The 72089-nt window shown below is 46.3% G+C and overlaps 1 pseudogene; it reads left to right on the top strand.

Moving 5' to 3' along the window:
* Window positions 1–70100: 70100 nt before the first annotated feature.
* Window positions 70101–72089, top strand: part of LOC123101816 (cis-prenyltransferase 4, chloroplastic-like) — an 11888-nt pseudogene continuing 9899 nt past the window's right edge.

Below are 72089 nucleotides of genomic sequence, written 5' to 3'. Positions count from 1 at the left end.
TGGTTCAAATACCCGTGAGGCAGTTGGAAATGCCAATTTTTTCTATGGGTATCGACATGTCGGGTCCCCTCGTCATCCACACAAACGTGCCACCACATGTACCACATTTTTCTATGTGCACCTAGTACTCCACATCATTTTCAACTTCTTCCTCCCCTTCTTGACTAGCGCCGCCGCCGCCAGCTCCCGACGACGCATCTCTTCGCTGCCTGATCTGCGCGGCCGCCACCAACTCCGGCAAGTAGGTGAGATCTCCCCTCATCCCCCTCGCAAATCTTCTTCCCTTCCAAAACCGCATGCGTCTCCCTCTGGGCGCAGATCTAATCCAAAAATTTTATTTGATACATGCGGTAGATGATTTGTTGATAGATATGATGGTTCTTTGTTAGATTGATGGATGTCGTAGTGTAGGATCTGAGCCGTACCAGGGAAAAGAGAGGAAGCACCGTGTATTGTACTATGGTAGCGTACAATTCAACTTAGAGTTCAATATGTTCTTTGTAGAATGGAGGATGCACCTTGTCGACTGTGCAAGTCACGGTGCCGGACCAGCCTTTGTACTGCCATGCTGTTCGGCATCTACTTCCACCCTACTTTTGTTTTTGCAGCGGTAACAATTTATATGAACCTTCCGACAGTTCATTAATTTTGTTTTTTATTGCTATTTCCACTAATGCATTGTGTTTGTTATTTGTTTTTATCTTGCACAGATCGCCCCATGAAATGTGAGATTGGCATTCAATGAGCTCGTCGCAGACACCGTGACCTTCGACACTCTTGGGGGGCGTACACTATGCAGGTCGATAAGGGGCGAACGATAACCCAGATTGGAGGAGATGAATGGGATCGCTTCATCACCCGCTTGCATCTTAGTGGGGGTGAATTGATCAGCTTCTCCTTCAGAGCAGAAAGGCCCAGGATTTCTGTTATCTATCTGAATTTGACTTCCGATAGTGAGGATGAAGTTCATGAGGAGGACGATGGTGAGGATTCAGATGATGATGAGAACCCACTTGATGAAGCACTCTATGCCCAAAGACTGAGGCTGAGCGGCGATGAAACGTGCAACCTCTGGGACATGCTTCCGCTACGTGAAGACTATGTCGGGATGCCATTCGTGACACGCCTCACAAGGACGAATGTTAAACAACATCTCATGGTATGTTACTTACTGTGGTAATTACACGATATGCATGCTTAATAAGTGTACTAGTTGATATGATATGCATGTTGTAGTACTGTGATATATCCTTATGTAGTGTAGTAATATGCGATGATGTGGTTAGTGTATGTAGTAAACTGATGATATGCTTAATTACTGTAGTAATTTGATGATTAGTGTCTAGTGTAGTGATGTGATGATATATATGCTCAGTGTTGAATTCAATGATATATGTGTCTTCAAGTGTATGATTTGTTGATAATTGCACGTGACATGCTCATATATCATACCAACTGTTTTCAGAAATTACCTAAGAGGTTATCTATTAGTTGTGGAATCGAGACGCATGAAGAAGGCATGGCTGCTGGACTACGCCTCACCAGAACGGGCTCCATCACCACCTGTGGCTACGCAGTGGACACGAACGGTCGCACTGTCTTCAACCGGGCGGGGTGGAAGAAGTTCCTTCATGGCAAGAATCTTCGGGTAGGTCAGGGCATCCTACTCACTGTTGCGAACACCCGTCGCCGTGACTTGAGGATGATGATCACCATCAACCTCATTTAGAACTGGCTGGGCCATGTTTTGATGTGAAATGAACTTGGTATGTTAGCTCTTGTTTCCAAGTACTTGCCGTGTATTACCATACCTATCTATCTATATATATCTAGGTTCAGTAAATAGGCCATGTATCGCTGTGAAATGAACTTGTTATGATTCGGGCTTGTTTTGTTGTTGCCCCAGCGGTTATTTGAGACTTCCTTCAACTTGAAACTGTCTTGACTTGTTGTTGGATGCTTGGTGTTGTTGCTTTATTTGAGACTTCCATCAATCCTATTGATGAGAAGGCGAAGGCGAAGCTCGCCCTTCAGTACAACACATACGTTATGACAAGCTCAAGCTGGACACATGCACGGGCATGAAGCGCTCAAAGGCATGGTCGGTAGTATTATTACATGGACTCACGCTAGCTCGTGACTCTATCAGACGGAGATATACATGCGTTTGGCCCACAGAGCCGAACCTCTGTCTTACGCAAAGGCCACGTGTGGTATTATATAGAGCCATGTCCGCTTGTGTCTGTTTACCAAATGATTCCGTCGACTCGTTTAGACAGAGAGGCACGGGTGAGAAGCCCATCGAGGCATACTTTAGTATTAGAGAGAGTCACGTTCATGCGTTTGTTGCACAAACCGAATAGAACTGGGTTTTGATATGAACACTCGCTGTTTACTTTGTGAGGCAATGAGTGGCAGATTAGGGAGACGCTGTTTTTGAACCTTTGTCTTACGCACAGCCACAGGCGTTTTCTCTGTGAGGCACGGAATGGCCTATGCAAGGGGCGCTATTTTTAAAATCTTATTTCCTTGTATTTAAAAGCACGAACGTGAACTCCCTACGGACACGGTTCCGTATTAAGTTGCGTCATCCTTCTTTCTTGATGTTACATATATTATTCGATATAAAAGGCGTAGATGATCGTGGCTATCTATATTTCCTTGTATTTAAAAGATTGCGACGGCACGCTTTTAAACAAAGCACAAGCACAGTGGTTCCATGACAAGCACGTCTCAATTTGTAGAAATGGCAGTGTCGTGATTCTACGGGACGCTATGTTCTAGGCTGTGCACCATGTTTCCAAACAAACGTTCACCATAGGGTCAAGGACATACACAGAGGAAGTGACGTGCTGTGATAACAGACGCACAGTTTTACAGGTACAAGAGGCACGAGGAGGCATGTAGATTAACATCACCACAAATGAAACATGCGCACGCATACAGAGAGATGCATAAAAAGTGGACTACAAGAGATAAACTAAGTTGGTAATACTAAATGACCGATGGTATTAATTAATAATAGAAATTAACGACAGGCATACAATATTAGAGTCAAATTCATAGTAGAGCACACACAATAAATAGAAGTCCTGATCATGATAGATCGACTGGGTCACTGGACACTCAAAAGTAGTAGTAGCACAAATATATAGAACTTGCCTCCAAGCATGTGGGATGTGGCTTGCAGCAAATGAACGGAGAGCCAAGGCAAGGACCTAATCAAGGCACCCGGGCTTGTGCCCTTGATGGTAAATAGGTTGGACGAGAAGTGGGGGCGGCGTCGGCGAGGTGGATGTGCTCCTGAACAAGCTTCACCAAAGTTTGCCTGTGGTCGAAGTAGGCCACCATGCTCGACTCGTGGACGGCGCTGCAGCTGTCCTGGTCAACAATCTGTCCGTAGATCTGGCTGAACTTGTCGATGTCATCATGCATGATGAGGCACTGCGCGGCGAGAGCGACCTCCAGGTGTTCCTCCGGCGGCGTGCCGACCGGGAGCTGCAGGGCCATCAGCGCGTGAAAGAGATCGTTCCCATGGAGGCCGGCGAGCCGGGTCGCGGAAGCCAAGGCGGAGGCTCGGTCTTTACGGAGGCGACGCATGGAATGGAGGCGAGCAGTCAGGTCCTTCACCTTGTTGTTGGCGAAGCTGAACTTGTGAATGAAGTCTTCCAGTGCACCCTTGAGCCAGGCGGTGAAGCTGGCATCGAAGAAGGAACCCGCCGTGGCGGACATCAGCAGCCCCTGGAGGCGCTGCAGCGCGTTGGGCCACAGGTTGCTCTCCCTGACCACCTCGATAAGACGTACTGTGGTCGCCTGAATCGCCTCCATCGCCGATCTCTCGCCGTCTCGCTCTTGCTCTGATGGCCAGATACTTGGATCGGAATAGAATAAGATGGATGGTGACGCTTTTAAGCAAAGCACAAGCACAGCGGTTCCACAACAAGCACGTCTCGATTCGCAGAAACAACACTGTCATGTTTCTACAAGACACTATGTTCTAGAGTGGGAAGCGTGTTTCCACCCAAAATGTTCACCACAGAGTCACGGACATGCACAAAGGAAGTGTCGTGCAGTGATAACAGACGCACAATCTTACAGGTACAAGAGGCACTCCCGCCTCTGTATTGTAAAATACCTCAGCTAATGAGTTATTTGGAGAGGCACGACCATAACATCACACGTGACTTCATATTCTAGATGATTTTAGTCGCTCGCTCTATTCACAAAAGGAAATCCAAACATACGGACGGTGCACAAAAACATGAAAACTTGATAGTTTTTTGAGCTTGTAAGTTGCTTCACGGCTGAAGATCACAAAAACAAATTCCTGACAACCTTACAGACAATGGGTAAAGTACAAGCTCGAAGTCCAAACAAGAAAGCACGGAACAACACCTATCTCTGACAGCCGGATAACCATTTTCAACATCCACAGGTCAATGGATCCGGCAAATCCATGATTGGACACTGGTTTGTCCAGATGTGTACTTGTAAATCCAAGTTCATATGCCTACAATACACTGACAATATAAGACGAGCACGTCTAGAAGCCTTGTTGCCCCATTGAAGCACCTATTCTTGATGTTCATAAAATCCTTCAGTGATGTTGTCTGGGGGGAGAGAAACTTGAGTCTCATAGTCTCTAACTCCTTTGTGTTCCGAACAAAGAACTTTGCAAATTCAATGTTTTTGTTGTAGTGTACATATTTTTCCAGCGTTACTGTCTTCAGGCGAATGTCATGCTGTTTCAGAAACACCCGGTGCTTGTGGCGCCACTTATTTGTTACACCTTCCTCGCGGTATACTCCTCCCTGAAAATGCATGAAGAGTGAGAATACTCGAGGAGTACAAAAGGAGGTAGAGGCCTCGAATATAGTACGCGGTGCATTGTATGTGCTTTCAATGTGTCTGGAAATCGTTACCTCGATAAACAGGTTCTCTAGGCTAGGAAAGCATCGCATCAAGGCAACAACCTTGTTCAGATTTAATGACATGTGGATAAGCAGGGTCTTCACAGATTGAACCACCATTGATAGGCTGACTACAGACAAAGCCTGCGACAAGCACATATCATAAAATTAGCTGGATAAAAGGTTGCGTGACTTGAAACTTCGGCACTGCAAGGAATGCAAGTAAAGAGTATAGTGCAAAAGGTGAGCACCTCGATAACTGTAGAGCCAAAAACAATCTTGTATTCAGGAAATCCTTCATAAAAATTACCCAAACACTCAAGCTTAGGTGCATGAAAGACAGTTATCTGCAAGTGCTCGCTCTGAATATCGTGAATCAATCGTTTAAGTGAGGGCGCATCCTCAACAACGAGTTCACCATTCTCACAAAGGATACAGATGACTTCAACTTTGCCTAAGTTTATTATGATGCAATGGTCCAAGTTATTGCAAACAAGCAGGAGCCACTCGAGGGTAGGGCAACCATGGCTGATTATGCTCTGCAGTGAGAAGTCTGATATATCAACTTCCAAAAACGAAAGCCTCTTGAGGAGTGGAAGTTTAAATGATCGTGCATACTTGTCAGGTATCTGGCAAAGAGCAAATGTGATGGTGTGCAGTGAGGAGGAAAACAGTAGCGTGGAAGTCGGTGGTGAGGGCGTAGACGAAGATATTGTCGGAGTAATGGGCCAAGGGTAGGCCAACCCACTACCAGAAGATGTGCTATGGCGTACACTTTGCTGCCAAGAAATTGAAGCCTTACTTTCAAGAGCATCCAATCACGGTGGTCTACATGGCCCCACTTGCCGAGATCATCGGTAGCCGAGATGCTTTTGGTCGAGTGGCCAAGTGGGCCATAGAGCTGGCTCCTTACACCATCCACTACCAGCCCCGCACCGCTATCAAGTCACAAGCATTGGCCGACTTCCTCGTCGACTGGGACGAGACCCAGTACCTACCTCTAGCACTTGATTCCACCCATTGGCGGATGCATTTCGATGGCTCCAAGATGCGCACTGGCTTGGGAGCCGGCGTCGTCCTCACCTCTCCCAAAGGTGACAAGCTCAAATATGTGCTGCAAATCCACTTTGCCGCCTCCAATAACATCGCCGAGTACGAGGCGCTCATTCACGGGCTCTGGCTTGCCAAAGATCTTGGCATCCGCCGGATCTTGTGTTATGGCGACTGGGACTTAGTGGTCCAGCAATCATCTGGCGACTGGGAACGCGAAAGATGCAAACATGGCGAGCTACCGTTTCCTCGTGCAGCAACTCAGCGGGTATTTCAAAGGGTGCGAGTTCCTCCATGTGCCAAGAAATGACAATGACCAAGCAGATGCACTGGCACGAATCGGCTCTACCCGCCAAGCAATACCATCCGGTGTCGCCCTTCAACGCCTCCTCAAGCCGTCTGTCAAGCCTTCACCAGAATCAAACTCCATTTTTGTGCCGGCTCCTCCCGAAGACGTTGGATCTGACTCAAGAGCTCCGGCAGTCGGTACGAGGATTTTGGCGGAAGACCCCAAAACTGCCATAGTCAAGCCCGGCCCGGGGACTATGGTGGCGGACTCAAAGACTCCAGAACTCGGCGCAAGGACCGCGCCAGTCGGCCTGGGGACTTCATCAACCCAGCAAGCGGCTGTTGGCTCCAACCCGCCGCCTCCCAGCCCAACCGCCCTCATCCAAGTCACAGTTCTGGCAGTCAAAGAAATAGCAGCACCCTCATGGGCCCAGCCCATCCTCAAATTCCTGGTGAACAAAGAGCTTCCGACTGATGAAACTCCAGCTCGGCAAATACAACGCCGGGTGGCAGCCTACACCATAGTCAACAGAGAGCTGGTCAGACGCAGCATCACTGGTGTCTACCAGCGCTGCGTAGAGCCAGAGCAAGGCCAAGCGATTCTCAAAGACATCCATCAAGGCGAGTGCGGCCACCATGCGGCTTCAAGAGCACTCGTCGCCAAAGCCTTTCGACATGGTTTCTTCTGGCCAACTGCCTTGGAAGAGGCCAAGGAGTTGGTCCAAAAATGCAAAGGGTGTCGGAAGTTCAGCTCCAAGTCGCACCAGCCAGCTTCTGCACTCAAGACCATGCCCATTGCCTGGCCTTTCATAGTTTGGGGCCTAGACATGGTGGGACCATTCAAAACAGCACAAGGTGGTTTAACTCACTTACTTGTCGCAGTGGACAAGTTCACCAAGTGGATAGAAGCAAAGCCAATCAAGAAGCTGAACGGTCCGACTGCCATAACTTTCATCTCCGATATCACAATTCGGTACGGCATACCACACAGCATCATCACCGACAACGGCCCTTTTCTGCGCAACACAGGGCATCCGACTGGACCTAGCGTCCGTCGCCCATCCGCAGTCAAACGGCCAAGTGGAGCGAGCAAACGGCCTCCTCCTGTCCGGCATCAAGCCTCGGTTGATCGAGCCTCTGGAGCGCTCGGCTGGCTGCTGGCTCGACGAGCTGCCAGCCGTCCTCTGGAGTCTGCGCACGACTCCAAACAAGTCAACCGGCTTCACGCCCTTCTTCCTCGTCTACGGTGCTGAAGCCATCATCCCAACGGACATAGAGTTCGACTCCCCATGAGTCACCATGTACACCGAGGAGGAAGCAGAAGAAGCACGACAAGACGGCGTCGATCTGCTGGAAGAGGGCCAGCTGTTGGCACTCAGCCGGTCCAGCATCTACCAGCGGAGCCTGCGCCGATACCACAACAGGAAGGTCAGGCCAAGATCTTTCCAAGAAGGCGACCTTGTGCTCCGGCTGATCCAGCGAACAGCCAGCCAGCACAAGCTGTCGGCGCCTTGGGAAGGCCCGTTCATCATCAGCAAAGTACTGGGCAACGATTCCTACTACCTGATCGACGCTCAGAAGCCCTGAGCACGCAAGAGGGACGACTCCGGCAAGGAGACAGAGCGGCCATGGAATGCAAATCTCCTCCGAAGATTTTACAGTTGATGCAGTATGTACCACGCTACCTTTTGTATTAAAGTACCAAGACTTCGGGCCCCCTGAGGCGAGCTCGGGGACTGCCCTCTTTTGTCTGTATGATAAAAATCATGACTGTGAGTATGTTACTCCTTTTTATGCCGTTTGGCACCGGGCTCGACAAGTCGGCCCGGGGACTTGCCGCCTTGCACTATGAAATGCTTCCTGCAGCCGGACAAGTTGTGTGTAACACCTAAACCGTCTTCTGACAGAAGCCGCAGCTCGCAGAGCGATTGTATGGTGGGCAGAGGTAAGGTAGAATGGGTGTTCGCATGAAAAATGGTTAAGGACTTAAAGCATAGAACATAGCTCAAGACGGCTTCCAGCCTTTCTCGCAAACCGACTCTCGGATAGTCGGATTGCTGTCTTCTATCCAACTTGCTCAAAAACTCTTAAAAACGGCCAAGTACTTGCTTTCCCAAAGTAGCCAGGCACTTGATCCGGCAACAGTCCGCAGAGCGGCTATCCGATTGGCAAGGCAGGCAACTAAGAGAAGCGGCAAAGGAAAAAGGCCAAAAGAGCAATGAGCTAGAAAAGATAGAACTCAGAAAAATATATTTACATAACATAGGCCCTTGGCCGAATTTTCGAGCAGAGGTTCAAAATACACCCCGCGTGTGGAATTGTGCGAATTAACAAGTTCTTCAAAGACTACTGAAGCAGACAAAACAAAGATATAGCGGCAGCTTAGGGAGCAGCAGAAGGATTCGGAGGGTCGGAGGAGGCGCCAGCGCCAGGCGTCGGGGCGGCCGGCTGGCTAGTCTCGGTTTGATCGCCCCCGACGGCAGTCGGGTCGGTCGCACGCGGCTCGTTGCTTGAGGCACGGTCGAGCTGAGGCTGACCGTCTGCTCCGCCTTCTGGTGCCTCCGCCTCACCTCCGTCCTCCGCCTCGCCTCCGTCCTCCGCCTCGCCTCCGTCCTCCGCCTTGCCCTCTTCCTCGATGCTAGAGCCAATCACCTCCGCCGAGTCCTCGCCATAGTCTGGGTTCATCGCAAACCACTCCGGCGGTACCTCCTCACCGTCTTCAGACCGCTCGGGGACGAAGATGCTGGTGTCGGTGTACTCAGCAATCGCCGTAGCACGCTTGACGAGGGCGTCTTCCGCGGCCGCCAGCTCCGGCTGGGCCTCTGACCGAAGCGTGGCCAGGCGGTCTAGGTCCAGCCCCGAATACCATGCCTTGACGAACTCCAAGGCCCGGCGCGCTCCAGCTCGGGCCGAAGAGCCCTTCCAGGCCTCAAGACGACCAGCCGCGACCTCCAGCCAGTCGGCCGTCAGGCTGGGGGTGCGCGGAGCCTGCATATCCGGCCACAGGGCGGCAATCGCCTGGGCGCCGACACGCTGAAGCCGGTGCAGCATCCGGTGATCCGGCCGAAGGCGAGGCTCGATGCTTAGGATGTGCTCATCAAGAGTTCGGGGGGCATCGGCGGCAATCTCTGCACCCTCCGCCCTCCGACCTTCACGGCCAGCCTCGATGTCTTGGATGGCGGCCTGCGACTGCCCAGGGAAGAAGTCTGCAAAGACAGGAAGAAACGAAGAAGCAAGTCAAAAACTAGGAGTCGGCATGACTTAAATCGGCAGCTCGAAGAAAGAAAATAAAGAAACTCACCACCAACGATGTCTTCAATCTCGTAGAAGCCGGAGGACAGCAGCGCCTCCTTGTCAGACCAGGAGGAGCGCTCGCTCGCGAACTCGGCCAGGAGGGCGGTTTCCGTCTCCTCTGCCTCCCTCTGCGTCTTCACAAGCAGCTCCTTCTGCTCTGCCAATTGAGTGGCCAGCATATCGCGCTCCGTGGCGAGCTTGCCGCACTCCTCCTCTTTGGCACGCAAAGCGGAGTTGGCGTCGCTCAACTGCTGTTGAAGAGCAGCGTTGGCCCCTGAGAAGAAGAAAGAAAGAAGGCGTCAAGTCATCAGTAAAGAAGGTCGCCAAGGAGATCCGTCCCGACTGCTCAGCAGTCGGCCCGAATCTTGGGGACTACAGCCCCCGCGAAGAAGGAAAAGAACTTACTCCGGCTCTCTGACAGATCGGCGGTCCGCTTGCCCAGCTCTTTAACGTTACGGTTGAAGGCAGTGACGCGGAGGTTGTGGTAATCCTGCGACAAATGTTTGAGACAAAAAGTTAATACCCAAAGTTCATCAATTGGAGTTCCGAGCTGCCTGCTCAGCAGCCAGCCCGAAACTCGGGGACTACACCCAGTGGGTGCGCTGGCGCGCCCCCATAGAGAGGAACAAGAAAAACAAAGGCCAAAAGGAAAAACATACCCGGACCGCTGCCCGCGACGCCAGGTACGCCTCGGTGCAATTCTGGAGAGCGTTGCCCTCGGCACGAAGCTTCGCCTGGACGTCCAGAAGCGCCTGGTTCAGCGGCCCTGTGCCACCTCCTCGCACCCATACGATGGGCGCGGCGCTCGTCGCCTCGGCGTCTGGGATCGTCGAGCTGGCGGCGCCGGCTTCCAGGGGGCGGGGTGCCGAAGTCGCCTTCTCCAGACGGCGGCGCGTTGGCGAGCCGACTTGAAGGAGTAGCCTCACCACGGCCCCGTCTTCGGTCAGCGGCATCGGAGGGCCCACCGGCTGCTCGCCCTGCACACCTTCAGACGGCGGCGGAGACGGCGGCGGAACGTTCACATCCGGCGTAGAGGGGTCGCCGCCCTCCCCCTCCACGACGGGGCTCTCCCCGCCGGCATCCCCAGTCTGCCCCGTGAACTCTGGAGTAGGCGGCGCAGAGTTCAACAGGGTAACAAGCACCGCCGACTGGCGGCGTGCAGCTTCCTCAGCCGGCCGCTTCGCCGCAGCGGCGGTTTTGGCCTCCGCCAGTTTTTTCTTGGCAGAGGCCTCCGCCCTGTCGGCCTCTGCCTTCTCCAGGCAGAGGGCCTCTTCTTCATTGCGCTTCTCCTGCGCATTCCATTCCGTCGCCTCCCGGAGGTCAGCAGCGGGGTCAATCCGCTGAGTGGTGGCGGACGTCTCCGCTGATCCCATGACGGTGGCGGCGGTGACCCTCTCAATAGAGAGGGGAGCCCTAAAGCAAGAGGGGCAAGCAGAGACTTAGACAAAGTCACAAAGAAAGAATAAAACTTTGAAGACAGAATACTTACACGGAGACCAATGGCAGCTTGTTCACTTCCTTACGGAAGCGGATGGCCTTCGTGGCCGCCTCGTCCCACCGGGTCGCCGCAGCCGAACCCTTGGGCTTCTTCGGCCGACTGCCGAACAAGGTCGGCACGGCCCTGCGCTTCTTTCCACCGCCTGGAGCACCCGGCGCGATAGAAGAGCCCGTGCCAGGCTGGCTGGCTGGCTCCTGGCCGATGGCGAGGGGCGACTTCTCCCTCGGCGTCATCAGACCAGTCGGCGAAAGTGGCCGAGGGCCTGAAGTCGCCTGCTGTTCCTCCTCCTCCCTCGGCGTCATCTTCCAGAGCTGCCGCCCCCAGATCGGGGTCGTCGACGTTGCTCTCCGCCCGGTCGGCGAGGAACTCGCGGGCCGGCCCCGAGGTGCCGGATGGTGGGTGGAGGAGGGGATTCTAACCAAAGCTGGCTGGTCAAAACAAAACTTGGCAAGAAGAAGACAATCCAAAGAAAGAAAGAAAAGGCGACTCACCACAGGCGGGGGATTGGCGCGGGAGTACGGCTCCTTGCAGAACCGCCAATCCTGTAGGAGCCTGCTGTCCGAGAGGTAGTTCACCATGAAGTCCACCTCTTCGTGAGGCATGTCCTTGGTGCACATCCGACTCGGGTCGCGGTGCCCGCTCATCTGGCATATCATATGGGGGCGGCCTTGGAGTGGGAGAACTCGGCACGAAACGAAGGCGGCCAGCAGGTCCGGACCTGTCAGACCCTCCGACTGCGTCAGCACTCGGAGTCGCGTGATGGCGCCGGCTCCCGCAGGCATCAGCGACTTGGCCCGGTACGACCAGTTGGGCAGTCGCCCAGCTGGCGGGCCGGCTTCGAAAGCCGGCAGGTTGACCCAGTCCCCCCTCGCGGAGGCGTTCTTAACGTAGAAGTAGGATCTCTGCCACATCTTCACCGACTTGATCAGCGAGATGGAGGGGAAGGGATTGTCGGCCCCCGACCTTCGCACGACGATGAAAGCGCCGCACTGAGCCGGCATGCCCGCAGCCTAGGTGCCGAGCTTGGAGAAGAAAAACTCCCTCAGAGCTCGAGGGTGGGGAGGACTCCGAGAAAGCCTTCACACATGGCCATGAAGGCGGACAGCGGCACCACTGCGTTGGGGGTGAGGTGGTGCGGCTGGAGGCCGTAGAACTCGAGGAAGGACCGGAAGAAACTGCTCGCCGGCAGCCCCAACCCGCGCAGGCAGTGCGAGCGGAAGATAACCCGCTCGCCCTCCTGCGGCGTGGGGGAAATCTCCCCCTTCGGTGCAAGACGCACCTGCACGCAATCCTCACTGGGGAGCCGACGAGTCCGGCGGAGGAACTCGATGTGGTCTTCATGAACTTCGGAGCCGTCCCAGGTGCCGGAGCGCACTGGGGGAGGCGCGGTGGTGGAGGAAGAACTCATCGCGAGCTGTCGCGGTAGCATTCGCCGGAGCTTAGGCGCGCGGCGGAGCGAAGAAGAGAAGAGGAAGGAGGAAGAGCGAGGAACAGCAAGAAGGAAGAGAACGAGGAGTAGTGGGAAGGAGGGGCGCACGTGCCCCCCTCTTCCCCCTACTTATAGCCTCGTGGGCTGCGAAGCCGAGGGGGCGGACGTGGGGATTTACTGCGCCCATGGCCCCACGACCCCCACGATCCACGATAAAGTTACTGCGTGCAGTAACTCCACGGGAATCCCAACCGTCCACCGGGGCCGCAGCGAATCCGCTCGGGCGCCGAGGCGTGGTAGTGGCGGGCCCCGCCTATGGGCCTGTCCCGTCGCGCGCGTAGGCTGGCAGGACGGCCTAGCCACGTGCCCTCACGTAACAGGCCTAGAACGGGCGGCGGCCTGGAGGCTTAGCTAGCACACCACTTAAATCCCGCCGCAACATTCGAAATACTGAGCGAGTCAGAATTGAGTGAGTCCGAGTTGAGCAAGTCCGACTCCTTCTAGTCGGCCCGACAGAAGTCAATCAAAGACCATGTGTTGAGCACCCGGAAAGAGAAACTGCTGAGGCTTCTCGGCCGATCGTCCGCGGTGCCTCACCAGCTTCAGGGACTACTGTCAGAGTAATGGGCCACGGGTAGGCCAACCCGAGTCCCAGAACCTTTCAAGACATCGTGGCAGGCTTCGCCCCTCAAGACCCCAGGATGAAGAGCCGCCTCCTGGGGAGTCGGCGGTAAGGCGGCCGACTGCCCGCTCACGGACGAGTCCCAGGGATGACTTCCAGAGAAGCCGGCCTTGGGGAGTCGGCCTGCGACTCCAACAAACCCCATGACCTCATCAAAGGGGACGAGGCAGGGGCGTGGCTACAGCGAAGCCCACCCCCGCTCCTCACCAAGGGCAGGCATGGCCTCAGCACGCCGTACCCGGGAAGATCTCCGTGCGGCGTGGTACTGTTGCCATGCCGGCCCTGACATCAGCACCACAGGGCCGAATCCTGCACCCACGACGGCTTGTCTGTATGGCCTAGAGGCAGCAGGCCCCAGCAGGCAGTGAGACCTCGGGAGACGGCAGGAGAACCGCTAGCCGGACCCGTCGGGAGTCGGCCCGGGGGAGTCGGCCGAGCCCTCCCCCGGGGCCCACGCGCCATTAATCAAGATGTGATGGGGAGAGGCAACAGTGATCGCCCACCAGGTGGCGGGGCTGTTGCCACGACCTCATGATCAAGCCCGCCTCATCAAAAGCACGGCTACAGTAAGTAGGAGCCGACAAGACCCGCCCGTGGTGGACGCGGGCTGTCGGCTCCGTACCAGGCCAGTCGGTGGGGCCCGCCAGTCGGCGGGCCCCAGCGGTCGGCAAAGAAGACGGAGGCCAGAGACACTGACGGCTGGGCCAGCGCCCAGCCGGATTACCATTGTACCCCTGGGGGGTAGGCCTATATAAACCCCCCAGGGCACCCATGCAAAGGGTTGGAACCCATTAGCTCTAGACCAGATCATATAGAAGGGAGAGAGCTAGCCTTGCCCTCTCCTACCACCAGAAAACAGCTCAAGGAGCAACCGTGTAAACACTTTTGCCATAGTGATCATGCGGAGACCCCGCAGAGCAACAATAGGGGTATTATCTCCCCGAAGAGCCCCGAAGCTGGGTAAGATTCACCGGCGTGCATGTCTTCGCCTCATCCCGTTTCCAGGCACCGGCGACGTTCTACTCGCCCCCACCATGATAAGCCATCCGTTGACATATGTTGCACCAAACCCCCGACAGATATTTCGTGTGGTAGTGTGATGGTTTTTCCAATAAAACCTGGGAACATGTAATAGAACTCGAGAACCTGGAGATTCTTTAGTCTTGGGGATCGAAGCCAGGCGTCAACTCTAGAGGGTCTGTAGTGGAGGTAGCAAGCCGGAATGCAGAGATGATGAACTGTGCCACCATGACCGGAGAGGATGGCTTCCGGAAGGCACGAACTATCAACGTCAGGTTGCAAACTACATCGAGTTCCAAAATATCTAATGCGAATGACATCCTTACTGGGGAGCATGGACAATACGTCTATTTGAACTATTTCTAGGGGCTTAAAGAGACGTGGGACAGGGATCTCACTGCAGTCGAGATTCAGAGGAGCGGCGTGCAATAAAGGACGCCATCGACGTGCGAGGATTTGAGTGCGAACGCCTTCCTTAGTGGACAGACGGGAGATCACCTCACCGAGGATGGCGTCCGGGAGGTCGCTGATGCGGTCGGGACCAGACTGCTCTTCTTGATGCTCGGATCCGGTAGGCGCATCCTCGCCGCTTCCAGCCGCTACTGCAAAACCACCAGAGGAAGGCGTCGCCGGTGGCGCGAGCCTCGCCATCTTGGTGCTCGGCGCACCGGAGTAGACCTGCATCTCCGTCTCCATTGCTGGGATCGCGCCGCCTGCGAGCGCTGCTATCTGTGGCGTGGATCTGGACACACAGTGGATCTGGAGAAATGGACTAGCCTGTCCATCCACGAAACGACTTAAATACGGGTCCATATTAATTACTTCTTCTAGTATTTTTCTTTCTGACAGGAGGGCCCGGGTTAAGTACTACATGTAGCAAGTCAATGGTAGATGGGTGCTTCAAACATTAAATAAAACCACGGCTTTCAAGGCACGAAGGCATGGGCTAGCACTCTCTGCAGCCACTGATATGTATGTTTGTGACTCTCTGTGTTTCAGTCACTAGGGTCACAGGCACAGGCGTCAAATCCACAAAGGCATCGTGTGCTATTATATAGAGTCACGTTCTCTTGTGTTTGTGTTCCGAACAATTTAGACGACTCGTTCAAACGGAGAGTCACGGACGAGAAGCCCATGGTGGCATACTTTAGTATTAGGCAGGGTCACAATCATGCGTTTATTGTGCATAGTCAATGCTATTACATAGAGGCATGCTCGCCTATGAGACTCGACTAGACGGAGATGCACGACCGTCTAGCCCACGGAACTGAACCTTTGTCTTACGCACAGCCAGGGGTGTTTACACTGTGAGGCACGGAATTGCCTATATGAGCGATGCTAATTTTAAAAGCTCATTTCCTTGAATTTAAAAGCATAGACGTTAAGTCCATACAAACACGGTTCAGTACCGAGTTGCGTCATGCTTCTTTCTTGGTAAAGAAGTTGATGTTCGTGGCTATCTGTGTTTCAGTGTCAAGGGTCACAAGCACGGGCATACATCCCTCGAAGGCATGGCGTTCTATTATATATAGTCACGCACAAAGGTTTTCTGATCGTGTTCCGAATGAGTCGGTGGACTCGGTCAAAAGGAGAGGCACAGACGTCTAGCCAACTGAGGCATGGTTCGTTCCTACCCGGAGTGACGTTGGTGCATTTATTACGGAAACCTAGTAGAATCGGGAGACTGTCCTTGTTACAATTGTTTTCGTTGTAAGATTTTTAACTCAAATGCACGAAAGGCGACTTTGTATGTTTAGTAGTGTCATGATCCTTTACGCACGAAGACGAATTTTTGTGTGTCAGTGTTTCAGGTCACAGACACGGTTGTCAAACTAACAAACGCATGACCTGTAATTATCCAGAGTCACCTTGGTGTCTCTTTGTGTTCCAAATGCATCCATTGACTATGTTACCAGGACAGGCACGGTTGGGATGGCGATGGAGGCATGCTTGTGTTCTGTGCGGGGCCACGTTCGTCTGTTGATTGCGGAAACACAACGTTTCTGCGGGCGTCTCCACGTATTCGGATGTGAACGCCACGTGGCGCCGCCACGGAAACCCAAGGGTCCGACGGACATCTCCTCCGGTGACACCGGTCTGGCTCGTCGCCAGAGGCCAGGCTCCGGCTGTTTAAGGTGGACGGACGGCGTGTCGAAACCCTAGCCACACCCTCCTCTTTCTTGGACTGTCCAGATCCACGCCACAGATAGCGGTGCTCGCAGGCGGCGCGATCCCAGCAATGGAGACGGAGATGGACGTCTACTCCTGTGCCTCGAACACCAAGAGGGCGAGGCTCGCGCGACCGCGACGCCTTCCTCTGGTGGTTTGGCGGTAGCGGCTGGAAGCAGCGAGGGTGCGCCTACCGGATCCGAGGATCAAGAAGATTAGTCTGGTCCCGACCGCAGCAGCGACCTACCGGACGGTGTTCTCGGTGAGGTCATACCCCGTCTGTCCACTAAGGAAGGCGCTCGCACTCAAATCCTCGCACGTCGGTGGCGCCCTGTTTGGCGTGCCGCTCCTCTGAATCTGGACTGCCGTGAGATCCCCGTCCCATGTCTTTTTAATCCTCTAGATCAAGTACATTTCGAGTTGGTCACCGTGCACTCCGCAACACCAGAGGAACTCGACCGCGTAACATACACTGGAACTTTCAGAGGCCATCCTATGATGATAATTCCTATGATGATTCGTACCTTCCAAAGGCCATCCTCTCCGGGCATCAGAGTGCAGTTCGCCGCCTCTGCATTCCGGCGTCCTACCTCGACTGCAGGCACTCCACAGTCGACGACTGGCTTCGATCCCCAAGACTGAACAATCTCCAGGTGCTCGAGTTTTACTACCTGTTCCCACCATGCTTGAGACAAAATGACATAGGGCCATTCTCATGCGCTTCGCTCATGCCATCACCACCAGCATTAAACCCTCAGATTTCCTCCTCTCTCCAAACCATCACCTTTGCTCTTTGCAAGTTACCAGACAATTATGTACGGGTGCTTAAACTACCACTACTCAGGAGACTCTCGCTAGTAGATGTTGATGTATCAGACGTATCATTACAAAGCATCATCAGCTCTACTTCTCCTACACTTGAGTCTCTGCTGCTTGTTTGGACAGTCAGGCACCATTCCATCAGAATAAACTCACCTAACCTTATAAGCATCGGCATTTCTGGTTACTATGGTCAAATTGTTATAGAAGATGCCTCGTCACTTCAACGGTTGTTTTGTGATGGTGATTGCAAAAAGTTGCGGGTAGTTATCACCTCTACACCTAAACTGCAGGTCATGGGCAAACTATCTAATATTTTCTGTGAATCTGGTATCACAAATGACCGTATAATTATTCAGGTATTGACTTTCAACAATACTTTCACCTCCATTCATTGGTACGAACAAGTTCCATGCAATTCAACCTTTACTCTACTAATATTATGTTTTACTCTACATGAAGTGTTTGCCGACAGTCAGCACATCCACAGCAGTTCATCCTATTAAGACGTTGTCTATCAGCATGGATTATGACCTGCATGCAGTCTTTTCCTTGGTGGAACACTTCTGAAGCTTGGAAAACTTGTATATCGAGGTGATGCTTCTCACACAGATTGTAAAACACATACCATGCATGGTGCAGAACTCCATTCAACAAATGGAAAACTTGTATGTAATGGACAAAGGTCTACATAGTCATGGACGAGTATTAGGACAAAACTAAAAAGAAAGCTTTTATTACAACAGAGGTTATAGACTTATTCCTTCTAGCAGAATCACTCTTTATCGAGCTTAACCATTTCAAATATTCATGTTTATTCAGGAAATAGCCCCTAATGAAGAAAGGCTTGCGAATGATTGTTCTTGCAAGCACCATCATGACGTTCGTTTGAAGTCACTGACACTGGAAAGCTATGTTCAAAGCGAAATATCATTCGATTTGCAACATTCTTTATTCTCAATGCGGCAGAGCTGCAGACTATGAGGATGAAGTTTCTTGTTCAGGAACACTTCATGGAAGAATTCTACAAACAGCAACAAGACGTGCTTTAGTGGGACAAAAAGGCTTCTAAACATGCTTGCCTTAGGTTGTCGCCAAGTTGCAACCACGGGAACTTGGATCTAAGGCACACATGTGTTGAGCACCTAGATTTAAAGGATCCATTCATTTGTAAGTGCTGAAAACAGTGTTGGAGTTAGATGTTCCCGCCACTTTCCGGTTTGGAATTTACGTAGGTGTGCTGAAACAATGCCCGTACCTTTTTTTGCTCAATCTGTAACCTTACCAACAGCGAACTCGGTATTTCGGTAGATGGCTAAACGGTCTTTTGCTCATGTCGTACATTTCTGCATCCACGGCTATGTACATTTGTGAATTTCTGTGTTTCAGTAATAAGGGCCACATGAAAGGGTGTCAAATTCACAAAGGCATCGTGTGGTATTATATATAGTCATGCTCGCTTGTGCTAGCGTTTGTGTTCCGAATGATTCAGTGAACCACGGTTTGTCAGCAAACACACAGACGATAATGACTTCGTAGAAAAGTGATTCGAGACACACTGTTCTACCTGTCACACAGGCACGACCATGGCAAACGCACGGTTTGCCACGAACCACACAACGGCCATGAAGTGATACGACGGGACACAGGCACGCCCGTGATTCCACGTGTTTCAGTAGCACGTAAAGACGTAATTCTTTCCCAGGAAATGGTGGAAACCTACTGCCAAGCACTATATGCATTTGTAAAACAGAAACACAAACACAACCGTGACCCGTTGTGTTTGAAATCGTTGCATCACAGAAGCATCGCAAGCACGGTTATGCACACGAGGTACGGTTAGGCACAGTGCAGGGACATAATTGCAGATGTCACCACTGTTGCACGTTTTTTAAAACCACGGTCTTGCAATCTTTCTGTTTTAGTGTTCCAGTAATTAGGGTCACAGCCACGGGCGTCGAATCCACAAAGGCATCATGTGTTATTAAATAGAGTCATGTTCACTTGTGTTTGTGTTCTGAATGATTCAGTCGACTCATTCAGACGGAGAAGCATGAACGAGCAGCCCATGAAGGCATACTTTAATATTAGGCAGGGTCACAATCATGTGTTTATTGCACATGGTCGATGGTATTACACAGAGTCATGCTTGCCTACGAGACTCGATCAGACGAAGATGCACGGGCGTCTAGCCCACGGAACTGAACCATTGTCTTATGCACAGCCACGCGCGTTTACTCTATGAAGCACAGAATTGCCTATATGAGAGACACTAATTTTAAAAGCTTATTTCTTTGTATTTAAAAGCACAAACGTGAAGTCCATAGAGATACAGTTCTTTCTTGATAAAGTCTCTGCAGCCACGGTTATGTGCGTTTGTGACTTTCTGTATTTTAGTGATAAGGGTCGTAGACACGGGCATCAAATCCACAAAGGAATCACGTGGTATTATAGAGTCATGTTCGCTTGTGTCTGTTTTCCAAATGATTCCGTCGACTCGTTTAGACGGAGAGGCATGAATGAGAAGCCCATGGAGGCATACTTGAGTATTTGGCAGAGTCACGTTTGTGCGCTTACTACAGAAACATAACAGAATTGGATTCAGATGTGAACCCTCACTGTTTACTTTGTGAGGCAATCAATGACTGATCCAAGAGACACTGTCCTTAAAAGCACGGGCAAGAACTCTTTGCAACCACGGTTCTGTACCAAAGAGCCACTGTCAAATGCATGAAAGTCATGCAACGAGGGACACACATCTAGTACTAGAAAAAGCACTTTATCAGATGGCGTTGCTCCTTTTCTACGCGCACAGTAGGGTGGCTGTGAAAGGCACGTTATACAAGCAGAGAACGAAAATCACAATGCCAGGACAAGGTCAAAAGCATGGTTATGAGTATGCAGTATCACGGCTAGAATCCTCGAGACACATTTCGGTGTGGCCTGTTGAGTAGAAACTCGGTTGTGCGGTAACCAGAAGCACTACATAACTGTAACATCCCAAATTTTCAATTTGGAATGTTATACACTAGATCATCATGCATATCATATTTTCTTGCATTTTGGTCGATCCTAGAAATTTCACGCAACTCAAGGACCTTCGGAGAGAGTTGGAGATTTCGTTATTTTCATATTTGAGAGTTCTCTCGAATTGAAAAGAGGATCATTTGATTTATTTATTTCATCTTCAATAATTTTCCGATATCAAAAATATAAGAGAGGGAATAATATGACTTTCCCAAAATTGAGAAAAAATGAAGATTTAATACATAGATCAAATTTTGTTTGCCGGAGTTTGTTTGTTTTCTTTGGATAGGGAAAAATGCGCGTTTTCGAAAATTGCATTCTAGGTCCGGAGTAAAGTTCATTTTGTTCGACTCATTTTTAGGAGTCGGGGAAAATTTACTTTAGAATTTTTGGAGTTCGTTTAGATTTTCTTTCTTTTGTTTTCTGCGCGCGTAACCGTTTAAAAAAAAGGAACTCCCGCAGGCCAGCCGGTCCAAAGGCCCAGCCAGCCGCCGCCCCCAGCAGCGCTGCGCGCCAGGTGCCAGGCGCCAGCCGCCGCCTCCCCTCGCCCAGGCCGAGTCCCAGAGGGACTCAAGGCCGGTTCTAGCCCCCTCTTTCCTTTGTTTTGTTTTCCTTTTCCCTCTCTTTTTCTTGCCCCCTACCCCAAGTAAATCCCCTCCCCTCACCAATATAAATACGCCCACACACCCCCTCTCCTCACACCAAAATCTGAAGCCCCTCTCCTCCCAAGCAGCAGCAGCAGCAGCTGCACCGCCTGCCGCCGCCTTAGCCGCGCCGCCCCGCGCCTAAGCCGCCGCCGCCGCCCTTAGCCGCCACCCGGAGCCCGCCTCCCGAGGTAGCCGCGCCTCTCTTTTTCTTCCTCGGTCCAGTTTTTCCTAAAAGAACCGTTCTGTTTTCTCTCTGATTCTTTTCTTTTTTTCCGGTTCTTTTATAAACCGTTCCGGTTCTTTTCTAAACCGTTTCGGTTTTCTTTCCGGTTTTTCGTTTCGGTTTTCTTCCGAAACCCTAGATCGGTTTTCCGTTTTCTTTTCGGTTTCTTTTCCGAAAACCCTAGATCAGTTTTCGTTCTTCTTTTGGACCGTTCGTCTCAACGAACGTGATCACCGATTTTCTTTTCCCGGTTAACGACGCTCGTTCGTTTAACCGTTCGTCTCTTTCTTTTCGTCGCATTTATTCCGCGATCGTGATCTCAGATCCGATCTTCGTTCTAGTCTTTCTTCTCGCTCGTTTATCGGAATCAGGTGATTCAAGCGCCTGGAGTTTTGTCTCGAAACCGCCGTTCCGTCTAATCAACTTGAACAAGCTTTTGCTACAGTAAAATTTGACCTAGATTTAACTTGCTAGAACCGAGTTGTTTTCTTCCGCCGTTTGTTTTTCCGTTTCTTTGTTCGGTTCGTTCTTTCTTTGCGACCGGAGTTCTTAAGTTGAATTTTCTGGTTCGTTCTCTTGTTCGAGTTTTACCTGTGCATTAGATGAGTACTTATTGTGTGCTTGTTGTTTGTCTGCGATAGATCCCCCGGATTGCGCCGCTTGTTACTTCGAAACCCTAGGTCTCGCGGATCATCAGCAAGGCAAGTAACACTTTGATCATACCTTTTCTACAACCCATGTTTTATTGCATTAGATCAATCCTCTCACATTGCATGATTAGGATCTAATTAAACTGTGGGATGGGAAGTAGATGAGGTAGTACCTATCACCTGTATTATTATGAAACCTTTGGGAGTTACTTCTACGTTTGCTTGTTATGCCATGCTATGCTAGTAGACGTGGATTGGGTGAGTGATATCCATGACAGATGTGAGTTTATTAATTTTAATGGTTTATCTAAGGTGGCAACTTAAACACACATCTGGGTGGATTGAGGCACCTGATGTCTATCAGGACTTGCCTGTTTTATTTTGGACCGCCACCCAGGCTCAAAGGGATCATAAGATAATTCATGCTAGAAACTTCCGTGTGCAGCCACATGCTACTATGGGCTCTGGCATAGTTGACTAAGTTGTGCGAACTCTTACGGGGTGGACTAGCAGATGTAGGGGCTGTAGGTGGTACGATCTACCCCACATGTAAGGTGCTAGCGCTTCTGAAAGACTATGTCTCGGTCATCCGTTTCTCAAACACCATGTAGTGCGAGAAAACAAACGAAGGCGATCGAGTCATGTGGGGAAAAGTGTGCAAACCTCTGCAGAGTGTACAAACTAATCATGATTAGCCGTGTCCCCGGTTATGGACAACTTGAGTATCTAGTACTTGAATATCATGTGAATCTCAAACATGTTACTTCTAATTAATGTTGTTGGGTTTAATTGTTCACTTAATTGGGATCGGAATGCTGTCAACCATTCTCGATGTTCAACAACTACCATGATAGTTAAATAAATTTATTCCTTTGCAGTAGGGAGGAATTGGCTTTACGCAAAACTGTAACGATAGAGCTTTCCACCAGCCATATATGCATATAGTATAGCTGTTTCATTCCATTACTCTCTATGTGTTACATTGCCAGCATATTCCATGTGCTGACCCGTTTTCGGGCTGCAACTTTCATGTTGCAGACTTTTCAGACGACGAGTAAGGTGCTTTTAGGTCGTGGTTCTATACTCAGTGATGCCGTTGGAGTTGATGGACCCATTTATCTTTCGAGTCTTCCGCTGTTATCGTTATTAGATGGCCTTAAGCCATATTTATTGTAATAAGTTCTCTTTGAGACAACAATGTAATAAGTGTGTGATTGCCACTCTGCTATAAATCCTTCGATGTACTGTGTGGTGTCAGCATTACTGATCCAGGGATGACACTTGAGCACTTGATCCATTCGGGTCGGGTCGCTACAATAACGCTCCGCAAAAAAGGTTTGGTTCACCGTTGTGGTGGCTCTTTATGCTTTCAGCTCTTTTCATCTTGCCTGCTGAGTAATAAAAATACCTAAACAAGCAAAATCTGTTATGCTTACATTTGCTTTGTTTCTACAACTGCACCAAATAAACTTCCAAGCCGTTTTTTATAACCACAGTACGAGGACCAGAAACAGAGCAAGGCACCCATCACCATATATAAGATAGGCAACATGCAAGTCAACCATCATGCAACTCTATCTGCAACACAGGCACGGTTGTACATCCATTGTGTGCATGACAGGTACATATATAAGACAGGCACCATCGTACATACAACACAGCACGGTTACACATGCAGCATTTTAAATCTACTTTATGTCTCTTAACCTTGGTGCCACAACATTTTACGGTCCTTCGGCCATACAAAGCCGCAAAACCACACATTTCCTTCATGACTGCACACAACACAAAAACAAACAAGCCTACACACAGTGCAAAGACAACAATGGTAGTCTGATAAAGTTTACATAAAACCCAAGCTCAAAAGAACACAACAACAAATAACTCCATACATCTAGACAACTAACACAAGGCCTGATTTCAGCATCCACACCTGAATGAAACCGTCAAATCCAGGTATTCAAGACTCCTCTTTCTTAAATGCGGATGCGCGTGGCTGCAACTTGATGATAATCTAAGACATGCACGTTTAGAAGCCCTTCGATGCCACTCCAGAACCCTTTGTTGCTTTTCGTAAAATACTCCCGTGAAATCTGCGGGAGGTGAGGTAAACTTAATGGTCATGGTCTCCAGATCCTTTGCACTAAGAACAAAGAACATCGCAAAGTCAGTGTAACTCCCAGCGATACTGTCTTCAGATAAACGTCGTGATGTTTGAGAAACTGCCGGTACTTACGACGCCATTTGTTTTTTTCACCATGAGAAATCAAGGATCCCTAAAATATAAATGATAGGTTGAAAATACTTAATGTCTATAAAAAGAGATACAGACCATCAAAAAACCAAATGCAACAATTAATTCTACCACCTCCGTAACAAGAAGTTAGACATAGACTTGTCTATATATGGATGTATAGAACAATAAATCATGTGTAGGTACGGGAGCATCAATTTTAGTCAAAATTAAGAAAAGCATTTCAAAAAGGAACGAGTACTACAGAACGCAAATTTCTGAAGATCATCACCTCGACAAACAAGTTCTCCAGTTTTGGAAAGCATTGCAGCAAATCAACGACAATGTCCACCTTATAATCAATGTATATAAGCAAGGTCTTGACAGATTGATGCATTGTTGTTAGACTGACTGCCCTCAAACCCTTGATGAAAATTAACAGAAGATGGATCACAAAACTAATAGCATAAAGGTTGGATGAAATAAAACTTGTTTCCTCACAAATAAAGTTAAGCTGGAAGTATCACAAAAACTCAATACCTCAAGACACGTCAGACGACATGGATACGGTTCAGACGCAGAGACAACGGCTACCTCCAAGTCCTGACTCTGCATGAAGAATACAACAAAGACCATCGAATTAATAAAACAAACATCAGAACAAGTACAGCTCTGTTCCAGTATTAAGGAAAGTCAGTACCTCAAGACACTTTGAGGGAGACACAAACACGAACTCACCCAACGTCTCCAGTTTAGGTGCAGAGACAATGGTTATCAAACAGTCGTCAACCAGACAATCAACAATCAACCGTCGAAGCAAAGGGGCATCCTCAACAATGAGGTCCCCATGTGGACAACAAATGCCAATGCTTACAAGGTTAGACGAGTTTATTGTGACACGACGACCTCCTCTATTGCAAACAAGCAGGAGAGACTCAAGTCCAGGGCAACTAGAGTGGATTATGCTTTGCAGCGACGCATCTGATATATCAACAACCACAAGTGAGAGTCTTTTCACCAGTGGTAGCTTAAGCGTCCCTACGTAATTGTCTGCTATTTGGAAAAGAGCAAAGCCGAGGGTGTGGGGAGAGGAGGAAAACCGAAACACGGACTCCGGTGCCGAGGGCGTAGTTGAAGTGCATAGATCCAATAGAGTTACCTCTTGCATCAGAAATTCTGGGAAGAGGTAATAGAACTCAAGAACCTGGATATTGTTCAAATTCTAGGATCGGAGCCAGGCATCAACGATGGAGGGCCTGCACTGTAGGTAGCACGCCGGAATAGAGAGGCGGCTAACCAAGCCACCATGGCCGGACAGAATGGACTCCGAAAGACTGACAACAGGATTTCGACAAAGCCGCGTTCCGGAATAGCATTTGCGAACGGGCTCGTTGGTGAAGGCGCACAGATGAGATATGGTCTCGATATGAACTTTTTCACCATCGTTACAAAGACGAGAGTCAGAGATCTCGCGGCAGTCGAGATTCAGAGGAGCGATGGGCCACAAAGGACGCCAGCGACGTGAGAGGGTTCGAGTACAGATGCCATCCTTGATGGGAAGACGAGAGATGATCTCACCTAGGAAGCCATCAGCGAGATCGCTGATGCGGTCCGCACGACATCCCTCTTCTTCCTCATCGGATCGGGAGGAAGCACGGTCGCCGCATCCATCCCCTCCGATGACCAGCACACCACCAGAAAGCGGCATCGCCGGTGGCGCCACTCTCGACCTCTTGATGCTACAAGCAGCGCTTTCCATCTCCACCTCCGTTGCTGGGGTGGCACCGCCCACGACCAGTGCTCACTGAGGAGGATCTGTAGAAATGGATTACAGCCTGCCAATCCACGCGAGACGCCTTAAATACCCACGACGGGGAGCGGAGGGGTCCAGATTAATTACTTCTTCTATTTTCCTTTCTGACAGGGGGGTTAAGTACTACTCGTAGCAAGTTAATGGTAGGTGACTGCTTGAAACATTAAATAGAACCACTGCTTTCAAGGTACAAGATGCACTGTTGCACACGCAGACCAGGCATGGGGCGTGCCCGTCCGTGTATTAATTATTTACGGCACACATTCAATAGAAGAATCTGTTTGACGCCGGAAGCACGGTTCTACAGTCATCTTGCCTCTACGAGCAGCAAAATTTTCCACGGACACGTTCACATTTAAGTCAATAGAAGATTCAAGGCCATGCCTCTGCTTTGCAAATGATTCTGCTGAAACGCTCCTGTCACGACTTGTCACGTACAAGACACACGGTACGGCTTGGCATTGTCACGTACCAGACACACGGTCCTGCCTTTGGCATTGTGACGCACTGTTCTACGTGCCACACAGGCATGTACAACAGTTCGTGTCTACGTTCGTGTCTCTTTGTGTTCCTGATGACTCCATTGACTCTAACACTAGGAGAGGCATGGTATGGAGGCCCAGAGAGGCATGCTTTCATTTTACGCGGGATCACAATTATCATAGGCACGAGCATGAAGCGCGTAGAGGCATGGTCTGTGGTATTACATAGAGTCACGCTAACCTTAGTCTTACGCACAGCCACGGGCGTTTACTCTGTGAGGCACGGAATGGGCTATACGAGAGACCCTGTTTTTAAAAGCATATTTCCTTGTACGGGCATAAGCACGTGCATACAGCATAGAGGCATGGGCGTTTACTCTGTGTTTTAGTGTCAAGGGTCACAAGCACGGGCATATAGCCCTCAAAGGTCTTCTAATTACATAGAGTCATGCACAAAGGTTTTCTAATTGTATTCACAATGAGTCGGTGGAGAGGCATGGTTTATTATTACCCGGAGTCACGATTGTGCGATTATTATGGAAACCTAATAGAATCGGACGACTGCCCATGTTACAATTGTTTTCTTTGTAAGATTTTAACTCAAATGCATGAACCGTCAAGTGTGTCAGTGTTTCAAGTCAGAGGTCACCTTCGTGTCTCTTTGTGCTCCAAATGCATCCGTTGATCTATAACCAGGAGTGGCAAGGTAAAGCTCCTCGGGGAGGCATGCTTGTGTTTTACGTGGAGTCACATTCGTGCGTTAATTGTGGAAACCCAACGTGTGTGTTACAATTAAGTCACTAGAAGATTCAAGGCCGTGCCTCTGCTTTGCAGATGATTCTGCTAAAACACGGACAAAGCCAAGTGAATGAAGTGATGGCAGAACCATGCCTTTTCAAGAACGAGACACACGGTCCTGCCTTCGGCATTGTAAAGCACTGTGCCTTAGTAGCAACAGCAAACACCGTGAACCTACTGCCAGGCACTATATCCATTTGTAAAACAAAAATGCAACCACAACCGTGACCCGTTGTGCTTGAAATCTTTGCATCACAGAAGCACCGCGTGAAGGCACATGAGGCACGGTTGGACACGCATCGCAAGCACGGTTATTTGAACTACTTACAGTCATGCATTCATAACAGACGAACATGCGTTAGAACAGGCGAGGCACAGTTACCACGAAAGCCACGGTTATACAGCCCCAAAAGCACGACCGAGATTCTGTGCTTAAAAATGTTTTCGTTCCATAACGGCGGGCGTGACCATGCAACCATGAGAATCACGGTTGAACACTCACTGGTGGCATGGCCGTGGCTGCCTGTGCCCTTAGGTTAATTTTATCTCTCTGTCACGCAGCAGAGAAGCATGCTTATATGCCTACAACATCCACATTCAGAAACTGACGCGGCTGCGGAAAATAACAAGGAAACCTGGGCCTCTGATATTTTCGTGCGCCGAGTAAAAAATACATAAAGAAGCAAAAGGCGTTCTTATTTAAATTGGTTTTGTTTCTATAACTGCAGCAAATTAACTTACAACCCGTTCTTATAACCACAACACAAAAAAATAAACAATCCCCACCAATTTCTTGATATTTCATCGCTCCACGTGCGGCCTTGTTTTTGAATGTTCAACAATCCATTCTTCCTTCTCGACCCTTGTGCAAACCCACCCTTCTGCGCATCTATTCAACCTATTTACCTGTAAAATTAATATTCATACATAAAAACAAAGGGAAAGATTGCGGCAATCACTATTTTTTGCTCACGTCCTGTTTAAGCTGCATTATTACCTTTTCATTTTTCTATTCGTACTGTTCTCCAGTACCAAAAAGTCTCCACTCAGACCTTTCCTTTCTGAAAATGGACTGCGCTGATTTCGTGCCTTGTCCTGGGCTTCCCTGCACGCATTCTGTGTGCCTGGCTTGTGTGATGTTTGATTCTAGCGTAGATGCAAGACTTTGGTAAATGCTCCCTGCTGTCAGTGGGGTCGTTGGAATTGCTGGCGTCTGACGTCTTCCTCCTGGGCTTGGAGTGCATTGTCCTGAGCCGTTTGATGTCCTCAATGGTGTTGTCGGTGTTGTCGGCCATTTCATTGACCTTGCCCTCTTCTCCTGCTGCGATTTCCTCTTTTCCTCTTCAATCCTCATCCTCTCCTGCACTTCTGGGTTATCCGGATAGTTTGTTTTCCTATGACCCTTTTCTCGACAACGGCCGCACTTGGTTGCAGCTTTGTAGCCTTTTCCTTTCTTCTCAGAACCAGCTTTGATTCGATCTCCTTTTTCGTACCCTTTGAGCCACTCATGGGAGGGTTCTTTAGAGTTTCGACAAGAATGCCTGTGTCTGGTTCCTCGGCAAGTGCCGCCACACTACTAGGGAAAAGCCTAGCAGCAGCGCGGGTTTTCGGCCTTTTAGTAGCGCGGGGGCCGGTGCTACTAATAAGGCGCTACAGCTAACATATAGCAGTAGCGCTGGTCCACCCGTGCTACTGCTACACAAGTGTTGCAACAGCACGCTTAAAGGAACCTCGCTGCTACTAATAGCTATAGCGCGCTTCCCCTGTGCGCGCTACTGCTACAACCACGCAGCTGCTAACTTTTCTCCACTCGCTACTGCTAATTTTAGTAGTTTTTTGTTTTTTTCAGCATATTTGTTTTGTATTTGAACAGGCTTTATAGAAGAATCTTTAGCAGATACAAATGTCATCATGATACACATACAAATGCCTGCAAGACCACAAATGTAATCATAGCATATACATACAAATAGTCTCGTCATAATCATCATCCAACACAAAGTGGTATCTAGTCATCATCTCGAAAATAGCGATACATGCAAGTCTCGAATACTTGCAACTACAATGTCATCCATCTAAACAAAGGTATACGCGAGAAGAGCTATCACTATGAGTGAGAGAGGAACTATGCAGTACATGAGATGGCGGTTACGAGTCCTCTCTTGTGCTAGCGTGAATCTCAAGTAACTAGCTTCTCCTTCTTGTCTGCTTTTGAAGCCTTTATGGCTGGCGTCCGAGAACCCATTCACTTGTGCCTGACACTCATGCCACTCATTGTACACCCCCGGAACCTTCCCTTTGTATATGACATAGCAGTTCCATCTCGCCATCAAGAAACTAGGTACCTGTTAGAGATGCATGTTCATGAAGAGGATGTACAATCATATATATGCAACAAAATATACTAGAGAACACCGAAAAAGAAAAGGTTAGCAACTAGATGCAACATACAGTACGCAAATTAATTAACTAGAGGTACGCAGGTCATCGTACGCAAACTAACAAAGTAGCGTTACACAAGTTCAGCAGGGATCATGGACATCACAAAGTTGCATCGCTACAAATAATATAAAAGTTCAACCGACACATATCATCATCACCGGCATCATAAATCACTAGAAGTTCCATCCTTCCATATCATCGAGGATGGACCCTAGCTTCTTGAACGGCATGAGGTCTAGACGTTGCATGCCTATACGAGTTCAGACGTCAGCTCGTGATATAGGGCCGTGGTGGAACATCCCCTTCTCATCGACGACTTCTTTCATGATGATTGTTGCAATGTCGCTATGGATGCGAAAGAAGTTATCTCTAAGTTTATAATCCGCTTCTCCATGAGATTCTAGCCACGTGTAGATATGATCATCATTTCTGCTTCTCATGTGAAGCTTTTGGTGATCCGTGTTGAACTGAATCATGAAATGGAGGATGGACAATCCATCCTTCTTGCTTGGTTTTGGGACTTGGATGCAGGAGAAGTTAGTTTTATGCGCGAAACCCATCTTCTTGTTCCTTTGTTTCCTGATCTGCATGTGGCCACCTCTAAAGCTGAAGCCTTGGAGAGCATCATCTAGAATATTCATTATGTGGGTGTAGTCTTTTTTCTCATAGTCTCTGGAAGGGTCAAAATACACGGCGTGGGAGACTTGTGGATAAAGAACGATAAGGACGGTGCGCCCGTTGCTGCAGGGAAAAGACACCTCAAATTATTCCCCATAGAGAGAGAAGGAATGATTGAAATGTATGAAAGGGTTGTTGGAAACTGACTTACTTTGGATGATAAGGCACGAGGACAATTTCTCAGTCCTTATTCTGTACCATGAAGTTTTGGAGGTAGTCCCTAGCAGTTTCACGCTCAGAGTCGCCGAGACTCAAGAAAGACTCGTGCATGTAGTATGGATCTGCCACACAGATTTGCGAGACTTCTTCATTGTTCATGACAGAGCTCATATGTAGCGCAAAAAGGCGGACGATTGTAAAGTCGAGCCGCCTTGTCAGAAACATCTCAAAGATATGGTCAAACCGTAGGAAGAACACCTCCGTGGGCCGTGTCTCGACGTAGCACTTCCCCTCAGGCACACGAGCCGCGTATGTCGGATATCCTGGATCCTTTGAGGCTAGTAGGCTTTTCTCAGTCGACAGCACATGGTCGTGCAGTCTCCTGAGATCCCCTGATAGTGCCTCCAGCGGTTTCGGTGGTAGCATCGGCTCGCCCATGAGATGGAACATGGCTGCACCTTTCACGGGTACACGCTCTTCAGAATGCATCGTTTGGCTGCTATGTGCTCTGGCTTGTTTGGAGGCAGCTATCTTCCCCGATCTCTTTCTCTCCTTTTTCTTCGGCACACCTTCTAGACCCTTCCTTAACCCCTGCCCCAGTGTTCCCGGGCTAAGTATTGTACGACCCTCGCGCTGGGATAGTTGAGCCTGTGTTGAGGCGGCATCTTCAGGCGTGTCCTATGAGGATTTCATGAAGAGAGACTTTTTGCAATCCCTGCTACGACCTTCCTGCCCGGGCATATCATCCATATCCTCATTAGCAAGCTGATAGCCCGATTCGTCATATGGTTGACTCATCAATTCTATGTCACAGTCATACGCAATTGTATTGAGGAAATCCATAGGGTCGACCTCCGTCTCATCATCCATTCTCTGTTCTACAGGACAAATTACATCAGCCAGCACTATTGCACCCCCTTCATCATGTCGTCCGCCGCTCTCACCCAACACTACAGGAGCTGGTAATTGCGTAGGCGGGGTGGTGGTCTCCGCACATGCTTGTTGATGTGTGGTTATTGGTGTGCTCTCGGCCGGCTCCAGACGAATAAGATTCTTCGGCCATAGCAGCACCCAACCCTTGCAGCTTCCAATCCGCGGCGGGGTCTCGTCGTCCGCTCCCACATGCTGTACTGGAGGAGGCAAATCCTCGTGCCCCGATTTCACACTGGACAAGCTAACCCTGAAGTTCCTAGCAAGGATCGGCTGGTTGTGGAACGTGGGTTGCAAGGGGTCCATTATCATCCCCTTTCCCACGTCCACCTTCTGGCCATTCATCAAGTAGAGTATGGTGCACGGGGTTTCTTTCGCCTGCAAACACATATGTCTGTGGCGTAAAACATCCGAAAGGCAACAAAAATGGAATATTATATATATATATGGTGGTGCGACATGTAATTACCGTGATGGCGTCGAGCTCAGCCAAAGACGAAGGCCCACCGAGCGCGCCAGAGACTGAGGACGAGATGCTATGAGCGGGAGCGGCTGCGAGAGGAGGCCCGGTTGCGTGGGCAAGTGATGGTGCGATGATGTTGTTGTTCATGGAGTTGCTCCCGTTGAAACTGGGCAACGGGAAATCATGTACTGTCTTGTCTGGATTTTCCTTCGTCCAGTTGATGATAACTGGAACCAAGTTAGTAGCGAAATCATTTCTGCAGGCAGTTACAGCTGCATTGACTGCCTGCTGTAACAACTCATATTTGTCCTCGGCTGCTTTTTTTGCGTCCTCGGCTGCTTTTTTCTTGACCGCAAGCTTCACCTTCGCGTCGATGTCCGCCTGACTAAACTTCTTTTTCTGCTTCTTGGCCTCCGCGCCCTCGTTGTAAAACACCTTCCACGTGGCGCCATCTCCAGCACTGTGCACACGACCATATTGCGGCCGCTGTCCCAAAGGGAGTCCCTTAAGTTCGTTCAAGGCCCGGTTGAGAGGGGTGTCCCACTTGGGCCTCGTCGGAGAAGTAGGGTTTTCGGCTGCAAGATGGTGTTGCTTCTCCAGTAGTCTAATCAATTTCCTTGTGATCTTTTCCGTGTAAAAAACCTTTTTCTCCTAGTCCCACTTGTAGCGGGCCCTGATGAAGTCATGCCCCAAGGGGTTGGTGAACTTCGCGAAGGGGTCTGGGAGACCCGCGGCTTCATGTTCCGCGTCCTCCTTATCCCATATGGGCCTTTTACCGAGGTAGCCACGGCTTCCGAGGTGATGCTTACCCGTGTTCCTTTGCTGAAGGCTCTTGAATTTCGCAGCCTTAGCCTTGGCGTCCTCGGTAGCGCAAGTGTCCTTGAACTTTTCGAACTCCTCTTCCGTAAGTGTCGGATTTTCCTCCAGAATCTTGGACAGGGGTTCCTCAGCCTCAATAGCTCGTTTCACCCTCGATTTCCAGGAGGCCAAATCATTGCTGAACATGCCCATGGCGTGATTGTTAATCTTTTTCATCTTCGGATCATCCCACGGTTGTTCTATGTTATCATCCCGATCGGGGAACTTGAATCTCTTGCGCAACTTTGTTAGGAGCAACTGCGTCAAATGTTCTTTACTCCTTAAGTCATCGTCATTGATGCTCGCGCATTCCCGTAGGATGCATCCTACTTGGTTCCCATAGCACTTGCGAGGTTCTTCCGGCTCTAACGGCTCAAACTTGCCAGGTGCCATCTTTGTGATCACAAGTCGTCCAATCCCTAGTTTGTTAGGTTTTCGTATCCTCTGCTTCTTATGCCTCTTTTCGGTACCGGCATCGGCGCCGGTATCTTCCCCGATGGTACCTTCCCCACCGGTCTCGGGCGCCGCCATCGGTGCCGGCGCCGTCGGTGTCGGTGTCAGTGTCAGTACCATCATCGAGGCGGACCTGCAAACCTTGCTTAGCAGTCAAAAAGTCGAGGTAGTCTTGTTCACCCTCATAATCCATCTCGTCTGCATCTTGGTCAGAAGGCCCAGTTTCTTCGTTGTTCGACATGTTTCCTATGATTAAGTGTCCTCATTTATTTCTAAAAGTATGAATAAATGAGAAATGAGATAAAAAAGAAATCTATGTGCCAGCACTCGATATGCCAACTATGTAGCACAAATCATGCCTTTATTCACGGGAAATTTCGGCATGACCTTTGCTAAAAAATGGACATATCGAGCGCCTGAAATTCACCGGAACAGAAATGAATCAACATTCCGACGTAACATAGGCAACTCGGATCATTTACCAAAACATGACATGTCCAAAACATGACATATCCACATATCACATGTCCAGTTCAAATTTGCATATAAATTCAGCAAATTTTGAAAACTATCTAAATTCATAACTAAATAGATAACCTAATTAACATAACTAAAACCTAAGTAAATTAACCCTAGCTAGCAGAGAGAGAGGGGGGGGGTTTACAGAGGGTGCAGGGCGAGGAGGCAGGCCCGACGATGGCCGAGGTTGGGAGGGGAGGAAGCAGAGGAGGGAGGCGAGGGCCGACGGGTCGGGGGCGAGCGCCGGCGCCGGGGGCGAGCGCGCCTAGGTCGGGGGCGGCGGGGTCAGGGGCGAGCGCGCCGGGGTCAGGCGCGGCGGGGTCGGGGGCAGCGGGTCGGGGGCGAGCGCGCTGGGGTCGGGGGCAAGCGCGCCGAGGTCGGGGGCGGGCGCGGCGGTGCGACGGGGCCGGGGAAGAGAGAGTGGGGATTTGGGGGAAAAGAGGCGGGATGAAGCAGGGAGAGGGAGAATTTTGGGTTAAGTGGACGTAGCAGTAGTGCGTTTACACGAAACACGCTACTACTATTACGAGCAACTATAGCGATTTTCTACAGAAACCGCTATTGCTACCTTGACTAGCTGTAGCTCTTTTTCACTAAAGCGCTACTGCTATAACCAGTTTCCCTTTTTTCTTTTCCTCAGCATAATAGGAACATATATATTACATCATTGGACCCTTGCATAATAATGGCTAAGTGTGTATACAAAATAGGAACATATATATATATTACATCATTGGACCCATGCATAATAATGGCTAATTAAGTGTGTATACAAAATAGGAACATATATTTCCATTTTGCAAAAGCATGAAATATTAATCACACCTCTATCTCGAGATCGAGCACACGGTGGAGATGATGATGCAGGGAGGTCAAAAGTGCACAAAGCTCTTCTTGACAAAGAAAGATCTAGTTAGGGGGCAAATAGGTCACTTAACTAAATGCTACATCTACCTAGCTAGCTAATTTGGGAGGAGACAACTTCAACTAGTGGAGGGGGGAGGCAAAAGAGAAAGAAGATGAATTAATGGAGGTGGTGTAGTTATAGCTAGGAGTAATGAAGAGAGAGAAAGGTAGGTAGAAGAGGGAGAGTAATGGGGGAGAAGTATTGAGGAAGAAGAAGAGTGAGAGAGGGAGGATGTGGGAGGTAGGGGAAAGGGAGGAGAGGAGATGGGGAGGGGAGGTGGAAAAGGTGGTGGGTGTTGCGTCTTAGCAGTAGCGCAGGAGAGAAAGCGCGTTGCTGCTAAGAGCGTAGCAACAGCGCGCTTTCCTGTCACGCGCTACTGCCAAACGGGCCAACCCTGTGCACAATTTCAAAATTAGCAGCAGCGAGGTGACAAAAAAGCGCACTGCTACTATGGCATTAGCAGCAGCGCGCTCCCTGGCGCCGCGCTACTGGTAAACTTATGTCGTTGTGTACTATCGGTGGATTTTTGTAGCAGCGTGGTTTAAGCGTCACGCGCTACTGCTAAGTTTGCACCAGTAGCGAGCTTTCCGTAGCCGCGCTGCTACTACTTAGTAGCAGCGCCTGTTTTTATGCCGCGCTGCTGCTAAGATTCTATGTATAAGGTTTTCCCTAGTAGTGCCATGACTTTTATTTTCATATCTACCGTACACTCACGCAGCACACGATATGCCTTCTGTTTTCTGCATGCATTTGAACAGATATCCGACAACTTAGTGTAAGCGAGGCCAAATCTCATAGTTTCATCGTCTTGTATGGTCATGCTATCACCTTGACTTGTAGACAGAACTTTCACACTCTCTGATAGATTCCTGGTCCATCTGGGGATGACAAAGGATTTTGGAAGTTGATCGATCATGCCTGTTTGGTCCATCACCTTAAGCACATGGCAGCACTGAATGCCATCCCTACTCATTTCCTTGCAGCTGCAACTGTACATTTCTTTTTGCTCATCCACATCTACCCTGAACTCAGACCTGTCAAATTCCTCGCCGGGATAAGGTATCCACACTTTATCTCCAGGATCAATAATATTTTTAAAAAAATACTGCCTCCCCTTTGCCAGATCAGAGCACTTGAATTAAGTCCGGTTCCGTAGCTCCAGCTAGAATTTCCTGAAAATTTCATTCGTGTATACTTGACTTGCTTGTCTTTCAATCGGAAAACCCGTCTCTAGTGATGGCACCTTCTCTTTTGTTCGATATCTTTTCTTGTCAAGCGTGGCGAGGCAATTTTGCTGAATCGTGTGATGCGCATCAACAAATCTTTTTATAGTGTCCTTGTGGTCGACGTAATTCTTCCACGTCGAATTCGTGCTCTCACTATGAGTGGTTGTTGATGAGAAAGGATAGAAACAGTCCTTGAAGTAGGCCGGCACCCAAAAAATTCGGAGTTCCCATAGCGTGTTCAGATGTTTGTTGCCTTCCGCCTTGTGCAGAGAAATTGCTGCTTTCCAGGCATGCTAAAACTCGTCTTGATCTAGTGAGTTTTTGAAGATTTGAAATATATCATCAGACATCCCTGGGTGCTGCGCAAACACTGCTGCATTATTTTCCTTCAGGTTCTTCCTAATATGCCACCAGCAGAACCTGTGCCTCGTCCTCGGAAGAGCTTCCTTTATTGCAGTCTTCATCGCCTGGTCCTGGTATGTAATTATGTATTTCGGCTCTTTACCTCCCATTGCCTCGACAAACATGCTTAGGAGCCACTTGAATGACCCTATTTTCTCATCCTTCAAAAGGCCTACTCCAAATAGGACGGTCGACCCGTGGTTGTCGACACCTATAATTGGTGCAAATGGCAAGCCGTATATATTCGTAGAGAATGTGGTGTCAAAAGACACGAAATCTCCATATAGATCATAATTCATCTTACACAAGGAGTCTGTCCAGAACAGGCTGCACACTACATTGTTCTCTGTCTCTTCCACATGGTGGAATCCCGGCCTCCGCCTCTACATATCAGCAAACAGTTTCATGGTGTCTGCGATATCAGTGCCGTGCTCTCTAGCCCTGTCCTGGCATGCAATGTTGCTTATGTCAATCGTGTTGAACATAATTTCTCGCCTCGATTTCCCCATAGCAGCAAAAATCTGCATAACCTTCCTTGGTTCTAACCTCGCCTTCTGCAACACTTGTATAAAGAATTTCTCCTGAGGTGTCATCTTCTTATAGCATCTCATGAACTTCAGCATCCAATCAGATGGGTGAAGCTCCTGGTTGTGCTCTAGACGCACGTTCTTCAGATACCATTTCCTCCTATCTGTATCCCTCTTGGCTGTTATTTGGACTAGGCAGCTTGTCTGGATCAAGCAGTTGCTCCTTCTCTCCATAACATGTCTCTCAGTTGTTTTATTCTGCCCTTCCTTGGTGCACTGAAAAACCTGCTTGTCAAGCTGCTGATCATATGTCGATCTTCTGCTCGTTGATCGCTTGGCAGCAAAACCAACCTTTCTAGCATATCTGCAGAAAAAGAAAAGGCACTCATCCAATGATCTGAATACCATACCACCTTCTAGTTCGACCACTTTGGTGACCTCCTGAATCGTTGGGTATATGAAATCTTTAAACATGTCATCCATTTCTTTCTCTACAATGGTCGGCGGCGCCATGATGATTCTCTCTACTGTTTCTTCGTTCGTCTGATCGCATTCACTTCTGACGACATCTGTCTCGTCACCAGCCAGGGGTCCACTTACAGCAGAGCTGCTGCTTCTCTGTTGTTTGTCACGCGCAGCAGAATCGTTTCTGCATGCCACGGCCAAATCCATAAATGAGTCTGCCTCTCCAATGTTGGATTATGCAATGCTGCTCCATGTTTCTCCGGCACTCGAGCAACCAAGGGATTGTGCTGCTTCTACCATGCAATCCGTGTTGGCGTTGTATGCTACTTGCTACTGTGAACGTTGTGTTTCCTTTGAAATGGATGGAGAACTATGACATTTCTTCCCCTCATTTGTTATCCCCTCCGCCAAATCCTGAACACATGGCAAGAAACAGAATTAGATATCCAGAGCAGCATATGCATTTTTTTAAATTTCTAAACAAAATATTTATATGACTCATCAGGGCTCATCTGGTATACCAAAACCAGACCCATGCCTCTTCACCGAGTATAAGCAGTACACCAGAGGCACTGTTCACATCACGAATGTGACCATGCTACACACACATCTGCACAAAGAGGCACAGATGTGCTTCTGTTTACACCATACAACCGGAGACGCACAACAACAACCTATATAAAATAACAACTGCACATACAGCCGTACAAGACAGATAGCCGTCCTCCTATTTTCCACATTACCCTGTTGAATTGAAAAAGCATAGTTCCGACGTCACCTTTGTTTTCCCATGCCTCTCTTGTCCACCAAATCTTGGCGACAACCTCCGTGCATTGGTGATTTCGCTGACGATTTTGAATGCCATCGGAGATCCTTTGGAAGGACCCCTCATGTTGAATGCCACAGGTGATCCTTTCAAAGGACCTTGCCTTATGTTTTCATCAATTCGTGGACTACCGCGATACTTGCTTCCTTCCTCGTACACCTGCGTGTGGAAGATACTGCAATTTAAATATACCAGATGAAAACAAAGAAAAAATTACTCACAAAAAATATACATTTGCTTTAAATGTTGTTGCACGTTCGTATATGCAGTCACCTGTATTGCTTTCTGATTCTGCTGTATGGTAGAGCTTATTGCTCCTAAGTTTGATTTTGTCGTTAGGCTCTTCTTGCTTGTGCAAACCGTACCGAATCCTTAAACACCAATGCTTTTGTTGCCAATGATCCTTCTGCTTACATCAAAGGAAATTCTGTTACCCTGCACCTCTTCATTATGACCGCCTACAAACGCCGGACCGTCACAACGCCCGCTCTGCGCCTTTGTGGGCATCTGTGTCTTCAAACCAAAAATAATTAGAGGCACGTGCGACTAAAACTTCCACGTACGTTAAAACCAGCGTTTGAAATTTTCGTCATTACCTGGACAATCTGCTTAGAGGAGTCTCTGCTGCTTAGAATGCTCCTCTTGGCAGGTGTTTGTTGCACACCATGCTCCTGGTTGGGGCGTTTGCCAAGAACTTGTATCTCACTCTTGACTCCAATTATTCCAGCCCACATGGCATGTGCGTGTTTGACAGCATCTGCATCCTTGATCTTCTTCTTGTTTTGTAGTAATTTTTTTTCTTCCACCTCTCGATACTCAGGTGCAAAGTAGATGCACATGATAAACAGATATTACAGCATTCATCTAGGATATATAAATCATTTTTGTTGTTGTTAATGATCTACTATTTGGTGTTCTCAATGGTGACACCTTGACAGCAAACGTCCCAGGAATAAAAGACCAAACACTAATGTTCAACTGCCTTACTATTACCTGCCTCCCGTAATCCTTGCCGATGTCATTCAAAGACCGACTGTCCCTATTGTCCTGACCAGATGACGCACTCCTGAACATCTGCCCCGAAAAAGAGACATAAAAATATAAAGGTTATAAACATGCAGTATCAGTGTTGAAACTTTTCGAAGTCGTTATCAACAGAGATATATTTTTAGTTCTATGTAATTAACAAATATAAATATATACATATATTAATTTTTCATTAAACTACAACCTCAACCAAAGTGAGATCCTCTCATGCCAATTTGCTTGTGCAACACTTAACACAAAGATGACCATGAAACCTAAAAAAAGTAACAACCTCGTATTACAAGGACGAGAGGATACAAAACAAAAAACAAATTCAAATCAAAGCTACAGTGTAAAACTAAACAGTTTTATTCTATGAATCCCTACCACAACAAATTCATCAACAAATTGAATCTCGTGTATCAGGAATCGCCACGCAAAAGGTGCGTTGATAAATTTTTTACTAACCTTTGATTGTCGAATCTTATGCGCTGATTGTTCGGAAGTCACACCTTTCTCAATTGTGGAGGGATCTGCTTCCCTGGAGTTTGTCAGCGATCCCCTTCAATGATTTTGAATCTCGGTGAGAGAGAAAAGAGAAAGAGAGAGGGAGAGAGAGAGAGAGAGAAAGAAAGAGAGAGGCTACTTCTTTTTTGCGTGCAGGAGAAGAATAACCTGATAGGTGGGGTGAGTTTTGCGACGCATGAGAGATGGGCATGTTTTTTGGGCGTGACGAGATGTGGTAGGTCGACTTCACTTAATCGTCCATGACACTGACAAGTGGGCTCTCAGTTACTAATTCCTCTAAGTCTCTCACTAACTTGTGGGGTCGGCCTTATATGAGTCCTATGAGGAGTACCACCATCTGAGGTGTGAAAATGTGGTAGGTGGACTTCAAGCTCATACTGACATGTGGGCTCTCAAATAGTTCCTCCAAGTATTTGACTAACTTGTGGGGTCGTACTCAGATGAGTTCTAGATCTCTCTCCATCTAGCATCGGTGGCGACAGGCGAGCTCTCCAAAGGAAAGCCAATCCTGATCCCTCCGCAGATTTCGCTCATCACTGGAAAAATTATCGGTCTCCTTCATCTCACTCGCCGTGGATCTCCTGTTCAGGTAATCCATTGCATTCTCACCATGATTATGCCACCGATTCAATGTTTGAACAAAAAAATACCGGTGCTAGCAATTCCGCGGGCTGCGTACACACCGCATGTGCGCAACACAGCAGGTGGGGCGCGATTTGAATATCGGTTCCGCATCCAATTATCTTCAGCTGGTCCGTGCTCAAACTGTTGCGCCGTCTTAACAGCAGAGGGGTTACGGATTTAAAATTAGGACTCAGCCAACCTCACTTTAACCATGCAAACTGCATGCTTGCACCGTGGTTTTGCTAACTAGAGTTATATCTCTAGCCATGCAAAACTTAGGCACTCGTCTTAGCTAACCAACTAGAGACAGGTCAAATTATTTGTATAGATCCGCAATCTATAGCAGAGATCCAAAGGATTTACGTCCGTTTTTGCAAATCAGTTACTAACTCAGAGTTAGAACCCGTCTTAGTTAACCAGCCTGTTGATGATAGTCTCACATGGACTCCTAACAACTATCTTACATAGCTGACCTGATAACGATGACGTCTCATGACCTCTTATGTAGAGTTCGATGAGATGGATTCCACCCCACAGTTGTCGGAGACTCAGTCTCAGTCTGTCGATGGCACAGAGATTGTCACCCAAGATTTCATGGTTCATGACCAACTAGAGACAGAGAGACTAAGGATCGAGTTAAAACATGCAGGGCACAAAAAGCTTGTTGAGGAGTACAGGACAAAGAAGCAGCTTGCTGCCTCGAAGTAGGTGTTTTTTATCATGCATCTCGCGTGTGTCATTGAAATTTCTTTGGAGATCAATGCCTCTCATTCTAGCTGCATTTTTAATCATGGCTTAAATATTTATCTGTGTTTTGCCGACTCGGTGTTTATATGTAAGCTTCTGCCAGAAAAAGCATGTGGTTCAACAATAAATTTGCTAAAGGTAATTTCTTATCTCTGTCCGCAGAGCTGCTGCAATGGGTGAATACGAAGAAGAATTCAGCACAAAACTTAGCTTCCAGAAATTCATTTCTGTCTGTGAAAAGCTAACAGAACCACAAAAACAGCTAGTCAGAGATATTGGTTTTGGGTACCTACTAGATCTGTGCTGTTGCGAGCTTCCAAGGTGTTTCGTTCACTGGTTTGTCCGCTATTTTGATTGCCCTTCCAGGTGTTTCATACTGCCTAGTGGATACAGATTCCTTATCAACTCGTACACCATGCACCGGATCTTAGGAATTCCACTGGGCGGGCACATTATCCCTAGAAAATGCTCAGAAGCTTCTAGATGTCAGGTTAAGTCTGGAACTCGGTGTGCTGGGCATGCTCCAAACATTAGAGAGTTAACTGATCTCATAACCCCAGAGCTGACAGGAGAAGTGTTTCAACGGGTTTTTGTGATGTTTGCAACAGCGGTATTTCTATGCCCAACGACATATGATTGCGTTAGCCCCGACTATTTAGCCGCTCTAGAAGGACCAGCAAGTAACATATCAGCATATGATTGGTCTAATGCTGTCACAGAGAAACTGGTGACATCACTCCAGACCTTCAAGGACAAAGGATTCGCAGGCGCGCTATGTGGCTGCCTCCTGATACCAGTGGTTCGTTCACTAACTTGTACACTTCTTTATACCCACAAGCAACTACAAGAACATGATTAAATTTTACCTCTTCCTCACTTGCAGATAACATATTTTGAGTACCTGGATACGAAGATTATGGACCTGGAACCTGACACTCCTGCAAGACTTGTCATCTGGGACACAGAGGCCATTAAGAATTATGCTAACATAGACAGCCTGTCAATGGAGGACGGAATTTTTGGGAAACACACGGTGAGTCAACTTTTCATCATTTTCCTTTGGCGAACTTTTCGACTCAACATAATGACTTAGCTGCCATATATTAACTTGACTTGACTGTAATTTTTTCCTTCCACATGACAACTGAAAGACATTAGGCGCACACCTTTCCAACCACCGCCTGGCTTTCAGGCGCCATTTTTTCAAATGAGTCCCAGACTAGAAGCATACATAGAAGAATTTGTGCCTCAAGAAAAACTTTGTTCCGTAAGTGATTTCCATCTTCTGGACATGATTTTATGTTTGAAATGATGTTCCCTAAGTTTTTACGAAACAGATACATGTCCTATTATGTTCATCCAGACAGTTTCCTATACTACGTTAGTTGTAATTTTGTGCTAAAACCAGAAGTGCTTCCTATAGGACGTTAGTTGTGCTTCTGTGTTAAAAACAGAAGTGCTTCCTATAGTACGTTAGCTGTGCTTTTGTGTTAAATATAAAATTGCTTCCTATAGTACCTTAGTTGTGCCTTTATGTTAAAACCAGAAGTGCTTCCTATAGGATGTTAGCCGTACTTTTGTGTTAAATATAGAAGTGCTTCCTATAATATGTTAGTTGTGCTTTTCTGTTAAGACCAGAAGTGCTTCCTATAGGACGTTAGCTGTGCTTTTGTGTTAAAAACAAAAGTGCTTCCTATAGTACGTTAGCTGTGCTTTTGTGTTAAATATAAAAGTGCTTCCTATACTACGTTAACTGCACATTTGTGTTAAAACCAAAAGTGCTTCCTATAGGACGTTAGCTGCACTTTTGTGTTAAATATAGAAGTGCTCTACTACATTAGCTGTGCTTTTGTGTTAAATATAAAAGTGCTTCCTATAGGACATTATCTGTGCCTTTGTGTTAAAACCAGAAGTGCTTCCCATAGGACGTTATCTGTGCTTTTGTGTTAAAACCAGAACTGCTTCCTATAATACGTTAGTCGTGCTTTTGTGTTAAATATAAAAGTGCTTCCTATACTACGTTAACTGCGCATTTGTGATAGATATACAAGTGCCTCCTATAGTACGTTAGCTGTGTTTTGGTGTTAAAACTAGAAGTGCTTCCTATAATACGTTAGCCGTGCCTTTGCGTTAAAACTAACAGTGCTTCGTATAGTACGTTAGCTGTGCTTTTGTGTTAAAACAAGAAGTGCTTTCATATAATACGTTACTCGTGCTTTTGCATTAAAACTAACAGTGCTTCCTATAGTACGTTAGCTGTAATTTTGTGTTAAAACTAGAAGTGCTTCCTATAATACGTTAGTTGTGCCTTTGCGTTAAGTATAGAAGTGCTCCCTATAGTACGTTACATGTGCTTTTCTGCTAAAAATACAGGTACTTCCTATAGAACGTTAACTGTGCCTTGGTATTAAATATAGAAGTGCTCCCTATAGTACGTCATCCGTGCTTTTTGTGTTAAAACTACAAGTGCTTCCTATAGTACGTTAACTGTGCCTTTGTGTTAAACAAAGAAGTGCTTCCTATAGTATGTCAGATGTGCCTTTGTGTTAATTGTAACACTGCTTCCCTACGACGGGAGATCAACCATGCTTCGTAAGGTAGGTCGACTGCGCTCTTTCAAGGAATGTGTTCACCATGATTCATGGACTTTGTTAGCCGCGCTTCCCGCAGCACACCATGTGTCCTTCTGCGCACATTATTCCATGCCCTTTCTGCAATTATTGACACAACGTACAGTAGTTCACAAGATATTTTTAATTTTCGGTATTAATAACTTCTTTTAATTCTCGGTGTTAATAATATCTGATGGTTTTTCTTTCAATTCCAGGCCAAGATAAAAATTGCCAAAGTTATCAATGAAATGTACACAGAACTTTTCTCGCGGTTTCAACCAGTTCTCGAGTAGAAATTGGAGAAGCTCCTTTCACTTGGTAGGGATCTTAGTGCAAAAGAAACCAAGACCAGAGACCAGGGCGTTTATTGTAACTTGCAACAGGACAACTCAAATGAAAAAGAAACTTTTTCATCACTCCCTTCAACATATTCTACGCTTCCAAGTTCTAGCATGACAAGCAGTCAAAGTTCTTCCAGCAGTGGCTCAACCAGTGTCCTTCACGCCACATCATACTCCCTGGAAAATTTAAAGGGTTGCTGCGATACCCCTGACCCAGAATCCCAGAATCCGTAAGAAAAAGAGTAGTCCCAAATTCATCTATCTTCACACCTAAAATCATCAAACCAGATTAAGTTGCTACTGGAAGTGAACAGGATCGACCACAACAAAAAGGACATTGATGAACAAGCCAAGATTCATCTGGACAAAGTTCATAACCATCTGCACAACTGCCTTGATGGCTTGCTGGTCCATGAGCCCTTCATGTCAACAACCGTGATGCTCGAGAGCGGGGCAATTATAATGACAGGTGAAAATTCATCTGAGTGTTCTGTACCGATTGAAACCCAAAAATCTGCTGGAGGATCCGCAGACCACAACTCTCTGACAAGCCCACTGGAAAAACTCTTGGAGGAAACAACAAAACCTACTGCAACAAAAACATCAGCCTCGCACTCTGCGGTTGACAAACAATTACTGACTGATCCAATCCCAGCAGATACACTTGGAGCACCTGTTTATCACGTTGGGAAAACGTCACCAACTACTGCACGGTCCAGCGGTTCTGACAGCGCTCACAACAACTCTTCAACCAACACAAAAAGCCTCACTGTATCCCAGCCTACAGAAAAATCAAACAATGTCACTTGACAACGTTCTTCTTCGCCACAGGAAGATAAGGTCCATCTTGTTTCAACTTTGAGTGACAAGAAGAACATTGCTGAAACAGAACGCACAAGAGCTACTTCCTCCCTTCCTCCTACAATAGAAGTCCCCAGTGATTCTGCCAGCGGTTCTGGCTCAGTACTGGACACGGGAAAAGCAATTCCATCCACTAGTGATGCTCCACTGGTTGCTGGACCATCTGTCAGTGCAGAAGACAATAACATTGCAGAAGAACATGAACAGTGTACGAAGCAACCACCTATTGATCCCATAGACAGCGTCCCTATTACCCCAAGCGCACATCCGCCAGAACCGGAACCACAAATGGCACCTCACAAGAGGTCCTTAAAGCAGTCATAAGATCCAGGTAACAAGAGTACATCGCCTCCTATGAAAAGACTTAGGATACTGGAGCCTCCACATAATTCAACAGAAACTGCAAATAACAAGTCTCTACAAGCTAACAACCACAGAAGCCTCCTTAATTGTGGATTCATTGATGATGATCAAATATGGTCTGACCCATCTATCTATGAACAACTTGACAGAGTCATTGAACAAAAAAAGAAACAACCCTTTCATAACCAAGTAGCATCACAACAATGCCAACCTGATACTGTCTCACAGTTGGCCAATAATTCAAGCTCGTCAGCTAGATCTTCCCTTTCTAACTATCCAGAGCCACCTATACCTAGCAGATCAGGATCAATGTCAGGCGGTAGCCACCCCACACAGGCCTTTGATACGTCATACTCTATAGGTTTAACTCAAACTGTCTTGTCCCAAAGTTTACCAGCAACTCCCTTGTCCCAACACTACAACCAACCAACTCCTAGTATCAAAAACCACTTCTACTGACATCCTGGTGCTCAGAATAACGACGGTTCAAACAAAAGCCAGTACTCACCATATGCGTGGAACAACCAAAGTCACAAGCAGTACCAGCAACAAACCACTGTCTGTGATGCCCACTACCCCCAGCACAATGATGCTCAGAATAACAACACTACACGGTGCCAACAACGCCAACCTCAAGAGTAGAACAATTAGCAACCACACAGAGGCGGGTCTAATGGGCAAACTTACAGTGCCTTGCAACAACAGTTCAACAGCATGCAGTATTCCGGCCATCCTCTCCAGCATTTTCCAACAGATATTCCTTCAAGCTCAATCAGTAATCCAACAGTCAGAACATTAGAACTGCGCATGCAACACCAACCACAACGCCTAATGTTCCAAAGAAACAACAATTATAAGGAGGGTCGTCTGCAAATTAGTAATGGTCAATTGAACTCCGGTGGTCATGTCTTCCAGCCTCACCAACATCATTCTGAGCTAGAACAGACTCGATTCACTGACCAAGGGAATGACCATCAAGATCACTGCCAACTTTTGGAAATAAGAGATTCCACAAACGAGGAGAAAGAAGTGTATGAAACAATCATCGACAATACGCCAGGTGTCAAGCAAAATGAAAGATAATGAATTCATTGTTCCTGTTACAGTAAAGTTTTGGTCCCTTCATTTAATAAAAAGAAAATCTTACGATTTAAAATTGATTTGTTTTTTTTACAGCAAGAGGATATTCTCCGTCGATCGACGTTGGGCCGATCATCGAACTTTAGGTTTGTCAATGAAGGTATACGGATATATCCACTCATTCGTGGTCGATGCTTACTCAGCGTTGCTGATGAAAGAACAATTCTACGCAACGCCAGCATTTGTGCACAAGCATATAATGTACATGGACGCTTCTGTAAGTTCTTGCTTCTCATAAATAATAATAACAAACCACAGTTACTACTACTACCACACTGAGTGACACAACTACAATTTTCTGCAGGATAAATTTAAAGTTCTAGGAGCAAGCACAAAACTACTCAAGGAACAGATTGTGGAAAAAACTATTGGGTACAGACTGCCCAACAAATGTAACATCGTGAGTTCACCCTACTCACTCTATCTGCCCAGTGTTCGTCTTTGATTCTACAACTTTTTCTTGTTACAATGATATTATTCCCTGTCAATTGTTTTAGTTCTTAATACTTGTGAGAAAGGATCCACAATTTATCTACCTCATCATCGTGAATCTTGCAATGCGTCGCTTCGAAATTCTATGTCCTTATATCAATTGCGATGGTATAAAGGAACACTCGGACATTGTCATCGAAAACTTCAAGAGAGCTTACCATTCTGCTTACAACAACTATCCTCACACAATGGCCTCCTTAATTGTCAAACCTGTGCAGAGTGTATGTAACTCAGACAGAGAGTAAGTTTCTTTTATATGTAGCTCTACCTCATTTAAACCATGCATCTTTTTGTTCCACTACACATCCCATAACTACTATTCACCTTCTAATCACAGACATTAATGCTCTCAATTTTCAGGGATGACAGTGCTATTTACACCATGCATTTGATGCCGCTCATTAATATGAATAATAATTCATTTTTTATCAATAATATAAGTTCACTCTCATTGACAACACATCAACATACGTTCATCCAAGCCAGCTGAACATTAAGTTTTGCAATAAATTTTATTAATTTGCACGGTTATGTGTTTGCAGATCCATGTGAAACCGATGAGAGAACAACTAACTTACAAATGATAATATCCAACCACAACACAGGCCATGTATTTGAGGCACTGAGCATCGTCCTCGACAAGTACAATATTCAGCACGAAAGAAGAAGAGTTGGAAGAAGATGACTACTGCTTAAATTAGCCTTAATTTAGCTGGAGCCATCCGAACATTGTTTCAGCCAGCCATATCGACTCATATGTAATCACAACAATGTTTCACCTATTTTTGTGTCCGTCCAAGATATTTGCTATGGATACCGTTAAACACAGTTGTGCGTTCAAATGGTCAAGTCTTAAACTCCTGAACAACAAACATTTACAAATAAGAATCGTATTTTTTTCCAAAAGTTCTAAACATGATATTCAACACATCACTTCCTTGCACTAGAACACCACTCACTTCAATAAGACATAATAAAAGAAACAATTGAAACATAGAGGAAAAACACTATCAATACGTAAGCATCTGACGAAGGAGCTAAATGACTCACCTCCACGTAGAACGTGCCTCTCTAACCACGGACAACTAAGCTGACACACACAAGTGTGCCACCAGTTAACACAGGACCGTCCCCTCTCTATAGCTTAACACCAGTCCCTCCCCAAGCCAAATGAGTCATGGAAACACGACCGTGACTCAAGTTAACAAAATAAGAACCATCATCTGTGATAGACGACTAAACTAAGAAAATACCAAAACAGAAGAACGATCGTGACTTCAACTGTAAAAGGTCCGTGACCTCACAAGTTTCAACGACGAGTCTCTCCAGCAAATAAGTGAAAGCAAATGTTTCAAAAGAAAGGCACGACCATGCCTTTGAGTAACATCATAGTCATGCCTCTCCGAGCGAACGTGTAAGAGAAAGCATTTGCGAACAACAGACAGAACTCTGACTCAACATAACATAGCACATGCCTCCACTAACTAAATAGCCGTGACTTCACTAACAGAATAACTAGAAAATATTACAGAACATACAACCATGACAGTGACTCATACTAACATAACGCAGTGCCTCTCCGAATTTAGTACCGAAAGGAAAGATAACGCCTCTACCAAACATACGACAATGCATCCAATGCCTTCACGGCCATGCCTTTCAAAATCAAAGTACCACCACAGTAATAGAAAGACAGAAATGCAACCGTCGATAACACAATACTCCCACAGCAAGTATCACACTGGACTACCGTGCCTAAAACAGAGAACATATACTGAAATAGACAACATATATTGAAATAGACAACAAAGTGAGAAAATTTGAAGAATCTTAAACACACTCAAGCTCTGCATAAAACCATTTCAAACACACAACCACAACCATATATTCGATATAAAAACAACCGTGCCAAACACAGTACAAACACAAAGGAAAAGTAAAGCCCCTACCTGTCAGTGAAGAAGCTAGCAAACAAATAAGACCAGAGCGTGCCTTGCCTAAAACAAAAACAATGCCTCCCTGAACAAACGACTGTGCGCTACCTAGAATCACGAGAGTGCACATCTGAGTGCTCCTCTTAATACATCTCATCTTATACCAACTCATAGCAACAAATCATAGAGGAAAATATTCTTGAAGGCACCCAATCAAGGAAAACAAAATGGAACGAAAATAAACTTAAATTTCCAAACTAGTCAACTCCATTCGGTTCAAAATAAAACAACCACAATTACAAATTCATCAGTCTATGTAATACTACCCCATACAATAACTACCAAATAACCAATTCATCACACAATCCATCATGCAAGCACTTCCACCTGGACTACACCTCAGAAACGTCCTCGCCATCTGAGATCAGGAAGACAGCGACGATGCAGGATGTCCCTCATCGACAGAAACTGGCGGTATAGCTCATAGCTCACATACCCTTCCTAAAGGAAAATCAAATTAAAACATGAATATACAAAAAAACAAGTATTGTTCTAGCAACAAAGGAAGAAACTAACAAAAATGAAATCTTCACTTACAGTAGCTCCATATTTCAGGTGATCAAATCTAAGTGGCTTCCAATCCCAGTAGTGACGAAGAAGTTCTGGAAAAGATGACTCTAGCTTTGAATAAGATTCGTCAATGATGGCTCCTGCTAAGTCCTCCATGGAGTCCCTTTCTTTGCCGCCTTTGATCATAAACTTCTCTTGGATGTCGATATGGTACCCTTCTGGAATTCTGATGAAATCTTGAAAAAGAGCATCTCTAATATTCCTGACGCCCACACTAGAGAAAGTTATACCTCCATTCTCAAGGAAATCCTTCAAGGCAGGGCACTCCATCCTGGCCCTGCAGAAGTGAAAGAGCAAAACATGATTCCGCATAGCCAGATGCATGACAGCGACTTTTCTACGCCCGTAAAAATCTTTTCGCGTGAACTCCATGCCGAGACCAACAAACTTGTGCTTCTCCTCGCGCAACCAGTCCTCGTACAAGCGAATGATCTCCTCCACCTTACCATCCTGGTTGGTGTACCACACGTCGAGCTTCGTGTTACCATCGGCAACTATAGAATGGTACTCGGTGGTGTTCAAAAAGTCGTCCATGGCAACGAGCAGCAAGGTGCCAATGGAGATTCCTAAGACCCTGTGACAAGGTTGGGGAGTGGCGAGGAGGCTGGGAACTGACTGATGTTCTGTGGCTACAATACGATGTGAAAACCTCACAAACACGGCCAGTATTTAACCTTGGCGAGGGACCTTTGAGTTACAATGCGCATTAACGTGTGAACTAGGAACAGCGAATAGATGGTTGTGCTTCCAAAGCTCATAAAACCATGCACTTCATAAAGTCACGGTTGTGCACAAATATTTGATGCCGTGGAGAAATCGAGGAGCCTCTAACTTTATTTTACGGTAACTGACACACCAAATAGTCACATCGAACAGCCGGCACATCGGTCATCAATTCCTCCTTTGACAAAAAACCACCAATGGAAGAATCCAATGAAGCAAACAAACAGCCAGCCGTACGCCTTAGATCCGAAGGCCAAAACTCATCCGTGGCTTATCTAGCTAGATTCACAACATATGTCCATCGATAGTCAAGGCTGGTTTCAGGTGAGGCCCGAGTATGCAGGCACAACACGCACATACATGTCTATCAGGCACGGGTATGCAGGCGCACGATGCACATACGTGTCTATTCCAAAGGCACGGGTATCACCACAGGCACGTAGAGATACAGGCAGCAACTCGTCGTAAACACGTGAATGCAGGCAACAAAGGCACGGAAACGAAACCTCTACATGCACGTGATTCGGCTTGGCAAGGCACGAATACAGCCTTGCAATTAACATTCTCGAGCCATGACTAGACACCCTCTGCGTACAGACATGGAATTGCAGCTTCTCCGACGCACAAGCACGGTTTTCGAATTGGCATTATCGAGGCACAGATACAAATCCTCTGCATACAAATCATCTGGATGCAAAAAAGAGAGGTGGCAGAGGCATCGGTAAGAACACTCTATTCGAGAGGCACGATTGCAAACTCTCAAGAGGGACAACCATGTGACACCGCAGACACATAGACACGTGAAGTGTATCACATGAGGATACATCAAATACAAGCAGCGAATCAACGGTAGAAGTGAAAGAGCCACAGTTTTAAAGTGACTAGAGGCAAGGACGTGTAGAAGCACGGGCATGACGAGTCACAGCCACCGCATCCCCTCACGGACAGGCATCTGGCACCACAGGCACGTAGAGTCATAGCCAGCGTGTCTCCTGAGACAAGCAAATGCAGGTACATGACGCACAGAACTGCAACGTATACAGGCACGGAATTACGACTTTTGTCGCACAGGTACGGCTATCGAATTGGCGTTCTCGAGGCACGGGTACAAACCACCTGAACGCACAAAATAGTGATGGCAGAGGCACGGTTGTGTAGTCTGAAGAGAAACTGCCATGTGACACCACCACATAGAGACATCGCGTGTGTCACGTGAGGTATGGTCCCGAAGAACACAAAGAGAGGAAACTGAAAAATGTTGCCTCGTACGTTACCAGACGTGCGTCTCTTGTGCGAATGTGTAAAACACAACAATACAAACACAAACAAACAGCGGTGAATATAAGCCAAACAAAAAACACGCTTCTCCAAACAATACATATGCGTCCCCTCGCGGACTGGCACCAGAGGCACGTAGAGTCACAGCCAGCATGACGCCTGAGACACACAAATGCACGTACAGGAGACACCGAATTACAACGTATACAGACACGGAATTGCGGCTTCTCATAGTTATCGAAGCACGGGAACAAACAACCTGGATGCACAAAAGAGTGGTGGCAAAGGCACGGATGCGTAGTGTCAAGAGGAACTGCCGTATGAAACCAGCACGTTACACACATGGCGTGTCTCACGGATGTACATGCATAGACGGAAAGAAGCCACGGAAGTGAAGCCTGAACATACACGGATGAATGGATTCTCAAGGCACGGTCCTAAAGCACACAAAGAAACGAAACTAAAATGTTGCCTCGTACGTTAGCAGACGTGCCTCTCTTGTGCAAACGTGTAAAAGACAACAATACAAACACAATCAAACGGCACTGAATAAAAGCCAAACACAAAACGCGCTTCTCCCAAACAATACATATGCGCCACTTCAACAGGTTCTCTAAATATACATGAACTCACGCAAACGTCAACAATGAACTTGCAACATGAAAAAACATAAGAAATTATATTCACATAACATGAGACGGTACTCCATAGGATTGAACTAAAAGTACTCATTAATTATACAAAAAAGAAATGAAAGTCTTCCAGGAATCCATTCTACTCACACCACTTGGACGATTATGCTCAATTGGGGTTCTGCTCAAAAGCATCAACGGCGTCCGGGGTCGGGAAGACAACGAGGATGCATCATGTCCTTCATAGACAGAACTCGGCGGTAGAGCTCGTAGCTGACATACCCATCCTAAAATAAAAAGCGGATGAGAATGAAGATATACATTAAGGGGAAAAAGTATTGTTGTTGCAATAAAACAAAAATATAAAGACGAAATTTTCACTTACAATTGTCGCATATTTCAGGTGTTCAAGGGAAAGCGGCTTCCATTCCCAGTAGTCATGCAGACCTTGTGGAAAAGACGACTTCATACTCAAGTAAGATTTGTTTATGACGGCTCCTACTAAATCTGCCATTGAATCCCTTAGGTTGCCTCCTTTGATCATGAGCTCCTCTTGAAGGTCGATGTGACACTCTCTTGGGATTTTGAGGTAACTGTTTGCGAGAACATCCCTATCGTTCCTGACGTCGACACTAGCGAAAATTATACCTTTGTTCTGAAGGAAGTCCTTCAGAGCAACGCACTCCGTCCTGGCCTTGCACAAGTGATAAACAAGAACATGCTTGCGCATCGTCAGTTGCATAACAACAACTTTTCTACTATGATCAAAATAATCCTCTCGTGCGTACTCCAGATCAAGACCAACAAACTTGTACCTGTCCTCATGCAGCCATTCCTCATAGAGAGTAAGAATCTCCTCCACCTTGTGGGGCTCATTGGTGTACACCACATCGAGCTTGGTATTACCATCAACAACTATAGAGAGACGCTCAGTAGTGTTCCTGAAGTCGTCCATGGAACCGAGGCTGAGACAACAATGGAGTTTGACTATGCTTCTCGTACGAGTCGAGGATGACGGGAGCTACATGCACTTCTCTGGAGGGAATAAGACACGATAACCTCCAGGAATAGACCACTACTTAACCTTTGGGGAGAGACGACTCAGCTACCATGCGCCCATTTAATTGCGAAGGAAACGGTGAATGGACGATTGTGCTTCTGCAGCTTGTGAAACCATGCACTTCAAAAGTCATGACTGCCACACTGTAATCGAGGAGCACCTAGATTGACTCTAGCACGGTATCTGGCACAATGAATACTAACAATAAATAGCCATCGCATCGGTCACCAGCACATCTTTTGACCGAGAGAACAATGAGAGGAAGCAAACAAGATGACCCTGTCGTACAAATACTACATGGGGACTGAAGAAAAATAGAAGCATGGTTCGGCCAGCACAAAAGCCACATGTGTGCCTCCACTTTGCTTTAAAGACAAACCTCAGTGATATCAACGGACCTGCATCTCTATGTCTGTCCATGCTTCTCACATACAAATAACTATGGGCTATCATAGATATTCCTGCCTGAACCCAACGTACATAAAAACAGTGGCTCCCTGGGTCAACAACTGCTTGAAAAAAAATTACAATAACAGAGTCATGAACCATGACTCCATTCCAAATACAAAAGTGCCTCTCATTAGGAACCATCATGCCTCCCCTCAATTTTCCTCCCTGATGTATCGACCATGCCTCTCCTGCTACAACGACCGTGCATCTAATAACATCATCACCGTTCCTCTCCTAAAGACACACCCAACCATATCTGGTTAAACATGTGATTAAAAAAATTAAAGCACAGAAGCAGGAGTATGCTTTTTAGCATGTATAACGGTGCCTCGCAAAAAGATGTGAGGCGGCATAGGCACGTAAAAGACTCCGCTTGGACGCAGCACAGCTGGACAACTATAATGGGAGGCAGCTGGACGAGTCAAACATCTTGTGTCCCCATAACACCTCGGGATACACGCACACCATCTACAACCAGCATTCATTCCATTTCGCAGAATAAAAAATAAAACAAAAAGCACTCATTACTAATCTTGCTCTCTCCCATCTCCTTTATATTTCAATAAGCTTCGAGTCCCTCAGCCACAACACAACTCATTTGCCTTCTCCGTCGCTTGCTTCTAGGGTTCGTGCTTCTTCTCCATCTCCTGCTTCCAGGGTTCGTGCTTCTAACCCACACACAATTGATTAATTTCTAAGTCATACTTCTCTCGTAGATTGCTGGCCGTGGGTGCTTGCCCTACGCTTCCCATCACAAGCCATCTGCCTTATCCGTCCGCCTACTTTTAAGGTTCGTGCTTCTTCCCCGCACACAGTCTCATTTCAAAAAAGTTATTGAAGAGTTTTTATTGGGTCTCTTGATTAACTTCCAAGCTGTGCTTCTCTCGTAGATTTTGCTAGCCGTGTGCGCTTGCCCTAAGCTTCCCCTACCCAAATCTCTGTTCGTCAACCCTCGTTCTTCTTCTGTCACAGGTAAAAAGCATATGCGTAAGCAGCATGCTCCGATCCGTATGTACGTTTTATGTTTAGGTTTTTCATTTGATAGTTATTGAAGCATCAGATCCGGTACAATGACTTCATTCTCTAACGGAATATAAAAAACATTTGAAAATCTAAACAAGTGTTATAAACTCTGTCATACTGCTTTTCTCGAAGGAGTAGATGAGAAGATTTATGGTAAATTTGTAGTTGTTGCCTGCCTTCAATATAGCTACCATATTTGAAGCTAGCCGTTGTCTACCTTCCACGTTGAAGCTTGTTTTTAAATTTTTATGATATTCTTGTTTTCTTAACATAGCTTTTCTGAAATATTTAGGTATGAATTGCCCTGCCTGCCGCCAACCAGGCGGCCCTTGCGAACCACACCCTGAAGTTATCCAGGAGTTTGAGGTTATTCTTGATGAAAATTGCTGGAGCCGCATGGTTAGTAAGCATCACTAACAAATTAGTTGCTTACAACACAGTAAAAATCGTCACTGTCACTCATACCCCCTTGCACCTACACTAGGTCCCCCTGCTGCCACTTCTTCGCACCTGCCTTGTGTTTTCAATTTCCATTAGTTTGCTTGCCTATGCCCTGATTAATATAGTCCATTAATTTATAATACAATTATGTTGTTATCTGTAATTCTTATCAAAAATTCATATCAAATTTAAGAAAACTTTTAACATTAACAGTACGCAAGTTCAAATTTATACTTACAGGTTGTTATTTGCACTACTTTTTTCAGTATGTACCCTGTAATGTCAGAGCTTTTCTCACTGAATACATTGAAGAAGAGAAGAAAGAAGCAAGAAAATTGCGTAAACAGCAGGTAGAGCCAGCCCTTCTTACACATGAAGGAAGGTCTTACAATGCTTTGTTTAAGCATAGGGCAAACTACACAAAGTTCTGCGGTGGTGAGTGGAACATCTTTGCGGCTGATTATGAACTTCGTGCTGGAGACCGCATAGAATTTGAACTACCAGACGAGGGTCTCAATCTCGAAATACAAACATATCGAGATTTCAAAAGACTGCTTCCATTACCCCATGTTGGTAGGTATTTAATATTACAAACATTACAGACTTATCTTCTTTCGCTGTAATTTTATATGCATGAATCGAACTGAATAATATTAACCCCGTGTTGGATGTAACTTTATCTAACTTTAAAAGCTTTTTCTTTTTCTAGCTCTCGACGATCTTTCTTCTGACGATTTCGACCATGTTCACTGTTGTATCTACTCTAAGGATATTGAGCTCACCTACGACCAGACACGATTCTTTATACAACGCCTTTTCAGAGATACTTTCATCTGTTGCCGTCCATTTGTTCATGTCCTGACTCACACTAACACCAAAGACTACGTCATGGTTGGTTACAACTGTCCTTGTTAAAATACCAAAAGTATTTTTCTCATATGTAATATAAACAATACCGACGTAATATTGCTTATATGTAAAATTATATAAAAAAACCTATTTATTCAAACCTAAAACAACAAAACTTCCATTGTTCTCTTAATATGTTGTTTTATCTGTTTACACACAAACCTGAACATGCCAGGAACTATATTACTTTGAATATGGAATTTCTTAATGTTTGTGCACTCACCATATTCAGACATCCTTTTATTTATTGCCCAAGTGACAAATCAACGGTTTTAATTTCTATTTAATTTCGATGTTCTTCTAGAAAATTCCAAGGAGCGTTGTCTCAACACTGAAGAGACGGGTGGACATGCCAACCAATGGCAGGGTAACCCTTGAAGCTCCTGATGAACATACACATGTCATCACTCCTTCATCGTACTACATCTCCAAAAACGACGGCAGGATGGTAATACAAAAGTCTTCTTTCAGAGACTTCATATCAGCTGCATCCTTCGTTGAAAAGAACGTTGTTCTAATCACTTTCAAAGAGCGAAATGACCATTCTGTGTCCATCATCATTCAGCGCATCATGTAGATTCTGTCAGAACCAGCACCTAAAATGGAAGCAAATAGTGCATCTCCTAGAATGTTCAACGCTCGTTTCATCATGATGCCTCCAGGAGCAAAACACTGATTACTATAAGTTTGCTAGATAGGATGATAGAGTAATTTAACTATTATGGACCATGTGCTTGCTTGAACTATCGGAATATTCTTTTGCAACTTATGTAGCTCTTACAGACACTCAACTTGTTGTTTCAACCATCGGAATGATCCTTTAAAACAAATGTTGTTTGAACCATCGAAATGATTCAATCGAAAAATGTAGTTCTTATCCTTTGAAAAGTTCACAATTCAAAAAACAAAAAAAACAAAAAGTTTCATTTTCAAAAATGAAACGAAACAAGAATCAGTTTGTGATTCAAAAACTCTAGCAATACGATGTTATCAAACTTATTCAAACCATCTAGTGAAACATATCTCAATTAAAAACCAAACAGGACTACGTTTTCAAGTCCAAACTATATTTAGTTCAACTTATCCTAAACACACTTGTACACTGAATAACATGAAAACCGTGCCTCCCTAACCAACGAAGATTATTAACTGAAAAAAAACGTTTCACAACAAAGGCACGACCATGCATCCGCTGAATATTCTCACATTTACACGACTACTATCATGGCCAAAGATGCATCACGTCGGCAGCACGCAACGAATAAAAAAATTCAATGAACAAAGACAAGTGAAAATCTTAAAAAAACAGATAAAAAACCCCTGTTTCCGAAACTCTACGCCTGGAACCGCCGTGTGACTAGCAACTGCTCTTTGGCGGTTTCCTTTTTTGCACGACAAAACAACCCTCGCTTTTCTGACTCCATTTCATCCTCTTCCTCGAAAGTTTCTCGCCGGCCGTAGTTCACCACCACACACCTCCAGCCATGGACGACGGGAAACTAACAACATTCACCAAACACATCACTGCCCACGGTACAACCGTGCTCGAGCTGGTGTACACCAACGACCCAAGGACCATGGAGCGGATCATCAACAAGTATGAAGAATGGCTAAAGGAGGATAAGAACAAGTTCGTCGGCCTTGACCTCGAGTACACACGTAAGAGCATTTACATATGACAAGGGGTCGCCGTCGTCCAACTTTCCATGCACGAGCATGTCCTTGTATAACACTACTGTAGGTCCGAGCGCTCCCAGGCGTTAGTTGACTTCCTGCAATGGAAAGCGGTAACTTTCACTAGCGTCGACACCAGGAACGACAAGACCATGCTTGCCCGTGCATGCATCAGAATTCCAGACGAGCACCACGTCGACATCCAAAGCCTATTCTGCATCAAGGGTGGTGGAGAAAGGGACTCCATGGCTGACCTTGCAGCATCCATCATCGACCCCTCATACAAGAACATGAAGAAATCATTCCCAAATGAGAAGCACCAATTCTGGGAGTGGAAGCCACTTTCCCCGATACACCTTGAGTACGCGGCAAAGGACGGGTATGTTAGCTACGAGTTGCACCGTAGAATCCTAATCATCAAGAACGGGCTACGTCATCTCCACCAACAACCAATGAAAGAAAGACTCCGCCCACGTAAGAGCAATGACGAGGGATCTTCCAGCGGCTGGAAGCGCCGGAAGGGAAACAGTGGTTGGTAAATTACGAGAAAATGGATGTCTACATTAAACTAGTAGGAACTACTATTATCATAATTTGGATTGCATGAACCTATGTTGTAAATATGTTTGTTGTTTCTCAAGGATGCTATGTGTATTGTATTACTATTTTACGTTTGAACTTTGAACACAGTGGTGTGCTCATGTACTAATTTGGATTGTATGAACCTATGTTGTAAATATGTTTGTTGTTGCTCAAAGATGTTGTGTGTATTGTATTACTATTTTATGTTTGAACTTTGAACACAGTGATGTGCTCATGTACAAATGCATACTATGTTTTGCATGTCTAAATGCAATTAGTAAGTTATGTCTAAATGCAATTAGTAAGTTATGTCCCAGTACTGAGCAAGCATATATTGTATCCATGATTATAGAACGAGAGATATCTCGCACGATATTGTATTATAATTTTCATACTCAACCTTTACAAGATGCATCGTGCATTTACAAGAATATGTGATGATATCGTTGTAAACTCTCGGTACAATGCTTATTAAACATTGGCGTGAGTAATTCATAAATATTGCAGAAGATCATTCGGTACACAGTCACAAGCGACGAGAACTTTGTTACCTTAACCACATTGGAAAAAAAATCCTTGCCTCCATTTCACATCAAACACCGCTCCGTCCATTCAGAACATCCTTGCTATTGTACACAGGTTCCTCTCCATACACCAGTTATGCACGATGCCACAAAACTAACTACTGTGTGCAACTGACCTATTTACAAGCGTGACTCACTAAGTGTCTACTCAATCCATTCCTGTGGTGCCACGCACCCGTCACCCTAGAGACTACACACATGTGCATCATTAACCGATCCCCTCTAACCAGATATTCGGACCGATGCGTCTACTGCCGTACATCCGTGCCTCTAGAATCTTGACACCAGCAAGTGGGTTCAAAACCATGCCTCCAGACAACCGTGCTTGTACTGACTGTAGTGCCTCTATTTGCTTGATCAACATGCCTCACTTGAAACCCAAAGTAACTCTACGTGCTCCGCACGCGTGATCGCCAATGCAACTTTGGTGCTGCACATATGCGTCTCTCACTATACCCGTACCTCCACAACCGTGCTTGTAGTGACTATAATTCCATGCCTGTGTTTTGCTCAATCCACGTGCCTCACATAAAACCAACAGTAACTCTACGTCCTACACACACGTGCCTCTCGCATGAAACTCATAGTATCTCGCCCGTACAACTTTGGCATTGCACACACATAGCTCTCAGTATACCCGTGCCTCCTCACGACCATGCCTGCACTGACTTCAATTCCATGCCTTCATTTGCTTAATCCACGTGCCTCACATAAAAGAGATACGCAGCCGTGCCTCATAGTAAAAAAACACGTGCCTCTACTGTATTCAAAACAATAACCCCAATTAAATAACATCCGTCCAAAAGAACATCTTCAAAAGAGATGCACAGCCATACCTCTTCTACAAACATACAACAACAATGAACACTTAGGTTCTTAGGTTCATATCGTTTCATATATCAAGACAACATTAACCCATAGCATAGATTTTTAAACAAAATCCATTTATGTTCAAAGGCTATAACTAACATCACTGCGGTAGAAGATTGAAGATTGCAACAAGCCTCCCATCACGCTCTTTGAAAGTTATTAGCATCAAGCTGTTTACTTCAATAGACGATGCCTGGAGAAAATCACTGAACCTTCCTGTTTGAACACCATTCTACTACCCAAGCCAATGAAGTAGGAGCAAGGAGTGCTCACATATACATCATCATCACCAGATTCCAAAGTAACTTCAAGGGTTAAAACGCCAGTCCTAGGAAAAGTCACAAACTCCTTCAAACTCCTCACAACAATACCAGGAATAACCTGACAAAAACATCAAGCTATCAGAAATAGAACAAAAATTAAAAACTATAAATAGAAGAGATAATAAAAATAAATAAATAAACAAAAACAAATAAAAATGGTGGAACAAAATCTGACCATATGATAACCATTAACATTCATGGAATCAATCCTGTGAACAAAAGGACAACACGGTATGTAGACATCATCAAAGAGTTGACACCTCATGAAATACATCTGCTGATAATTAAGAAAAACACCACGGGTGTAATAACAACTCCCAACAAGTTCCATCTCGGAGTCACTCAAACCATCAAGAGCTACAAAATATAATTACACGTGCTCAAGGGAACAGAAAAATCATCATGTGCAATAAAACAAGCTAAAACTTCCTTAAAAATAAACCTTACCAACAGAAGGTAAAGGAGACAACGCATCTCCACGACCAACACGATAAAAATCAATACCAATCCATGTTCCATAGTGTTCAAGCCTAATGGTCATTATATCACGTGAACGAACACCATAATCACTGACCAATCGTTCCCAGGAAGGACCATGGGATTTACTCCTCAACCGACCATGACTAAACAAAACACCATACAAATAACCCTCATTGCACTGAAAAGCAAGATCAGTATCTTCGTCACCCCTCCTTATGGCTAAAGCCCTGCACTCCTCGATGTAACGAGCAAGATGAGCTCTAACACTGCACGGAACATACTGCAGAACAAATCAAAACAAGGATCATAATCAAAACCTAGACAGCATGACCAGCACCAAAAGAAATAAACGTGTGTGCCAAAAATTGAACAATTATAAAATGGTATTCTTACAACACGCCTCCAACAACGCTGATCCAGGACCGCACTGAACCCATCTACAGAAGAATCAACAGAAGAACACGGGCCACCAGGCATACGGCAAAAAGGACAAGCCATAACTGCAAGGAACACAATGATTATCAAGAACTAATCACACAAAATCCAGTTGAAACTTGACACCTGATAGTGTTGGTAGTCCCCACCCGTAACTACCCCATAAATCTCCATATCCCGGAAATATAATGGGAACAAAAAGAGAAACGTTAAAGGGAAACAGGGAACCCACGAAGGCAACCGGTAGGCAACGGCGATCACGCGAACGGGGAAGCGCGGTCGACGTTAAAGAAGGACCGCCGTAAAATCAGGCAACAAGCGCGGCTGCCGGGACAGGGGCCGTCGTAACCACGCGACAAGAGCGGCGGCCGCGACGGACGAAGACGACGGCAAAGAAGGAACAGTGCTCCACGACGGTTCGCCCACACTAGAGAAAAAACAGATCTCAAAACAGATCAAAAGGTTTTACAAAACATTAAAAGTATAAGGACTAAAGTGAAAAAAGGAAAAACCGGAAAGGGAAACCAGAAAGCAGAAAACATGGGAGACGCCGTGCGCGCGACAAATGTCGCACGCGGAGCGCCTCGAAAAAGTCTCTCGACCGCTCCGCGCGTGACACTTGGCACGCGCGGAGCGCTCCCCGACTAATCGTTGCGAGGAGCGCTCCTCAATTAGTGATTTCGTAGCTAGACACCTCGTTGATGAGCCTCCAGTGGGCCACTTTGAGGATCAGATGGGCTGGACCGTGCAACTAAATTAGTATCCTGTCACGTAATCCTGAACTACGTAAGAAACCACCGTAACGACCCCGAATACTATCTGGCGCCTTATGCGTCAGATAACATGCATTCCATTAGTGTTTAAAAAAACATGCATTTCGTTAACTAGCGCAGGCACTCCGACCTGGACCAGCCTATCTAAGGGTGTAATGGGAGAGAGTTCTTCCCGGTTTTGAAGCTTCCCAACCAATTTTTTTTCTCGATTTTGGTTGTTTTCTGAAGTGGTTTTTTTTGGTTTTTTTTCTTTTCTATTTCTTTTATTTTAATCTTCCTTTTTCTTCTCTATTTTATTGTTTATTTTTCTTTACTTTTATTTTGAAATTTTGTGAACTTTTTTTCAAAATATATGAACTTTTCATAATTGATGATTTTTTTCTAATTTTTGTGATCTTTTAAAAAAATAACTTTGTAGAATTCATGAACCTTTTTGTTTTTTTGAGATTTTTTTGAATTTACATTGTTTTCGTATTTTCCCAAAAAAGGTCAATGGTCCACCAGTCAATGGTTGGTCGGTTAATCACAACAATTCAACTGGGAAACCGAGTGAGCTATTTTTGACCAGCCATGTTGACCGGGTTTGACCAATGAACAGTAAATTCGAATAGCAAAATAATCAAAAAAAGGCTGAAATTTTGTGGCAACCAAGATGCTTGCGTGCCTGAAATTGTTTATGCTGTCTACACATTTGAGGAGCTCGTGGCAAAAAAAATAGTTTGGCTGACAAAAAACGGCAAAATTGTGTTTTTTTGCTAGAGCTTCTCGGATGTTATTTAACAACAAAATTTACATGCACCTAGCACGCACAAGTATCTTGGTTGTCATAAAATTTCAGCTTATATATTTTCCCTCACTACCGGAAAACGGCTCTACGCCGACGGCCAAAACTATGCCGACGGCAGCCGTCGGCCTACTTGGATCTATGCCGACAACCTAGTCCTGACCGTCGGCTTATCCTTGCCGTCGGGCTACCCCTACCTACACCGACGGCAACCGTCGGCACAGATCAGCCGTCGATATAGTTTAATAAACGCCGACAGTTGCCGTCGGCATAAACCAGCCGTCGGCATACATGTGGGCCCGGCAACCCCGCCCGTGACCAGCGGCTAACGGCGTCAAAGCTATGCCGACGGTCGGGACGGGCGGCCGTTGGCATACCTCCGCACGCCACGTCACTGATTCGTGGCGCAGGTATGCCGACGGCAGCCGTCGGCATAGGTGCCACGTCATTGATCCGCGGCACGGCGCCCGCCTAAACCCTGCCGTATGTATGCCGACGGCATAGTTATTTCTTTTACATGTGTTTTTTTACATATGTTTTATGCTTTTTTTACATATGTTTTTAATGCTTTTTTTACATATGTTTTTATGCTTTTTTACATATGTTTTTATGCTTTTTTATGTATTATATGAATATATGTGTAGTTTGTAATTTTTTCATAGATTATGAATATATATATATATATATATATATATATATATATATATAGTTTGTATTTTTTTCGAGCACATTAATAATGTGCCGTCATGTTCTTTTGAATATAGGACATTATATTTTATTAAAATCAAAAACAGCTATACCGAAACATCTGGAGGGCAGCGCCATGGTGTGCCCTCCTCATGGACAGTGCCGCCGCCGGCATCTAGAGGGCGGAAACAGCCGCATCGGGTCTATACGGAGGGGACGCATCTCCGAAGTGTTTCTATGGGATGACCTACCACAACCGGGTGGTGTTGTGGCATGTCCGAAGAGGTGGCACGCGTCTCCGGGGCATGCTCCCCCTAACGGATGGCGCCGCCGCCGGCACTTGAAGGGGGGAAACGGACGCATCAGGTCTATACGGAGGGGATGTAGTTGTCGGTTTGGCCCCGGATGTTGCTCCCAGGTGTCCCTCTGGGCTGACCTGACACAGCCGGGTGGAGAGGTCCACTGTTTAAAGTCGGTCCATGAAAAGTTAAAGGGCTAGATCTCGTGGTCAACCGCTCCAGGGTTAGGCGGGACGGGGGCCCTGGGGGTAGTAATGCCACCGGAGCGTCGCACCGGCCCCTCATACATGCGGGGTGGTGTTGTGGCATGTTCGAAGAGGCGGCACGCGTGTCCGGGGTGTGCACCCCTCACGGACGGTGCCGCCGCCGGCACCTGGAGGGGGGAAACGGACGCGTCAGGTCTACACAGAGGGGATCTTCCTGTGGGTCTGGCCCGGTTGTTGCTCCAAAGTGTTCCTATGGGCTGACCTAACACAACCGGGTGGGGAGGTCCGCTGGTCAAAGCCCGTCTGTGCAAAGTCAAAGGGCTAGATCCCGTGGTCAAACGCTACTGGGTTAGGCGGGACGGGGGCCCTGGGGGGTAGCATGCCACCGGAGCGTCGCACTGGGCCCTCATACATGCGGGGTGGTGTGGTGGCATGTCCGAAGAGGAGGCACGCGTCTCCGGGGCGTGGCCCCCCTCACGGACGGCGGTGACACGGTAGTAGACGTTCTGCGGTAACGATGCAGCGTGAATATTATTAAATATTCGGATCGCGATAAAATCATGAGTTTTTTGCATGATATGGGCACATGTTCTATAGGAACGATGGTATTTTTTTCATATTTTCTGGTGATGGAGAAGTATCCAAAAAATTCCCTCTACGCGGATTGCCCTTCGCGCGTCTACGGCTGTGGCCGGCGGCCTCCGGAGACTAGCATGCCGCCAAATCTTGCGTAGGCGGCCTCTCACAAGTCTTGAAGTGCTGTGGCGGTTGCAAACGCCCGGCACGCGTGTCCGGGGTGTGCCCCCCTCACGGACGGCGCCACAACACTTCCAGACTTGTGAGAGGGGGATTTTTTTTGAATTTACTATTCATCGGCCAAACCTGCCAACATGGTCAAACTCGGTCAACGTGCTCAAAATCTGGTTTTGGACCAAATTATCAGGTTTTGTGACTTGAAGGGCCATATGTCTATCAAAAAAAAATCTTAAGGGACTATACTTTTGGGGAACCTGAGGGACCAAAAACATACTGTATGGTTTAAAACATATCTAGTTTTGGACCAAACGTATTATGTTTTGAGATTTGAAGGACGAAATGTCTACCAAAAATTATTAAGGGACTAAGTTTATACTTTTGAGAAACTTGAGGGACCAAAAACATATTATATAGTTAAAAACATACTATATCTGTTTTTGGACCCAACTTATCAGGATTTGTCGCAGTGGTCTCATCATAACGTACGTCAATCCATTATAATTAGAAAATGTTGCACTCTATCCACCACACTTGTAAATCTGAAAATATATGTGATGTATTTTCTCTACTGGCTGTTGGCTAGTGCATACACCTACATTTCAATGTGTATTTCCTTGTAATTTATGTTGGTAACAAAACAATACAACCGCATGACATGATATGTCGGTCCTTATTTTTCTTTCGCCATGAAAGCTGACGCATGCATCCTTGGCCAAGTTGGTCTTAGAGATGAGTAGGGGACGACTTTCAATATCTTATATCGAAATGTTGTGAGGCCTCTCGCACACATCCTTTTGTTGGAATTATTTTTCCTTGACGAGGAACATAAGGAATTTTACAATTTACTCTTCATTTTATATGCAAATAAAGTAAAATAGTAGTACACTGATAATTTGGGAAACGTGCTGTAAATTTAACTTTTAAACGAAGCTTCTTTTAGAAGAAAAAAAATCGCCGGGCAAAGCTATATGTTGGGTCGGGCCTACTGGGCTTATAGGTGGACTGCAACAGAAACGAAGCCTGATGCGTCTTTGTTTTAGGGCCTGTTTGTTTCATAAGTCCCAGGACTTTTTTAAGTCCCAACTTATAAGTCATAAGTCCCTGCCTGTTTGTTTACATCGATTTATAAGTTCCGAGTCCCTGCCTGTTTGTTTACAGGGATTTATAAGTTGATAACCATTTTTCATACAAACGAATTACAAAATAGTGACAACCGAATTAACACTTGTTCATAACACTTGTTCATACAAACGATTAACACTTGTTGATAAGAACCAAAATAAGAGAGAGTACATAACAACCGAGATAAAAGAAATTACAAGCGAACAACACTTGTTCATATCATTGTTGTTTCAAGGACCACAACCCATCAGCGACCCAAACTCTGAATTGATTCATAGCAGCACTGTCCGTCTCATTTGTTGAATCATTTGTTGTGGTCGTTGGCATAGACAATGGTACATAATTTTCATCTTCATCACACTTGTCGAATTCTATATCGGGCAGTTGACTTTGTCTAATAAAATTGTGCAGTGCAATGCAAGCCACAATGATTTTGCTTTGTTTCGGCTGTGGATAACTAGGCAAATGAAACAAAATCCTCCACTTGTTCTTCAAGACTCCAAAACACCTCTCGATGACATTTCTAAGTGAAGAATGGGTGAAATTGTAGTGTTCCTTTTTTCCTCTAGGCATTGTGCCACCACGGTACTCCTGGAAATGATAGGTTAAACCCTTGTATGGTGCAAGATAACCCGGTCTATTTGGGTACCCTGAGTCCACAAGATAAAACTTATTAGGTGGAGGTTTTGGGAACTTGTCACCAAATCTGGATCGTGCATCATTGAAGACCCTCATGTCATGCACTGATCCTGGCCAACCAGCTAGGACAAATGTGAATCTCATATCAAAGTCACACACGCACATCACATTCTGACTCTTCTTCTTATGTCTATTCCTATGCTGGGTAGCAGTGGCAACTGGTACCACAACTTGTATGTGTGTCCCATCTATTGCACCAATGCAATTATCCATAAATGGTGCATACTTTCTAGATCTTAATTTGGAATGCACAGTTCTGAATTGACGATCTACTGGCCTGATGATGTCTTTTGCAAGCTTGATCAGACATTCCAAAACCTTATCAAACTTCCTTACAATTGTCTCCAATGACCTAACAAATCTGTTTTCTGCTTGTCTTACAGATTGTGGGGAACCTACTATCCAAAGAAACAGGCCTAGAGACTCAACTGATGACATTTTTTTAGTGAACTTCAAACCATAGGAATCAACTAGCACACTATGCAATTTTTCAAACACTGGTCTGTGCATTCTAAACATGTTGTAACAAATAGTTTCGTTGCCTAGTGTTGTCATAACCCAATCATGCCCAGACTGTATTGGTACTCTTCTAGGTCCTTTGTTACCGTAAGAGTCCAAGTAGTACATACCAATCATGCAGGCCATCTGCATCATTCTTCTCTTCCTTTTTTGGTGCATGAACAACATCAGTGCTTCATCATCACTGCTGCTCCCATCATCACTGCTGATTCCATCAACACTGCTGTCATCATCCTGAAACATGCAAACATTAGTACAACTTCTTCATTATGCACCACCTCGTCAACTTGAAAACATTAGTACATGCAAATGAAACACACTAACACGCATTCATCATTTAACAAGGTCACACAACACAGGTCCATTACATAGGTATATTATTAAAAGGACAATCAAGATAACTACTACATTAGTACAACTTCTTCATCTTGCACCACCTCTTCAACCAAGTTAGTCTAGCGTCATCACTTGAAATGTTCTCAAATATGACTCTGTTTGCCTCATCTGCAAACAGTTGAGTTGCCATGAAGTACTCAACACTTGTTTCTTCTGCACCACATTTAACTGCCAACATTTGACAATGAGTAATGGATTCCTTAGTGTTGTTTGATTTCTTCTCCTTTGCCTTGTCCTTTGCTTCCTGCCTTTTGTTTGCATATTCAGTGATCATGTCAGAAGTGTTCTCACTATTCATAGTATTGATGAGCCCTGTCATTAGTTTCACCATTGGGCTCTTGTGTTTCTTTCCTGGGCTTGTAGCTGTCTGTTCACCGCCGCTGCATCCCCTCTTCTTGCTGGTGGTGCTCATTGGACTCTGCTCATTTCCATCATCGGCAACATCATATTCTTCATCTTCATCTTCATCTAAGGGCACATAAGCTGATGATCCATCAACTGCCACACCTTGAAATAACTCTATTAGCATATCCAAATACTCAGGATTGCCACCCTTGAATTTTCTGACATCTGGTCTCTCCTGCAACATTAGTTAGGTAATTAGGACAAGGCTAAATAATGTAACCAAGTGTGAGCAATTCAGATGTAATTTGCAGAATAATGTATGTACCTTAATTACTTTTTTCCACCACGCAGGTGATGCGGTTATAGCTCCATCTTCAGTTCGGCCACAACCGGTTTGCTGCCCCAACCACAACCAAGCAGTGTAGTAGCTCTTGAGTCTAGTTATGCAATTTTTGAATTGCTTGGTACTATGGAGGGGGCCAGCACGCTCATAAATTTTTTTCTTCATGTTAGTGTAGGCTCTACTTGTCCAAGTACCATTCACACAGTGCCCATCCCTAGCTTCCTCACAGGCAATGTTACAAAATAGAGTAATATGCGTGTCTGTCCAATCAGCCTTGGCAATGTTTTTCTAAACAAAAAATAACAAGCACACAATTCAAACAAAAGTTGAATCAAGCTGTTTCTAATTCTACACCAACGTATACCATTATACACACAAGTAGCTAGCACAAAAAGAAGATGAACTTGCACCCTGAGACAAAAAAAAGAACTATGTACTAGTGCAATATACCATTGTGCAGCGCAATATAGCAATCAAAAATATACTAGTGCAATAAAAAATATAGCAACAGCAACATTGTATACCATTGTATAGTGCAATATATCAAGCAAAAATATACCTCTCCAAAAGCATTGTTGTCATCATCATCTTCAAAGCCTTCATTCTCGTCGACATCTTCTGAAGACGCAGCAGTTGACGACACACGTTGCTTCCCTGCATTTTTTCCTCTACTGCCGGCCGCTGAGGACCCATTGACTCGACCTACGCCGCGTCCGGTGACCTGGGACAAGGTCCTCCCACGCCCTATGACGCCTCCCTCAACGGCAGCTGCGGCCGGGGTGACGAACGAACGCAGGTTAGAGCCGCCTCGGCCTCCGATGTTCAGAGACCGGCTGCGGCCTCCTCCGCCCTGGGGTACGGGCCTCCCATGACCACGTCCAACCGGAGGAAGGCCATGACCGGCCGACTGGTCAAAGAGAAGTTGCTGGTACGAGCCCAACTCCGGGAAGACGTCCGTGTTGTTGTTGAGATCCAAGAAACCCATTCCCCTCCCGAGATTTCCACCGCGGATGGGCCTTCGGGTGCCTCCTGAGACGAGGGGAATTGAGAGAAGAAGGGGATCTCATCTTCCTCGTCGGCCATGGCGGCGGCTATTGAAGCTGCCGGCGGCGGCGGCGATCGAGCGAGGCGACGAGGGGAACCGAGGCGAATGAGCGGTGGGGCGATGCGGTACGAGGCGACGAGGGGATCGAGGGGTGCGGCGTGGGGCGATGCGGTACGAGGCGACGAGGGGATCGAGCGGTGCGGCGTGGGGCGATGCGGTACGAGGCGGGGAGGGGAGATCGAGCGGTGCGGTCCAGATAAGTCCCAATAAGCTCCTCCCTGAGGAGCTTATTTGATAAGTCCCTAATCACCCCAATAAGTCCCAATAAGTCCCTCCTGTTTGGTTTGGATGGGACTTATAGGGACTTTTTTAAGTCCCTAAACCCATAAGTCCCTGGAAACAAACACCCTCTTATTATAAAGCCTGCAAACAGAAAGCGGAAGCAAACCCTGACCAATCCTTGACCCTGACAGATGAGTGACGCGCAGGAGGCTGCGGCGGCGGCCGCCGCCGCCCAAACCCTAGCCAAGGACGACGCCGCAATCGCGCTGCCCACCATGTCCGCCATGGATCGTCTCCCCATGGAACTGCTCGCTGAGATCCTTCGCCGCCTCCCGCCGCGGGGCATCGCTACGTGCCGGGCCGTCCGCAAGGGCTGGCGCGCCACCGTGGACTCCAACGGGCTGATGCTCGCCGTGGAGCACCGGGTGCCGCACCACATCGGCGGCATCATCATCAACTTCTCCTACGAGGACCGGCCCTACTTCTTCCCCTGCGGGGCCGGCCCTACGGGCATCGGCCTCGACGTCACGGCGCTCGATTTCATGATCCCACCGGAGGTGGACACGGGGCGGGGGATCTTCCTCGACCACCGCAACGGCCTCCTCCTGTACGAGGGCGAGTACGCGGTGTACATGTGCAACCCCACGACGCGGCGGTGGGCGGAGCTTCCACCTTTGCCCTCAGATCGCCCCGGTGCCTACTACCTCCTGTTCGACCCCACCGAGTCGCTGCACTACAGCGTTTTCTTCTTCCCCGAGCCCAACATGCATGATCAATGGATGGAATGGCCGCCGTCTCTATACACGGTGAAAGTGTACTGCTCGAGAAGTGGCCAGTGGGATGACATGACATTTATCCGAGAAGGAGATGCAACAACAGTGGCCACGTGGGCGGATCGAATCAATGAACGAAAGCGCCACGCCGTGTACTGGCGAGGGGCATTCTATCTTCATTGCCCCACTGGTTTCATCATAAGGTACATCTCCTCTGCAATTTGTTAACGAACCAACCAATTAATTTATACCATTTTATACCATACAGTTCTGCATATATAGTATGGAAGAATTGAAAATTAGAATTCCTCTCTTGATCATCATATCATCATAAGCGATGGTTGGTGTGGCTATGGTGCGGGGAATTAGCCGAAGAATGGGACAACATGGCTTGTTGCGGTATCGCTGGTGGAGGCAAAGCGATGGTTGGTGTGGCTATGGTGCGGGGGGTAGAGGGTGCTGGTGATAGAGAAACTGGGGGAGGTGTTAGAGGGATGTTTGAGGCGGTGGTAGCTTGGGAAGGGCATGGTGAGGCAGCAAAGTTTCCAGGTGGTGGGGACAATGGTTCGTCACCTAGCGAGGGTAGGTCCACGAGGGTGAACTAAGCCGTTAGGTGGAAAGCGAGGAAGATGAAGTCACGATGCAACAATTGACTAAAACCTGAACCTTTTTCAGGCAACTTAGTAATAGACGCTCCTATACTCTACATGCTTGGCAGAAATTACAAAAGATTTCTTATGCACTCTATCATCTTCAACAACATGAAACATGCCATGATGTGAACGGAAAATCACACTAGGACTCAGAGAAGTAGCATGACTCCATCAGGATCACCTACTTCAACAAGAGTAACAGTAGCTTGAATCAAACCATTCTTCATTTCAATGTCTAGGCAGTTGGTGCCTAGCCTATGAACTAGCTCATGTAGTTTTTTGGATTCTTCTGGGAGAACATCTCACATTTTCCTTTTGCAAATTTGACCACAAATGAATACAACAACATATATGTTATATAATAGCAGTAGGATCATCTAGAAAATCACTGTCATTATTCACAACTTAACTCCGAGCCTAGATGACTTCCGCCACATCGGCAGGGAACATTTTACCCTACCACAGAAGAAATTTCCCAATCCATTCATCACATATGAAAGTTCATGGCACACTACAAACCCCGCTTACAGAATGTGCCATCGAACATGAAATGAAAAGGTGATCAATTATCTCTTGAGCATCACAAAACAATCATTTCTACTTAGTCCACCCTCTATGCAACCAAACATCTCCACTCCAAATGGTTATGTGAAGCACTAGCCAACATGAGATTTTAATCTTGAACAGAAGCTTTAGTTCCATAAATATTTCTTTGGGGACAGAGGAATATCACAATGTAGTTCTAAATAGAAGGATTTGACAAAGTAAACACCATTGGATCCATGAATCCAAATAAAATTGTATATCTCTAAAATACTTACATCACTAATTAGCTTTTCCATTTGTGCCCACTGATCTTTGTAATGCCTCCAAATATTTCTTATGAAACTTAAGCCATTCAAGCCTATATTCATCACTGTATCTAGCATGATGTTGTGAGGGAAAGTGATAGTGAAAAGCTCAAAGAAAGTTTTGTTTAAGGGTTTATCCTGTTAAACTTATCCTCCTAGAGCCACTCATTTTTTCCATTAGGAACTATCCATTTCAGAAGATTTTTTTGAGAGATCTTTAATTTCCATTAACTTGGAGCAAAACAGAGATTGGTCTGTTATTTGGTTTACGGGGATTGGGTCAGAGTAATATTCTCAAGATAGGTTTTCTTGAGAACATCTCGCCAAACACCTTGATCAACTCTAATTTTCACAACCATTTTCCAAGTAAGCTTATATTTATCAAATCCAGTTTCAAAACTCCTAATCCTCCCATATCTTTAGGTTTACCTATAGTCCCTCATTCACTATGCATTTGGTAGTTCTCCAAATCCTTTTGCCAAAACAAACATTTACTAAATACATCCACTTGACTTTCAATTTCTCTAGGCAAAGTCTCCCTCTAATGGAAAATAGTCATTTTTCTATAGGTTTCCATGAAGCATTTAAATTCTCTTATTTGTAGGAATCCTAAGTAGATCATGGTCAAAGATCTCAACTTGAATGTCCAAATATCCTCAGTAAGAATCCACAAAACAGAACAACTCACTTTTGCAAAAACTAATTTAAGTCCAAACGTTGATTAGTATAAGCAGAAGATAAAATTTAGTTTCTGGCCGTTAACTTCACCATCTTTAGCAAAAACAAATTGTGATAAGTTTACGGGAGGATTGCAATCCCTCTAGGTTGCAGATGATCTGCCAATCATGTGGTCATAAGATGCATATATGGTGGTAATATCAGCTACAATCATCTAAATTAATATTGT

The sequence above is a fragment of the Triticum aestivum genome, chromosome 5A (assembly GCF_018294505.1).
Source record: "Triticum aestivum cultivar Chinese Spring chromosome 5A, IWGSC CS RefSeq v2.1, whole genome shotgun sequence".
Lineage (NCBI taxonomy): Eukaryota > Viridiplantae > Streptophyta > Magnoliopsida > Poales > Poaceae > Triticum > Triticum aestivum.
This window is presented reverse-complemented; position numbering and strand designations above follow the sequence as displayed.